At 41.4% G+C, this 72089-nt stretch overlaps 1 long non-coding RNA gene across 1 annotated transcript; it reads right to left on the reverse strand.

Annotated features, from left to right (window-relative positions):
- Positions 1–11285: 11285 nt before the first annotated feature.
- On the reverse strand, positions 11286–13270 carry LOC127558182 (uncharacterized). Its single transcript, XR_007952731.1, has 2 exons — positions 12932–13270; positions 11286–12123 (listed from the first exon to the last, which is right to left on the reverse strand). It is a non-coding gene; the product is annotated as an uncharacterized LOC127558182 (long non-coding RNA).
- Positions 13271–72089: the final 58819 nt, after the last annotated feature.

The raw sequence follows: 72089 nt of genomic DNA on the forward strand, positions 1-72089 counted from the left end.
CTCATTGTTCTCTGGTGGATAATACCCGTCCATAAGATATGTCCTGATGGACCATTTCCATGGGTCCATTCATTCACCTGTATGTGACTCTGGACAAAAGGTCTTCATCCACTTGGTTTTTTCTGTGTAGAAAGTTCAATTTTTTTTTTTTTAAGTTCTTATGGGTTTCATTGATTACTGAGTATTTAGGATTCTCCATCACCTTAAATCTCATCATCATAATAATTTAGCTTTGATCCCCAACGCCTCCCCACCACTCAATGGCCTCTCCCTTTGGAAGCATGGAGCGGTACACTCCCCAAACTTCTCTGTATTGAGAAGTCACCAGTTAACTCTTCATTTCCCATCAGCTCCTCAGCCTATCAGGCTCCCTTGCTGGGTACTCCGGTAGCCCGTCCCCCACCTTTCAGCCCACTTCTGTGGATTGCCTTCCCCCATTAGATTGTAAGCCCCCTGAAGTCAGGGACCACCTCCCCCCCCTTCCCCCACTTTGTGTCTCCGTTCCCAAGGCGCTTAGCATAGTGCCTTGTACTTAGAAGGCTGTAAATGTTTATTGACGATTTAAAAGGGATATTCAGAATTCTAAGGCTCGTTGTAATCAGCACAATGTTATCTACAAACAAATACAAACTCTTTTGTCAGATCCAGACAGCGTGGCCGCCACATCTGAATCAACATCCTCCTCTGCTACAGATTTCTCAAGGAAGCAGAAAGGACTCTGATGAAATAAAAAATGGGAAAGGCAACTAGAAGGAAGGGACAGAGAATTTCCAAGGGAGGCCCATGCTGGAAGCACCCCAGGAAGGAGGGCACTGATACCAGTCGCAGGATGCAGAGAGCGGGGAGGACGCCAGACTTTTGGGGAAAATCACAAATTTTAGGATTACAATACCACCAGCAAAAAAAAAAAAAAAAAAAAAATGAATGAGAAAAATGGTATTGACTCGCAGTCAGGTGGTTTAGTGAACAGAATTTTGGGCCTGAGTTCAGATTCAGCCTCAGATGCATCTTAATTGTTTGCCCCTGAATAAGTCATTTAACCTCAGTTTCCTCAATTTGTAAAACGGGGGCATTAAGAGTACCCATCTTCCAGAGTTGTTGTGAGGATAATATAAGATAGCACTTAACAAGCAGTTGACAAACTTCAAAGAATTTTAAAATTATATCTATTTTTCCATTTTTTATGAAATTATTATGTTATGGAAAAAGCTTTGGTGAATCTTAAACCTCTAGGCGGAAATGTGAGTTATTATTTACTCATCTAGGAGATGAAGGGAGGGGGGGAATGAATAGATGATCTTTGGAAATCCTTTTTGATTCTAAATTCAGTGATATTGTGTTATAGTTGGAGAGAAAGAGAGAGAGAGAGAGAGAGAGAGAGAGAAAGAGAGAGAGAGAGAGTCAGAGAGAGAGAGAGAGAGAGAGAGAGAGAGAGAGAGAGAGAGAGAGAGAGAGAGAGAGAGAGTCACAGAGAGAAAGAGAGAGACAGAGAAAGAGAGACAGAGAGAGACAGAGAAGTACAGAGACAGAGAGTCACAGAGAGACAGAGAGTCACAGAGAGAAAGAGAGAGAGAGAGAGACGGAGAGACAGAGAGAGACAGAGACAGAGAAAGAGAGACAGAGAGAAACAGAGAGAGACAGAGAGGAACAGAGAGAATTAAGAGACCTGGGTCCTAGACTTTCCCTTAACTTGCCGAGTGAATGACAAAGGTGAGTCACACTTTCACATCTTGGTTTGGAAGATCAGCAGAGATAAGAAATTAGAAAGTTCTTTGCAAAAGTTACTGAGGGATTTTGTTTTTGTTTTGCCTCAGGGTATTTAATTTAGAGACTTGTTCCACTGCGTCTGATTTCCTGTAGCACTCTGGTTAAATCGGAAGCCTGGTGAGGACAGGAACTGTTTTGTTTTGCTTTCTTTTATTTCTTAGTTTCCCCAACACAAAAGAAAAGTGGATTGAGTGCTGGGCCTGGAGTTAGGAAGATTCATTTTCCTAAATACAAATCAGACCTCAGATACTTACTCGCGGAAAGACCCCGGGTGAGAGTCACTTAAGTTGACCTCAGTTTGCTCATCTGTAAAATGAACTGAAGAAGGAAATGGCAAATGACTCTAGGATCTTTGCCAAGAAAACTCTAAATGGGGTCACGAAGAGTCATCACAGCTGAAACAATTGAACAAACCACAGGTACGGTGTCTGGCCAACTATTTAGGTGTTGAATAAGTGTTTATTGAATGGATGAAGTGCTCAGCATGGTCTCAAGAGCAAAAAATAAAAAATAAGTGCCTACTGTCAGTAACAATCTAGGCTACGGGCCAGGCTCGTCCCCCTTCAGTTTGCCTGGAAATTCCCTGAACTTGAGTTGTGTGAAGTTGATTCATCAGCTAAGCACCTACTACGCTCCAGGTACTGCTTTGGGCTCTGAGACTACTGAGAACTAACACAGCACAGGCCCTGCCCTCTAGAAGCTTGAAATCTAGTAGGGATGGGCAGATAAGTACAGTACAGATAAGATCCAGAAACAGTGCTCAAGGAAAATTTGAGGCAAGGATACATTGGGTGGGAGGGAGAAGGGAGAAATCAGGGAACTTTCCCTTCTTCCCTCCAAATTACTTAATTTTTTATGTGCTGTTCATGTCATTCTCCCCAGTGGACCATAAACATCTTAATTGTAGACTCCTTGAAGCAGGAACTAAATTTTGCCTTTTTTATATTTCCAGTGCTTAGTATGGTGCCTGGAATATAGTAGCAGGTGCTTAAGAAATGTTTATTAATTAATTAAAAGCACAGACTCTTTGTCCATCCTACTCAGGCCCCGGGCAGCCAGCTGGCACAGCGGGTAGTGTGCCCACTCTGGAGTCAGGAAGACCCAGCTTCTGAGCTCAGATGTTTACTAGTTGTATGACTCTGGGTGAGTCACTTAACGCTGTTCACCTCAATTTCTCATCTGTAGAAGGAAATGGCAAACCACTCTAGTATCTGCCAAGAAAACCCCAAATGGGATCATGAAGAGTTGGACAAGACCAAAAAATGACTGAACAACAAATTATTTCCGTTCTTTCCCCCTCTCTGTTCGCAGCCTGCTCACACCCACTATGTGCCTCTCGGTCGCCTTTGGGTGACTCTCCATGTCAGTTCTTCAAGAGCTGTGATGTTCTGTTTTGCTAAGTTGTGCTAAAATGATGGATCCACCATTAATTGGCAAATGGCTAAGCCAGTTGGGACACACAAAAACGATGGGAAAACAACCGATACAAAGCAGAGCAAACACAACCGGGAACAAAATACACACAAGGATTGCAATCATGGAAATAGAATGAACAAAATCAAAACAACTGAAGTCAAATACATGTCACCTGACTTTTGTTGTTGTTGTTGAGTTTGCTAGTTTTCTAGAACTTTTTTCTTCATTATTTTCAGAGATGGATCTCTGGGAAGGGGCATGGGATGATGCAATGAAAGATGTTAAATGTTTAAAAGTAAAATACATCATTAACAAATTATATTTTTAAAATGAGGAGCAGCCTGATGGTGGATAGAGAAGACTGTCCTCGAAACTAGGAAGATTTGGATCCTAATTCCATCTCTTCCACAAACTTACTCTGTGACCCTGGGTACATCACCTAATCTCCAAGTTCTCTTGGTAACTCTAAGATTTTAAGTTGCAGAAAAAGATCCCAACATGCATTGACAACGAGAGTTTCTTCATCTAGAATTGATATTTATATTTATCTTATATATTAGACACATTATACTTTATATTTGTTTTTACTTAGACCAATGAAATCACTTCACTCTCAATCACTATTTTTTTAATGAGTCTTCATTAGCAACCCTGAGTTTCAATGTCATGCTCTTCGGATTAATAAATGAACCAAAAAAGAAAAATGACAAAACGACTGTGGGACAACAGGCACATTAAAACACTATTGGTATATGTAACATATATTGGATTACCTGCCATGTAGGGGAGGGTATGGGGGAAGGATAGGACAATTTGGAACACAAAGTTTTGCAAAGATCAGTGCTGAAAAATTATCCATGAATATGTTTTGAAAATAAAAAGCTTAAAAAAAAAACTATTGGTAGACTTGTGAATTAATCTAACCAATCTGGAAGGTAATTTGCAATTATGCCCCCAACGTTACTAATTTTTAGATATGATTTAATATACCACAAATAGGCCTATTCCAAAAGAGATGAAAGGAAGAGGGAAAAGACCAGTGTGCACAAAATATCTGTACCAACTTATTTTGTATTGGCAAAGAACTGGAAACTAAGGGATTGACTATCTATTGGGGAACAGGGAAACAAGTATATAAATGTAATGGAATACTATTTTGATATAAGAAATAATGAAAAGGAGGATTTCAGAAAAACCTGAGAAGACTTGTAAATGAACTGATGCAGAGTGAAATGAATAGAATTAGGAGAATAAATTATACAGTAACAACAACATCGTAAAGACAATATTGTTATTTATTTATTTTATTATTGATTATTATTTTTTTTTGCTGAAGCAATTGGGAATAAGTGATTTGCCCAGGCTCACACAGCTAGGAAGTGTTAAGTGTCTGAGGGCAGATTTGAACTCGGGTCCTCCTGCCTTCAGGGCTGGTGCTTTGTTCACTGCGCCACCTAGCTGCCCCTAAGACAAACAATTTTGTAAGATTTAAGAACTCTAATCCCCACAAGTGACCCACCAAGATTCATGAGAAGGATCAGGAAGGAAATATCCTACCCACCTTGTGACAAACAGATGCCAAACTCAGGCTGCAGACTGAAACTTTCTTCTTGTTCTAGGCCAATATGGACTTTTGTTTTGCTGCATTTGTTACAAAAGTTTTGTTTTTCCTTTTGTTTCCCCATTGAGAGGGAAGGAGTAAAAAGAGATTTTTATTCATTGAAAAAAAAATGAATTTGAGAAGTGGATCTTTGTTTTAGTTTGCAAATTTTTGTGGTATATGAATGTTATGGAATATTATTGTTCTGTAAGAAATGACCAGCAGAATGAATACAGAGAGGACTGGCGAGACTTACATGAACTGATGCTAAGTGAAATGAGCAGAACCAGGAGATCATTATATACCTCAACAACGATACTGTTTGAGGATGTATTCTGATGGAAGTGGATTTCTTTGACAAAGAGACCTGAGTTTCAATTGATAAATGACGGACAGAAGCAGCTACACCCAAAGAAAGAACACTGGGAAACGGATGCGAACTATTTGCATTTTTGTTTTTCTTCCCGGGTTATTTTTACCTTCTGAATCCAATTCTCCCTATGCAACAAGAGAACTGTTCGGTTCTGCAAACATATATTGTATCTAGGATATACTGCAACATATCCAACATATATAGGACTGCTTGCCATCTAGGGGAGAAGGTGGAGGGAGGGAGGGGAAAAATCGGAACAGAAATGAGTGCAAGGGATAATGTTGTAAAAAAAAATTACCCTGACATGGATTCTGTCAATATAAAGTAATTATTAAATAAAAATTTAAAAAAATAAAAAAAAATAAGTTTGCAAATTTTGCAGTTTCTCAAAGGCAATCTGGCCTGTTCTCCTGTTCAAATCTGGGTCCTGATCACTGTCTCAGCCCAAAATAGAGGAGTCAATAGGCATTCTTCATCACTTGGTTTTTCCTGGTATATGCATTATCATGGATCTCATTCCAGAGGCCTCGTGCAGTTCAAGGAAACCTAATGTCATCTCCCAGTGCAGTAGGTCCCGTTTTAATGATATAGGCAGGGGTAGGGCACATTAATTCGTCCTTCTAGTATGTTATGGTCAGGAAAAGCTTCCATACCTGCTTATTTATGAACTGGCTAACTAGGGATGGGCGCATTTAAGCACCAAGAAGACCAGATCCCTTAAAAAATATATTTTCAGGGACCTGCACGTGCACGAATGTTTGTGGCAGCCCTGTTTGTAGTGGCCAGAAACTGGAAACTGAGTGGATGCCCATCAGTTGGAGAATGGCTGAATAAATTGTGGTGTATGAATATCATGGAATATTATTGTTTGGTAAGAAATGACCAGCAGAAGAAATAGATTAGTGGATCAGTGGAAAAGGCTAGGTTCACAAGACAGAATAGTCAATTATAGCAATCTAGTGTTTGACAAACCCAAAGCCCCTAACTTCTGGGAAAAGAATTCATGATTTAATATACCACAAATAGGCCTATTCCAAAAGAGATGAAAGGAAGAGGGAAAAGACCAGTGTGCACAAAATATCTGTACCAACTTATTTTGTATTGGCAAAGAACTGGAAACTAAGGGATTGACTATCTATTGGGGAACAGGGAAACAAGTATATAAATGTAATGGAATACTATTTTGATATAAGAAATAATGAAAAGGAGGATTTCAGAAAAACCTGAGAAGACTTGTAAATGAACTGATGCAGAGTGAAGTGAATAGAATTAGGAGAATAAATTATACAGTAACAACAACATCGTAAAGACAATATTGTTATTTATTTATTTTATTATTGATTATTATTTTTTTTTTGCTGAAGCAATTGGGAATAAGTGATTTGGCCAGGTTCACACAGCTAGGAAGTGTTAAGTGTCTGAGGGCAGATTTGAACTCGGGTCCTCCTGCCTTCAAGGCTGGTGCTTTGTTCACTGCGCCACCTAGCTGCCCCTAAGACAAACAATTTTGTAAGATTTAAGAACTCTAATCCCCACAAGTGACCCACCAAGATTCATGAGAAGGATCAGGAAAGAAATATCCTACCCACCTTGTGACAAACAGATGCAGACTGAAACTTTCTTCTTGTTCTAGGCCAATATGGACTTTTGTTTTGCTGCATTTGTTAACAAAAGTTTTGTTTTTCCTTTTGTTTCCCCATTGGGAGGGAAGGAGTAAAAAGAGATTTTTATTCCTTGAAAAAAAAAATGAATTTGAGAAGTGGATCTTTGTTTAAGTTTGCAAATTTTGCAGTTTCTCAAAAGCAATCTGGCCTGTTCTCCTGTTCAAATCCGGGTCCTGATCACTGTCTCAGCCCAAGATAGAGGAGTCAATAGGCATTCTTCATCACTTGGTTTTTCCTGGTACATGCATTATCATGGATCTCATTCCAGAGGCCTCGTGCAGTTCAAGGAAACCTAATGTCATCTCCCAGTGCAGTAGGTCCCGTTTTAATGATATAGGCAGGGGTAGGGCACATTAATTCGTCCTTCTAGTATGTTATGGTCAGGAAGAGCTTCCATACCTGCTTATTTATGAACTGGCTAACTAGGGATGGGCGCATTTAAGCACAAAGAAGACCAGATCCCTTAAAAAATATATTTTCAGGGACCTGCATGTGCATGAATGTTTGTGGTAGCCCTGTTTGTAGTGGCCAGAAACTGGACATTGAGTGGATGCCCATCAGTTGGAGAATGGCTGAATAAACTGTGGTGTATGAATATCATGGAATATTATTGTTTGATAAGAAATGACCAGCAGAAGAAATAGATTAGTGGATCAGTGGAAAAGGCTAGGTTCACAAGACAGAATAGTCAATTATAGCAATCTAGTGTTTGACAAACCCAAAGCCCCTAACTTCTGGAAAAGAATTCATTATTTGATAAAAACTGCTGGGATAATTGGAAATTAGTATGGCAGAAATTAGGCATGGACCCACACTTAACACCATATACCAAGATAAGATCAAAATGGGTCTATGACCTAGGCATAAAGAACGAGATTATAAATAAATTAGAGGAACATAGAATAGTTTATCTCTCAGACTTGTGGAGGAGAAAGAAATTTGTGACCAAAGATGAACTAGAGACCATTACTGATCACAAAATAGAAAATTTCGATTACATCAAATTAAAAAAGCCTTTGTACAAATAAAACTAATGCAAACAAGATTAGAAGGGAAGCAACAAACTGGGAAAACATTTTCACAGTTAAAGGTCCTGATAAAGGCCTCATTTCCAAAATATATAGAGAACTGACTCAAATTTATAAGAAATCAAGCCATTCTCCAATTGATAAATGGTCAAAGGATATGAATAGACAATTTTCAGAGGATGAAATTGAAACTATTACCACTCATATGAAAGAGTGTTCCAAATCATTATTGAGCAGAGAAATGCAAATTAAGACAACTCTGAGATACCACTACACACCTGTCAGATTGGCTAAGATGACAGGAAAAAATAATGATGAATGTTGGAGGGGATGCGGGAAAACTGGGACACTATTGCATTGTTGGTGGAGTTGTGAACGAATCCAACCATTCTGGAGAGCAATCTGGAATTATGCCCAAAAAATTATCAAATTGTGCATACCCTTTGATCCATCAGTGTTTCTATTGAGCTTATATCCCAAAGAAATACTAAAGAAGGGAAAGGGACCTGTATGTGCCAAAATGTTTGTAGCAGCCCTGTTTGTAGTGGCTAGAAACTGGAAAATGAATGGATGCCCATCAATTGGAGAATGGCTGGGTAAATTATGGTATATGAATGTTATGGAATATTATTGTTCTGCAAGAAATGACCAGAACGAACACTGGGAAACGAATGTAAACTATCTGCATTTTTGTTTTTCTTCCCGGGTTATTTCTACCTTCTGAATCCAATTCTCCCTATGCAACAAGAGAACTGTTCGGTTCTGCAAACATATATTGTATCTAGGATATACTGCAACATATCCAACATATAAAGGACTGCTTGCCATCTAGGGGAGGGGGTGGAGGGAGGGAGGGAAAAAAAATTGGAACAGAAACGAGTGTCAATATAAAGTAATTATTAAATAAAAATTAAAAAAAAATAAAAAAATAAAAAAAAAAGAAATGACCAGCAGGATGATTTCAGAAAGGCCTGGAGAGACTGACAGGAACTGATGCTGAGTGAAATGAGCAGGACCAAGAGATCATCATGTACTTCAACAACAATACTATATGATGATCAATTCTGATGGACGGGGCCCTCTTCAACAATGAGATGAACCAAATTAGTTCCAATAGAGCAGTAATGAACTGAACCAGCTACAACCAGTGAAAGAACTCTGGGAGATGATTATGAACCATTACATAGAATTCCCAATCCCTCTATTTTTGTCCACCTGCATTTTTGATTTCCTTCACAGACTAATTGTACACAGTTTCAGAGTCTGATTCTTCTTGTGCAGCAAAATAAGTGTATGGACATGTGTACATATATTGTATTTAACTTATACTTTAACATTTAACGTGTATTGGTCAACCTGCCATCTGGGGGAGGGGATGGGGGAAGAAGGGGAAAAGTTGGAACAAAAGGTTTGGCAAGTGTCAATACTATAAAATTACCCATGCATATAACTTGTAAATAAAAAAGATAATAAAAATATTTAAAAATATATATGTATATATATTTTTTCAATGTAACAACCATCAGTCAAGTTAAAGTCTTTCATAATGTGATAGGTTCTGATGCACCTTTTCAAATTTATGTCACGTTCTTCTCTTCCATGCTCCAGAGAAACTGCTCTGTTTGTTCTTCTCCTTGCAGAATATTCCATTCCTATTTGGATACCTTTGTGTAGACTGTTCTCCTGTTCCTGGATTACATTCCCTCCTCCTCTCAGAACATCTAACTTCCCTCAAAGCTCAGATCAAGTGTCATCTTCTGCAGGGAGTTTTTCCTAATCCCTCAGTTGCCAGTGCCTTGCCCAGCCTCAGAAATCACTGGGTATCTACGGGTATGTGATTCTTATTTAATTTTCTAGGTACCCATTGTCCCCTTCTCCCAACAGAATTCAGGGGCTTTTTCCTTTTTTGTTTTACATCCGAAGCACCTATTGACTACCAAATGCTCATTAAGAGACTAAATGTGTATGTATATATACATATACATATATATACACATGTATGCATATATACACGCATGTATGTATATATGCATATGTGTACATCGTATATATGTAGATTTACATACAAAGAAGGTGTGAGGGAGATACTGGGTGCTTTTAGAGACTTGCCCCCCAAAGAGTGTGAGATTAGACACCACCAAGTGATGAGGTAAATAAATCTGTGTACAATAAGTGGGCATCAGGGAGGGATGGGCCACTGGGACCCCGATTCTCTGTAGAGAAGATCTTAAGTGGGACATGACTAAATCTCTCTGTCATTCAATCTCAGGAGGCTTCTCTGGGGCAGAGGCTAAAATGGGATTGGTTTTACTTGGATCCAGGATAACTGATGTTTTAAAGTTTGCAGCTACTTCAAATACTTTATTTCCTATAAGATTCACAAGGTCCTGAGCGGTTGGGTGGCGTAGTGGATAGAGCACTGGTCCTGAAGTCAGGAGGACCTGAGTTCAAATTTGGTCTCAGACACTTAACACTTGCTGGCTGTGTGACCCTGGGCAAGTCACTTAACCCCAATTGCCAAAAGAGGAAAAAAAGATTCACGAGGGCCCCAAGAAGAAGATATTACTGAGACTCTCTCCCAACCCTATTTCATTCATGAGGAAAAATGAGACTGATCCCATGATCTCCCAGTTGGTAGGGATAAGGGGCAGAATTAGAACCCATGGTTTACTCCTGCCTCCCTGCAGGCTGTTTGTCTCTGGAGAGAGGGGTTCTGTAGGGCCCTCTCAGCTGGGTCGAGGGAAGGACTGCCCTTCTGCATTTGTCCTCTTAGGAAAGTCCAACCTTACATGACTCCAAGGGTGAGAGCCTTCCCTCCTCCTCTCTCCCTGTCAGAGGTTTGGAGCCCAGCCCAAAGCAAACCAGAAATGGGAAAAGGATTGAGAGTGGAAAGGTCCGTGTGCATGGGGAAATGGGGACTCTCAGGGGTCTCAGAAGGAATATAGCCGGGATTTAGAGGAACCAGTTCCAAGCAGAAATGCCTGTCGGGAAAATACATCTGAAGAAATCGAGTCAGTCGCCAAAGTTGCGTCCCTCATCCGCACAGCTGGAAGCAAAGGCAGATGCTGGAACGGATCACTGGAAAGATGAAGAGCAAAAACCTGACAGTTTTCCCGTTGTGAAAACATGGAATATCTCTCTCCCACACTCTAGTGCTCTTTTGCAGCGCTGCGGTAATGGGCCTCATTATTTAAATGCTATTACAGCTGGTTTTCACTTGCCTCTTGTTCCCTTCCCGGAGAAAAATTCAGTTTTCTTCCAAATCTCAGCTGTCCTCCTCCCCATCCTCTTCCTCTTCCTCCTCCTCTTCTCTTTCTCCCTCCTCCATGTCTCCCCCCTTTTCCTCCCTCTTTTTTTTCCCTCCTTCTCCTCCCCTACTGGCTCTTGAAATTCCTTTGGTTGTTCTTTGCTTTTAACAAAGTAAAGACAAGAAAACACAAGTTTTAAAAGTTTATTTTCTTGGAAGAAAAAATTAGAAAAACTAACGCAATCCTTCCTCTTTCTCTTTTATTTTTTCCTGGAGATTTTCTTGCTAGCCTGCGTTCTTGAGGAGGAGTCGGGAGTCTTTTAAATGTTCTCTTGGAATTGTCTATGCCGATTTTTTTTTAAATGGCTGATATATTTACAGTGATTTCTATATGTAATTGCATTTGATCCCACTCAAGGTCACACAGCTGGTAATTGCGGGATCCGACGAGTCCAGCCCTCTATAACTCTGCCATTTTTGTTTTTCTCACAGTCATTCTGGCAGGGTGAAAACATGTACTCTGGAAAAAAAAGGGGGGGGGGGATTGTGAACCAGCAGGTAGGTCAAGGGGAAGCTCGACACCAATTAGAGTTGACAGAGGTGAAGAGGACCTCAGGGGTCATCCGATCCACCCCCTTTGGTGTCGACAAGAGCGAAATGAGGTCCAGAGGGATGGAGGGTTACTCATAGAACCGGGGTAGAAATTCACAAAACTGGGATGTAAACTCAGCCCTGGTGACTTCAAATCCAGTCCGCTTACCACGGGACCACAAGCCTTAAAGCAAAATGTATTCTCTCTCCTTGATCCACAGACGCTTGGGCCCCGGCTCTTCAAGGCCAGATGGATTTCACAGGACTTCTCATGGACCAGCTTCCCAAGGAGGGAGGGATGGGGAGGAGGCAGCTCGCAAAATGACAGAGAGATGACATCACCGACTCAGGTCCCCCGATGACCGAGAAGGCGGTGTTCCCGGCCTAGCCCCTCACTCCTAGAGGAAGGAGCCTTTAGCACGCTCACTGGGTCTTTTCTGTTAAAAAAAAAAAGTTACTGGGGTGTGTGTGAGAGTGTGTGTGAGAGTGTGTGTGTGTGTGTGTGTGTGTGTTTAACAAGTCTAGGAAAGGAAGAATAAAGTAGAGGCTGCATCCACTCAGAGACACAACAACGCTGTTTTTCATGAACTAGAAACACATTTATAAAAACCATCCGCTCACGGCAGACACATTTTGGCTCGAGCAATGAAAACCACACAGAATTCTGAAGACAGACAGAGTCAATCACCAGCCCTCCGCCCTCGCTGGGGGTGGGAGCGGGACAAAGGCTCTTCTCTGGGCTGTCCCGAATCCGTGCCGACAAAAATAGAAAACAGGCGTTCCAGGCCCGTGTATGCAGGCACATGTGTGTGCGAGCAAACACACACTCACACACATTCACACACACTCACACACACACTCAAACACACTCTCACACACTCTCTCACATACACTCACACTCACTCACTCGCACACACTCACACTCATACTCACACTCACTCACACACACACTCACACACTCCACTTTGCACTTCTCCACAAGGGCTATGGCAGGGCAAAGGCTTTAATAAGCACCATTCATTGTGCCTGGAGCTGGGAAGCCAAAGGTGGGAAAATGAAATCTCTAAGGAAGGACTCGAGCCCCAGAGTATTATTTTCCTTTCTGAGTCTGTCCCCCCCTGGCTTCAAGGCCGCCAGCTCCAAGAACACAAACAGTCCTGTAAACTTCTGAACCGCACAGCCCTGCCCAGGCCCAGCAGCGAGCCGGCCGGCCAGGGAGCAGGGCGGGGGTTCGCTCTTGCCTACCCGCTCGGGTCCACCCACAGATTCCAAAGGCCAGGCAGGGGAAGCCGACTCCATGCTGGTTTGGGTTTTAAAAAACCAGTTCCTTTGTCCCTCGATGAGGTTCCAGCAAAGTTTGCAGGCCCGAGCAGCTCTGCTCATTTTCTCTGTCCTGTTCTCCCTGTGGCCCAGCCTGTTGTCCCTGATCCCTTGAGAGAAGGGCAGAGCAGGAGGCTCTCACCCAGACCAGATTTCCTTTCCTTCTCCCATCCCCCGCCATTGGGGATGGAGAGATCAGTTGTGATTTGCAGCCATCTCACATGGATGCAACTTTATCAAAAAGGCATTTTCGAGCAGAAGAGAGGAGGGAAAGAAAAGAAAAAAGAGAGGAGAGGAGAGGAGAGGAGAGAAAGAGAAAGAGAAAAGAGAAGAGGAGAGAAGGGGAAAGGAGAAGAGAGGAGAGGAAAAAAGAAAGATCGTGAAGGATTTCATGTAAGAAGTGACATTAGAGCTGGGTTTTGAAGGACACAAGATATTCTAAGAAACAGATGAGGAGGAAATACATTCCATGAATGATAACTTTTGCAAAGACAGAGATGGGAGAGCAAACAGGAGGGATTATATATATTAGATTATAAAGATCTTTAAATGTCAAACAGAAGTTTGTAGTTTATTCAGAAGGTGATAGCAAGGCTCTGAAGTTTATTGGGGAGAGGGGGAGAAAGAGGAAATCAATTATTTTTGTATTTGCGTAGAAGATGGAGGAAGGAGGGGAATTTGCATGGAGGAAGGGAGACCAATTTGGAGACGAATGAAATAGTACAAATGAGAGATGATGGGGAGTGAACCCCATGATGACCACTAAGGGGAGAGAACAACTTCCAGAAGACTTGATCTCATTGACTCACAACCTATGGGGGAGGGGGGGAGGAAGTGGAGAGATAATAAAGAACTGAGAATGCTCTCTGAAGCTATAAACCTGGGTGACTGAAATAAAGATGATGGTACCTTGAAAATAAAAAGAGACTTTGGAAGAAGGCAGGATTTTGGGGAACGATTAAACAAGTTATTGTATGGAATGGAATGGAATAGTATTTTTTAATTTTTTATTATAGCTTTTTTATTTATAAGATATATGCATGGGTAATTTTATAGTATTGATAATTGCAAGACCTTTTGTTCCAACTTTTTCCCTCCTTCCCCCCTCCCCACCCCTTCTCCCACAGGTTGACCGATACATGTTAAATATATTAAAGTATAAATTAAATACAATGTAAGTATACATGTCCAAACAGTTATTTTGCTTATAAAAAAAATCAGACTCTGAAATGTTGTACAATTAGCCTGTGAAGGAAATCAAAAATGCAGGTGGACAAAAATAGAGGGATTGGAAATTCTATGTAGTGGTTCATAGTCTTCTCCCAGAGTTCTTTCATTGGGTGTAGCTGGTTCAGTTCATTACTGCTCTATTGGAACTGATTTGGTTCATCTCATTGCTGGAGAGGGCCACGTCCATCAGAATTAATCATCATATAGTATTTTTGTTGAGGTATATAATGATCTCCTGGTTCTTCTCATTTCACTCAGCATCAGTTCCTGTGAGTCTCTCCAGATCTCTCTGAAATCATCCTGCTGGTCATTTCTTACAGAACAATAATATATGGAATATTATTGTGTCATAAGAGATAACAAAATAGTTTGAGAAAATTAGGAAGATCTCTCTGAACTGATACAGAAGTGAGTAGACCCAGGATAACCATTTGTGCAATGAATCTATGTTATTAAGAAAAACAACTTTGTAGAATGTTAGAACTCTGATAAGTGCAATGAGAAAGTATGAGTCCAGAAGACTGAAAGCGAAAAATGTTATTTACTTCTCGCCAGACGGAAAAGGACTTAAAATAAAGAATGAAAAAGTCATTTTTGACCAAGGTCAATGTGGGAAATTTGGTTTGTTGCATATTTGTTTGAGGATTTTCTTCTTCAGTTGGGAAGGTCAAAAGAGACAAATTGAGACTCCATCTCAAAAGAAAACTTCCTAACAATCAAAGTGTGGATGTCCACTTATTGGAAATGTGCTGAGCATTCTTGGCCATGGGTCAGACTCAGGGACCTTCTGTCATTATCTCTGGAGATTGAGCATGGTCTTAGCAGCACAAAGGAGGGTGGTCCCCTGAGTGTCACAGGTCAATTTCTGTCTTTTGATGGTGTCCACCGCCTTGCACCAGAGTCCCCGTGACTCACTCTCAGCTAGAGATCAGGGACAAGGGCTTATCCTCCTTTTTATCCCTAGAGCCTTAAGCACAGTGCTAGGCACATGGGGGAGGGGAAAACTCAATGAATTTTTAATGAATGAATGAGTGCAACATATAAACCTGCCTTCAAGCCTTGCAATTGGTTTTCTTCTCCCACTTTTGGCTGAAACTTTTTCTCCTTTTCCCTTCTTTCTTAACAAGATTATAGGACTTTGAACTGGAGGAAGCCATGCAGTCCAACCTTTTAATTTTAAATACTGAGAAACTGAGAAGATGGGACTAGAGAACTTGATCCTATGGACACTAAGGTACTTTTTCTGCTTGTAGCCCAGTGTTCACTCTATTTTTCACAACTTTATCTTGGAAGTTATCTGTCCTCCCTTCTCTATCCCCATCACTAGGATCCCAGGACAAGCTCTCATTACCACCTGCCTGGACTGTTGAATAGCTCCCTCATTGATCTTCTCATCTCTTATTTTCTCCTTTGCCCCACTCCTTCATTACCCTCCGAGAACAAACTTCCCCAAGCATAGTTCTGATAGAAAGTGACTGCTTGATCCTAGGATCATTTACTCAGATCAGGAAGGTTCCTTCCTATCATCTCACCCACATCAGGAAGAGTCTCACAGCTAAAGTTGAACCCAAGGTCATTCTTTGCATTGCACCTTTCAATACACTTATTATGTAAGAATTGTGTATTACAATTGTCTCTGCTTGACTCACATCTTCCTGCTAGACTATATAATCTCTCTGAGGACTGGGGTAAGATCTTATCAAAACTCCCCCAGGACCTGACCTTTGTATATCTTTCCAGACTCAGGCCAGCCTCCAATATGCTTAAGTTTTCACTTCACAGCCTGGAAGGGAGGCTGAGATCTAACTACAGGGGTCCAAACTCATCAGCCTCCCCTAGGGAAAGGTCCTGAGAAACTGATGTGGGACTGTCCCCCTTATCTGTGTAACCATGGTTACCCCCCCTCCAACTGGGTCTTCTGAAGCTAGGAAACCGAATTCCAGTGGAGACATGGTGATATGTCAGGGAGGGGCCTTGGATAGGCACTTGGATAGAGCATGTGTAGACAAGCATGTGTAGACATTCTGTAACTGGCTCAATCTGTTAACTATATGATAGGGAAGAGCCCTTAGAGATAACTACAGAGCTGGAACTGGGGACATCTTTATAAAGACCTGAGTAAAGTCATTATCGCCACCTTTCATTCTATAGTGTCTTCTTCACTCACAATGTCCAGTGAGAGATCATGTGGTCAAGTGACTTGTATTCAAATGAATAATTGTTCATTACTTTCACAACATGACTTTTATGGAAGTGTTTTACGTGGCTTCAGATGTGATTTCTTAATGGGGGCTGAGGTAAGATTAAGGGAGAGAATCTAGAACTCAAAAGATTTTTTAAAATGTAAAAATTGTTTTAAATATAATGGGGGAAATGTTAAATAATATAAAATTATATAATATATAAAAATATAAAAAATTAAGTAAAGAAGAACATTAAATAAGAAAAATAATTAGTGTCAATACAGTGTTATCCATATATATTTATTTATACCTGTTGGTTAAATGACTGAATGAAAGCTCGAGGGCCTGGGGCGGGTAGCCCAGAGACTAGTAGAGGAAATGTAGTCCCTGGAGATGGGATGTGTCCACAGTCAGTTACTTTCCTAGCTGGGGCTATGGAAGAGAGGTCAAGGAAACCCTAAAGCCATGACTTCCAAAGAGGCTGCTAACTCAGGCCAGGAATTAGTGCTTAGAGTCAGATTTTTGGAGAGCTAAAGAGTGGGCGTCCCCCTCTCCACTGTTGTTTTCCAGTTGCTAAGATGCTATTGCCCTGCTTGGCTCTAGCCAGTGGAGTCAAAAACACAGGAAGGGAGCCTGATTCTGAGTCAGAGATGGTTAGCCTTGAGGATTCTTTTAATGCTTTTTTGCCCACGTAAGGACGAGTACTATTGATTCACAGAATCATGGAATCTCAGAGGTGGAAGCAGGGATGTGCTGGCAAAGCTTTCACAACTGACTCTCCCTTTGAAAAAAAAAAAGTGTGGATTTTTTCTTTAAAATTTTTAAATGTTAAAGTTTAATCTGTTACAAATATTTCCCTCATCACTGTCTTAAGTTTAGACGATAAACCAGTAAAATCAAACCTAACTTGAAACATCAGGGGATTTCTGAGGTCTAAAGGCTCCCACTGAAGATTTAACAATTGGCTCTCTGGCTTGAGCATGCTCCAGCACATCCCGGGTTGGAAGTAATTTCAAAGACTATCTAATTTAACTTGGACCTAATTAGAAGAGGCAGAGGGATCAGAATGCTGAATTGGGAGTCGGTAAGACGAGTTCAAATCTCAGAAACTTACTATCTATGTGACATGGGGCAAGTCTTTATTTTCTCATCTATAAAATGGGAATAAGAACATCTGTCTCAGAGGGCTGTTAAGAGCAAGTGAAATAAGAAACAAACAGTTCTTCACAAATCTTAAAGTGGATAGATACATAGATAGATACAGACAGACAGATATGAATAGAGATAGACAGGTATGACTGGAGATAGGAAGGACAGACAGACAGAAAGAAAGAAATGATGATGGATAGATAGCTAGGAAGAGAGACAGAGAGGAAAAAAAGAAAGATGATGAATAGATAACTACATAGATACATAGATGGATGGATGAGTGTGTGTGTCTTATAGCTATTCTTATAATAACCCTTTCTGGTCATTACTTCCCAATTGGGTGGTCTCTTTATAGAATATAATATCCCTGAGAGCAGGGATTGTTTTTACTTCGTATTTTGTTTTCCTAGTTTGGGGTATACCATAAGTGCTTAATCAATGCCATTTCCTTCATTCATTTGTTCATTTCAACCAAGTGACTACTCTGACTTTCTTTGTGAAACTCATTAACTCCCTGAGGTATCTCTTATCTCTTGGGAAGAGCTCCTTTTTTTGCCTTTTGGGAGCTACCTAATTGATATTTTCTTCTCTATGGATATACCCTTTACATCTTTGCATAATAATTGTAATAGTGAATACTTATATGGAAGGTTTGCAACATACATTATTTTATTTTGTCTTCACAAAAGCCCTGGGAGATAGATGCATTATTATCCCTATTTTACAGATGAAGAAACTGAAGCAGGGAAAAATGAAGTGACGAGTCCAGCTCCTGAAACTAGTCACTCTATTTTAACTTGTCTATTTAAGAACATGAGGTCTCTCAGCGCTATTATGTTTCTCCCTGAGTCTTCTCCACAGTAAACAGTTCTTTCAACTGCTCTTCACAGACCATGATTCTGATGCCTTTCACCATATTCATTGTTGGTTGTTGTGGTTCTAAGTGGGTCCTTCATTCTCAAAGATTAATGTCACCGCAAGGTTGATCTCCTGCCACCTCTGAATCTCACCTTTGAATCTTCATTTATTCAACACACATGAACCCCCTACTTAAGTGCAAAGCACTATCCTAGGTGTTGAAGTTCAAGGACAAAACCAAACCAAAGAGTGATCCCTGCCCTCGAGGAGCTTGTAGTCTACTGGGGGAAACATGTTCTCTGTTCAGCAAACACAAAACTTCAAGGAGGCAGTGTAGATTAGTGGGGAAAGGGGTGGGGTTTGGAGCCAGAGGAAGTGATCTTGACTCCCAGGATCTCTTGCTTATTATTACCAAGGGGACCAGTCAACTTTTCTAAGTCTCAGTTTCCTGCCCTTCTTTTTTGAAAAAAATGTAAATAATATATATTTTTTAAAAATAATATGTATAGATTTGAAAATAATGTTATTTAGAAAACTATAATTTTCAACATTCATTTTGGTACGATTTTGGGTTCCAAACTTTTCTCCCTCTCTCTCTCCCCAATACAAATATATATATATATATATATGTGTGTGTGTGTGTGTGTGTGTGTGTGTGTATTATATAAATTACATATGTGCAATCATGTTACCAGTTTCCTCTTCTTTAAAATAAAGGGAGATCCTATCTAGTCCTAGATCTTTGATGCTATGATCTCATGAAGGAGCATGGTTTGCTGAAAAGCATCCTAAGTTCTGTGTCAAATAACCTGGCTTCAAATTCAAACTCTAGCAACATACTATTTACTATATGTGATCTTGGGCAAGTACTCTTATTCTCTTCTGATTCCGGATCCATCCCTTAGTCATACACGCACGTATACAGCACGTGTGGATTGTGTGTGCAAGCATGTACATGTATGTTTGTGGATATATATGTATGTATGTGTGTTTATGTATACATGACAAACTCTGACCCTTTTTGAGCCTTCAACTCCTGTTCTAAGCTACTGAAGATTTTCTCTTCTAGAAAGTTCTAGCCACTGAAGTCCTGTCAGCAGCGGTAGGATTTTATCAGGGGAAAGGACATGAATGAAGAAGGAAGCATCATTCTCTGCTTTGTGGTTGCACCCTAAGGACAATGGCGCCTTTCCCTGCTACTTGCTGTAGAAATTTTCCCTGGTGTGGTCTCCTATGTTTGAATGTAAGTGTCTTGAGGCTAGGAGCTGATTTAGCAAATCAAAAAAGCTTTTTATTTGATCCCCGTCATTTAGCACAGTGTTTTGTAGTTAATAAAACGCTTAAGGAACGCTTTAATCACTCATTTATTCACGCAAAAGCATATTTATCTTCAAACAAATTAATTTAACTAAATTCATCTCAAGAGTTTTCCAGGAATGGTAAGCTTTGGATCTGAAGGCAAGATTTAACTTTTTTCTCCCTGTTTTTTCCCTCTACTCCCAAAAGTAAAAGTTTGCTGAGGAAAAAAAGAAAGCAGAGGGGAGGGAAGGGAAGAGAAATTCTCATCTTGGAGTCTGTGATCTTGTTTTTATTTTGTTTGTTTGTTTGTTTTTAATATTTTAGTAACTATTTCAATATAATTGGTTTCCTTTTTAATTCTCTGTGTTTTATATTTTGCATTTAAATTTTTAAATAAGATTTTATTTCTCCCTAATTACATATAAAGACAGTTTTTACATTCATATAATCTTCATTTAAGAATCACATTCTGAGAAGGGCTCCAGAGGTTTCATCATACTGCCCAAGGGTTCCAAAGACACAAAACAGGTGAAGAACCTTTGGGCGGGTGGACCACTGAATAGAACACGGAGCCTGCGGTCAGGAAGCTGAATTCAAAACCAACCTCAGACACTCACTGGCTGTGTGATCCTGGGCAAGTCACTTCACCAAGTTTGCCTCAGTTGTGAATTGAGGGAGTTAGAGCATAGGACCCCTGGATCTGTGAGCTTTTAATTGATGCAGTGAGACTGCAGCAAAGCCAGAGTTGGGTCAAGGGCAGCCCTGTTTCCCACAGTAAAAACCCCACCATGAGAGAGTTCCCAGGGAGGTGAAGAAGTCATTCAGGAGGAATCCTTTCAAGGATTTCCCTTTCTTTTCTTCCCTCTGTCCCTCCTCCTCCTTTTCTTCTCCTTCTCCTTCTTCTCCTTCTTCTTCTCCTTCTCCTTCTCCTTCTCCTTCTCCTTCTTCTTCTCCTTCTCCTTCTTCTCCTTCTCCTTTCCTTCTCCTTCTCCTTCTTCTTCTCCTTCTCCTTCTCCTTCTCCTTCTCCTTCTTCTCCTTCTTCCTTCTCCTTCTCCTTCTCCTTCTCCTTCTTCTCCTTCTTCTTCTTCTTCTTCTTCTCTTCTTCTTCTTCTCTTCTTCTTCTTCTTCTTCTTCTTCTCCTTCTCCTTCTCTTCTCCTTCTCCTTCTCTTCTCCTTCTCCTTCTCCTTTCCTTCTCCTTCTCCTTCTCCTTTCCTTCTCCTTCTCTTCTTCTTCTTCTTCCTTCCTTCCTCCCTCCCTCCCTCCCTCCTCTTTCTTTCTTTCTTTCTTTCTTTCTTTCTTTCTTTCTTTCTTTCTTTCTTTCTTTCTTTCTTTCTTTCTTTCTTTCTTTTTCATCCCACTTGCTTGGCTTTGCAGGAGGCCTGGAATTTTCCAGCATTCATTTTGCAAGTGCAGAGGTGAAGCTGAGAGCTTTCCTCAGGCCGCATGTGACTGGGAACGTGTGAAAAGACTGTTAATAAACAAAAATCACAACAAATATGTTCTTACTTCTTTCCTGGGCTTTGGATGCCAGGCAGGCCTTTCTGCTGCTCCTTACCACACAGGGCCATTCTCCCAGGTGGCCCCTTGGGCCTGGGACTGGACAGCCTTGTGCTCAGGACACACAGGGTCCTTCAGGGAGTTGTTCTGGAGCTGAGAAAGCCTGGAGGCTTGTTAAATCCATAACTCATACACACACATATATTAATTAAATTAATTAATATATTTCAATTAAAAATGTCTGAGTACATGATAATTGTGGAAATATTTATAGAAGAATTGCACATGTTTAACATATATTGGATTCCTTGCCGTCTAGGGGAGGGGGAGGAGGGAGGGAGAAAACAAGGTTTTGCAAGAGTGAATGCTGAAAATGATCTCTGCATATATTTTGAAAATAAAAAGCTAAAAAAATTTTAAAAGTTAAAGAGTTTCTGGGTAGAGTGAATGACTTCTGAGAGTCTTTTCCAACTGTGAGATACTATGATTTTGGTGACCCTTCTATCCTCACTCTGGAAAGTGAACCCCAGTATTGATTAAATGATTGGACAAAATGGGGACTTTGCATATTGTAAGAGCTAAACTCAGGGACCAAGATTTAACTCGTGGAAGGCTGCCAAACAGCCTCTCCCAGGAGGTTCTTGGTGACTGAGGAGCCCTCCTTGTCTGCTCTGTGCCCGAGCCTTGCGGGTCTAATCTATGATCAGATACGAGGAGGGATTGGATAAATCAATCAACCACGTCACCCCTCCCCTATTAAGTAAGGGACTACATTTTAAGAAGAAGCGAACAAGTCACCATCCAGCAAGTACTCTGAATTAAGAAATCCAAGAAATGATCTTGGATGAATCTGAGTAACTCTGATGGGAAGTGTTCTGATTGGCTGAGGAAAATCTAATACTTACCTATAGATTAAAGATTAGTTCAGAACAAGGTATTGGAGCATTCTCCTGGGGCACAAGAAGGCCTGAGGATGTGAATCTGTCCTCATCTTGCTCACTCTACCTGGGCCTTTTGATGTATCCCTCATGGTATAGGAAATAAGCCCAGGAAGGGGGTCAATGGAGAGGGAAGCAGTAGGCAAAGGGCATAGAAATGGAGGGAAGCAGGCCCTGGAGAGGACCACGACCCTAATGGGAAGCCTGGAAGGGTCAGCCTTCAAGGGAATCACATCTTGTGACTAAATTGCTTAGAGAGGAACTGCCCTCTGCCATGTCGACATCCCTGGTAGCCCAGTCTTGTTAGATCTCTGAGCAGGGGCCTGGATGGGATGGACACGAGAAGGGAAGGGACTGGGGTCATGGTGTTTCTTAGGTTGGAGGGGTCAGCAAGACTGTAAAATGGAATGGCAGAAGACCTTGGGAGAGGGAACAGCTGTATAAAGCATGTCAGATTTGGGGTGAGTGATCTTCTCCCCTACAGATCTCAATTTCTTCTTCTGACTTCTAAGGCTCAGTCTAGCTCCAAACCTAATTCTGTAACCCCCGGTTTACAGGACAGAACTTTGAGGAGGAAGAGGAGGGAGGCTGTGAGCAGAAATTTACCAATTATTTGGTGAAGACGATGGGCCATTGCAGGCCCACTTGCGTATGTGAAGGCGTTTCCCCACTGGGAAATCCTCCACCGGCCAGCTACTGCCTCTCAAGCTAGCTGGCTCTGGGTGGATACCTCAGGGGCAGAGAACAGGTTTTCCCTGTGACTTGAAGTCAATCACCCTCTGCGCCTCGGGCCCAGCGGTGCCATTGGTTGGAGAGGGTGGCAGGCTGCTCTGTGGAGGGGAGCCGGTGCCAGGAGCAGCCCTCGATCCCGGCCCTAGATCTTGCTCTCTGAAGCGTTCCGTGCTGCCGTGGTATGTGCTAATATGCAGCTCCTTGGTCCTCTCTGGCTCCAGACACAGTCCACCGATCACAGCTCTGGGGACATGGTCTGGCCAGCAGAGAAGGAAGTCCCCTCCCGCCACCAGCCTGGAGTTCTCGGCCTTCCCTGGCCCTCTTCTGCCCTCAAAAAGCCAAGCCCATTTCTCTGCATTAAACAGCCTTACATAGGGAACTGTCTACACAATCTGAGTGGATTTTGAGCTAAGACACCAACGTTTATGGAGGGACGGAGTCCCTTGGGTTGATAGAGCTGCCTTTAGGTAACATGCAGGTGACATTTCCTTGAAACAGTCAGCTAGGCAGGTGGCCCACTCCCTTCTGAACTCAATACAGAGATCCCCTCAGTCAGTCAATCAACTAGCACTTATTAAACACCTACTCTGTGCTGCCTCCATGCTAAGTGATAGGGCTACCAGGAAAGGCAATGGACAAACTACCTCTGCCCTCTAGAAACTCACAGTCTAATAAGAGTTTTCCTTCTCAGATTCTCTAGTTGTCTTGTTCCTTCTCTTCTCCTCTTCCCCCAGTGGGATGTTATCTTCTTTTTTTTTCCCATTTTTCTTTTTTTTTTTTCCTTTATTAAAGCTTTTTATTTTTCAAAACAAATGCATGGACAATTCTTCAACATTAGCCCTTGTAAAATCTTCCAGTTTTTGCTCCCCTTCTCCCATCTCCCTCCCCCAGATGGCAATGTATGTTAAACATGATAGAAATGTATATTAAATCTAATATATGCATTTATATTTATACAATTATTTTACCACAAAAGACAAATCAAATCAAACCAGAAAAAATAAGATGCAAGCAAACAACAATAGAGAGAGTAAAAATGCTATGCTGTGAACCAAACTCAGTTCCCATAATCCTCTCTGGTGCAGATGGCTCTCTCCATCACCAGATCATTGGAACTGGTCTGAATCATCTCATTGTTGGAAAAAGTCACATCAGTCAGAATTGATCAGGATGTAATCTTCTTGAGGGACAGGGGAAGGGGCTGCCCCAGGCACTAGATCACACAAATACGTTGAATAGATGTACCTTGACACATTCAAAGGGGAAAAAATGAATTTGGCTCCACTTTGAATTCTGGCTCTATCACTTTCTATCACTGTAAATGGGGGAGGTCATTCCCCCAATGACCTCAGTTCCTCATCTGTAAAATGGGAACGTTGGACAATGTGACATTTGGGTTCTTTTTGGATCTAAATCTTCCTGCATGGGCCTAGGCTGTTCCCAGGCACCGGAGATCAAACAGGCTGCCCAGAGACTCAGGTCTCTGCCACATCCTCTTGCTTTGGGAAAACCAACAGCCTGGGTTCCTCATGCACACAGGCAGGAGGTACGGAACTAGGGAGGGATTCGTGGGGCTTGAAGGCCCTGGTGCATCCCGCACTTGGAGTACTGATTATAGAAACAACTGAGTTTAGCATCTAGTTTGTGATTTCATGGGTGTAGGGAACTGCCTGAAGGCAACTTCCAAAGTTATAGATCCTATCTGCCCAGCAACTTAATGTCCTAGAGAGGTGCTCGGAGGCCCTGGAAGGTTACTGTCTTTAGACCACAGGTTTAGAAACAAAAGAGACTCCTCAGATCTAATCACCTGCCCTCCTCTTATAGCTGAAGCTCTTACCATGAGCACAATGAAGGCTTATTTATTGTGAGCCAGGACTAAGTGATGGGGCCGAAGAAATAGTCCCTGCCTTTAAGGAGATCCCATTCAAATGGGGGAAATGACATATCACTAAGTGGGGACTACAAGAGAAGAAGGCGTTGACAACTTGGGGGGTCTGGGAAACCCCCTTGAAGAATGTGAGTCTTGGAGAAAGCCAAGGACACCGAGGGGCACGAAGGATGGGACAGAGCATAAGGCAAGAGACGCAGGGACTCGGCAAGCTCTGATCTGAAGCTAGAGCTTCTTCACCAGGAGGCAGGATCTCTGGCCACCACATCAGGGCTGCTCCTCTTGTTAGTAAAAAGTTACAACAGAAGGCTTCTGGGCAGCTTTCCTCCCCTCCCCCCGTCCCATTCTGCATGCATTTCCTGTGCTTCCAACCATGTTCCTGAGAATGTACCTCTAGATCCTTGCCCCAGGCTCCCAAACTCCTGGTTACATCGTTGGTAAGCTTCTCTGAGAGGTGGAACTGAGATTCCTGCCCCATTTTTATGGTTCTAGAAAACCTACTGAGGGCCCAGCCGGGGAGAAAACACTAGAGATCATAAAACCACAGAATATGAGAGCTGGAGGCCACCTAGAAAGAGTCCTTGCTCCAACAGACCCGACCAGAGGCTGACTAGCCTCTTCTTGAAGACTTCCAAGGAAGGGGGGTCTGCCGCTTCTAGAGGCAGCCATTCCATCTGGGAACAGCTCTCCTTGTTAGCAAGGTTTCTTGTTTTGTTTTTCCCTGCTATCAGTCCTCTCTCCTGAGCCCATAGTCTTTAAGGCTAGTGGGAGGGAAAGGCTCTGGCCAGAGCTGCCAGAAGCTGACATCCCTCCCCGGGTCGTGGAGCTGAGGATGCTGGGAGCCCGTCTGGGAAGACCCTGCCAATCAGTCAGATCTCAGAAGAATGTCCCAAAGAAAGGGTGTGGTGAGGGACAATTGGGACCCTGGGCTCCCTCGGGCAGGAAGGAATTTTCACCTAGAGAGAGTAACCCTCCCAGTGTAGACCAGAGGGAAGATAATGTCTCCAGACTGACAGCCAATATTCCAGAATATTGGAGACTTCCGGGCAAATGTAAGCTCCTCCACAGCGGTTTGTCTTCCTGTTGGGGAGGGGGTGTTGTTTTCTGGTCTTTGTGAACTCAGCATCCGGTCTGGGAGATAGAAGGTGCTTAATACCTGCTGGTTGAGTTGGATTGTGGAGGGCAAACGGGAGGAGGAGAGAAGCTGAGAGAAAGGGGGGAAGGAGAAGAGAAGAGGAAGAGAAGGGAAGAAAGAAGAAGGGAGGAGAAAGGAGGGAGAAGGAGAAGAGGGAAGAGGAGAGGAAAGGAAAAGAGGAGAGGGGAGGAGAAAGGAAGAGAGAAAGGGAAGAAAAAAGGGCAGGAGAGGGGAGGAGAGGAGAGGAAATGGAGGGAGAAGAGAGGAAGAAAGGAGAGGAGAAAAGAAGGGACTGAAGGAGAGGAGAGAGAAGAAGAGAAGAAAGGAGGGGAAAAGAAGGGAAGGAGAAAAAGGGAAGAAGGAGAGAAGAGGGGAGGAGAAAGGAGTAAGAAAAGGAGACGAGAGGAGGGGAAAAGACAGGAAGAAGGAAGGAGGAGAACTGAGAGGAAAGGGGAAGAGAAAGAAGGAGTGAGAAAGGGAGAGGAGAGGAGGGGAAGGAAGGCCATCCTCCTCCCTCCCAGACATTTTGCAGAATGGACCCATTTAGCCCTGGAGAGTTAGGAAAGTGCCCCTCCTCTCGCCCTCCCCCCGCTGCCCAGAGTTCCTGACTGGCAAAGGCAGCACGGTGGGCTGAAGTCAGGCCAGGGCTGGCGTCTGTCCCTCTGGTTCCTGAAGCCTCCTCTTCAGGCAGGCCCGGCGTCACCTCGGAGCTTTGTCAGCGTTTTCTCCCTGGTGTCGAGGAGATTAAATTTTCATAGCCCAAGTCTCGCCACACTGGGGCTGGAGAAGCCTTCTCGGGAGGCGGGTGCCCGAGGCTGGGCAGGGAGGGAGGGAACCTGATCCCAGGCAGGGAGGAGAGGCTGAGAGGGGGGGGGGGGAGAGAAGGAGGGGAAGCAGGGCATTCCATTAGGAAAAACCTTAAGGAAGCCGCTGCTTCCCTTCCCTCCAGATCTCCCCTCCAGGTCTCCCCTTCTCTCCAGATCTCCCCTCCAAGTCTTCCCTTCTCCCCAGATCTCCCTTTCCCTCCAGATCTCCCCTTCTCTCCAGATCTCCCCTCCAGATCTCCCCTTTCTTTCAGATCTCTCCTTCCCTCCAGATCTCCCTTCCAGATCTCTCCTCCAGATCTCCCCTTTCTCCAGAACTCCCCTTCCCTCCAGATCTCCCCTTCCCTCCAGATCTCCCTTCCAGATCTCCCTTTCCCCCAGATCTCCCCTTTCCTCCAGATCTCCCTTCCAGATCTCCCCTCTAGAGCTCTCCTCCAGATCTCCCCTTCCCTCCAGATCTCCCTTTCAGATCTCCCCTTCCCTCCAGATCTCCCCTTCCCCCCCAGATCTTCCCTTCCCCCCCAGATCTCCCCTTCCCTCCAGATAATCAAGACCTCGCTCAGAGTCCCCCTGAGCCTCCCTTGGGGGTGGGCCTGGCCCTAGATTGCCCAGGTTTGTAGGAAAGCTGATGGAAGCTGGGCTGGACCCGGCCGGGAATTATGGAGCCTGAGCCTGAGAGCAGTCTGGCCACAGAGAGCAGATAAAACCCTCTGAAAAGCTCCGGAAAAGGCGGCAGCCTGAACCAGGTGCTCCCTGCAGTGCCCGCCTGAGGATCGATCTTCACTCATTCTGGGAACCGGACCATGTCTTACTGTCCGAGTAATGGGACTACGGGGCCCCTGGCAGACTTGTGCTCTTTCTCTTCTGCTTTGCCATCCTCCTTTCCTCTTTTTAAAAGACAGTTAAGTGGTTCAATGGATCTAGCATTTGGCATAGACTCAGGAAGACCTAAGTTTGAATTCCCTTTTTAATTTTTTTTTATTTTTTTCCTGAGGCCATTGGGCTTAAGTGACTTGCCCAGGATCCCAAAGCTAAACTGTGTCTGAGGCCAGATTTGACCTCAGGTTCTCCTATCCATCGTGCCATCTTCCTGCCTCTCCTAACTTTGAATTCCTCCTCAGATATTTACTGGCTGTGTGACTTTGGGCAAATCACTTAATGTCTCTGTGCTTCAGTTTTCTCATCTGTAAAATGGGAATAAGAGTATACCTAACTTCCAGGGTTATTGTGGGAGTCAGATGAGATGGTGCTTGTAAAGTGTTATTATTATTATTGTTCTTTTCCTTGTTGTTCTCTCTCATTCTCTTCCTCCTTCCTCCACTTTCTTCTCTTATTTTTCTCATTTCTTTCTTTTCTTTTTTCTTTTCCTCTTTCTCTTTCCCCACTCTGCTTTTTCTCTATCTCCCTCTCATTCTCATCCTTTTTTCTAATTCTCTCTCTACTCTCTCTTCCTTTTATCCATTTTTCTTATTCTCTCTCATTTTCTTCCTTCCTCTTCTTTTTTTCTAATTCTCTCTACTCTCTCTTCCTTCCAGCCATTTCTCTTATTCTCTCTCTCATTTTCTTCCTTCCTCTTCTTTTTTTAAAATTCTCTCTCTACTCTCTCTTCCTCTCATCTTTTTCTCTCTTTTTCCATCTCCCTCTCTCATTCTCTCTCCCTCCTTTCTCTCTATCTCTCTCTCTCATTCTCATCCTTCCTCTTTTCTAATTCTCTCTCTACCCTCTCTTCCTCTCCTCCATTTCTCTCTGTGTGTCTCTCTGTCTCTCTCCTCCTCTCCCTCCCCTCTTTTTCCTGCCTTCCTCTCTGCTCTCTATCTCCCTCCCTTCCTTCACACCTTCCCTCCCAACACAAACCATTCATTTCTTTGCGTGGCCATCCACTGTTCCCTGGAATGAATATAGTGTGTTTTCCCAAGGAGCCGCAGGGAAGAACGGGGGCCGGGGCCAGCCACGGTAGAGTTTGACCAACTCCATTTCTCACTGTAAATCTGGGCAGGCCTTTATTGGAATTGATCGTTTCTGGCAGGGCCGCAGAATGAGCTCATTCATTATATAAGTTATGAGAACGATTTCTTTGGGGGTGGGGGAAATGGAAATTGGGCTCCTGTGAAACGCCTGTCCTGCAGGAAGGGTTCCAGGCTGAGATCTGGCATGGTGTGGGGAGGGGAATTATGGAGCTTCTGGAAGAGCATTCCAAGGCTACCCAGTGACTGACCTCATTCTGTTCCCCCCACACACTTTGGCACCTGGAGAAGGTTCTCACTGAAAGCTAAGAACCTACTCCGAGCTCAGCCAGCCTATTCCATGCAAGTCTATCTTTACCAAAGAGATCTTGGGTTGTATTAAGGGAGAAAGAGTTACAAGGAAGAATTAAGGGATCACGGCACTGTACTGTGCCCTGGACGGGCCCCATTTGAAGTTCTGTGTTCGAGTTTTGAGAATTGCTGCTTAGGAAGGAGACTGAGAAGAGCTGGAAGCAATCGGTGGAAGGAAAGTTGTAGAAAAAAATCAATTTGAGATCGGTGCCAGGAAGAAACTTCCTAATATTGAGAGCTATCCAAAAGTGGGAATGGGAATTAGCATTTATTAAGCACCTACTGTGTACCAGGCACTGTGCTAAAAACTTCATAATTATAATATTCTTTGATCCCTTTTAACAAGCCTGGGAGATAGGTGTTATTATTATCATTTCCATTTTACAGATGAGGAAACTGAGGCAAAATAGGTTAAGTGGCTTGCCCAAGGTCAAACAATTAGTAGATGTTTGTGGTTAGATTTGAACTCAGGCCTGACTCCAGGCCTAGAACCCTATCCACTGTGCCACCTAACTGCCTCAAGAGGCAGTGCTGGATTCTACCCTCACTCCAGGTTCAAGTGAAAACCGGGAGGGTCACTTATCAATATTTTGTAATAGGGATTCTATTCTGGGTGTGGATTGTTCTAGTTGGCTTTCAGCTACAAAAGTGTGAAATAAGGATTTAATTAGAAACTCAGTATTGGTGAAGTTGGGAGAAACAGGTGACCTCATTCATTGCTAATAGAACTTCAAATTAGAAGAATTTTTTTTTCAAAACAATCAAGCAAACGATAAAAAATAATCCTATTCCTTGACTCAGTAAATTAATTGTTGGGAATATTTCCTAAGAATATCATTAGAAATAAACAAAAAATGATCTATTTTTTAAAAATTGGATGGAATCATTTGCTTGTGTTTTAAACAAAAATCTTATTGATCAGAAGTGGGACAATGTGGATAGAAAACTGGCCTCAGAGTCAATGACCTTGGTTCAAACCCTACTTTTGACACCTCCTGACTATGTGACCAGAACTGTCTTAATTCTCTTGGTGCCCCAGGCAGCTCGCTGAGATTATAAATTACAGGACCATTTCCCAATCTGCATTGATATAGGGAGTTTCTTCTTTGGGATTTCCCTACATCAGTTAAATCATAGGACAGGTCTAGACCAAAAGATATTACTAATATGTTTTATTTTGACATCACGCTCATTTCAGAAAATGTCTCTATCTCCTTTCTTATGCATTATTGGCAGTTAAAAGAAAAAAAAAGAAAAGGAAAAAGAGACTAGCTGAGCAAACTAGCACTGTATCAACTGTGTCTGAATTTATGCCCCCCACACCTCCTCACTGCTACCACATGCCCTGTGATCCAATGACACTGGCCTCCTGGCTGTTCCTCAAACTAGATACTTCACCTTCAACCTGGAGGCATTTTCTCTGGCAATTTTCCAGTTCCTGGAATACACTTCCTCCTCATTTCTACCAATCAGCTTCCTTTAGATCCCATTTTAAATCCAACCTTCTACAAGAAACTTTTCCCAATCGCTTGTCCTTCTAGTGCCTTCTAGCTCCCTTGTTTCCTATTTTATTCTGTGTATGGTTTGTACTTTGTTTTCCCCATTAGACTGTGAGATCCTCCTGCAGATTGTCTTTTGCCTTTTTTTTTGTATTACCAGTTTTTTACACAGTACCTGGCATACAGTAGGTGATTAATGGTTGTTGTTCTATAAGAGGACCAAAATGACATCACTGTGTTGAAGTTAAGTTACAGTGTGTCTGACTGTGATGGATCAGGGCAATATGAGTTCCAAATGCTCTGCTACAGGTTGGACACAGATAGTCTCTATGAACATTTGGAGCAGCTTCTTTAACTCTGCACATCTCCGATTTCTTCCGAGTTCATTCAATTCTGCTATGCTCAAGAAGCACAGCACTTTCTCTAAGGGCATTAAATACAGTAGGTGCTTAATAAATGTTTATTAATTGATTGACAATGTATGCAAAACTCATAGGCTTACACCTCTATAAAGAGGGGAAGGAGGTACATTTTCTTAACTTTTATTTTTTATGTGTTTAAAACTGTTTTTTGATAATTTTTTTTATTTTCAAAACATGCAAAGATAGTTTTCAGCATTCATCCTTGCAAAACCTTTTGTTCCCAATTTTTCCCTCCCTACTTCTCTCTCCCCTCTCCAAGACAGCAAGTAATCTAATATAAGTTAAATATGTGCAATTCTTCTAAACATATTTCCACATATTTCATACTGTATAAGAAAAATCAGATCAAAAGAGGGAAAAATGAGAGAGACAAAAACAAGCAAGCAAACCACAACAAAAAAGGTGAAAATACTATGTTGTGATCCACATTCAGTCCCTGTTGGAATACACGGGAGTCACCTGACAGTGGCTGCTGGAGATCCAACCCAGGCCGTTGCTGTTCTCTGACCTCTCTGACTGAGAGGCCGTTGCCTTGTCGGACCTCTCTCCTCTTCCCTCTGCCTCCAACTTATCTCATTCCCAGTCCGCAACACCTGTGTCAGCACAGGCTACCCTACAACTCCTTCAGATGTTATGATCCACAGCTGTGGAGGCTCTCAGAGAATTGACCTGCCCCTTAATAAGTCCCCATAATCCTCTTTCTGGATGCAGATGGTTCTCCATCACAAGTATATTGAAAAACAAAAACAAAAATAACCCAAATCTATTGGAATTGTCCTGAATCATTTCATTGCTGAATAGAGCCTAGTCTATCAGTTTATCATCACATAATCTTGCTGCTGTCATGTACAATGTTCTCTTGGTTCTACTTACTTCACTCAGCATCAGTTCATGTAAATCTCTCCAGGTTTCTCTGAAACCATTCTGTCAATCATTTCTTATAGAACAATAATATTCCATAACATTTATGTACCATAATTTTTTTAACCATTCCCTAAATAATGGACATCCACTCAGGTTCCAGTTCCTTGCCTTTAAAAAAAAAAAATGCAAACATTTTTGCACATGTGGGTCCTTTTCCCTTTTTTTTTTTTTTTTTTTTTTTTGATCTCTTTGGGATACAGACCTAGTAGAGGATCAAAGAGAATGCCCAGTTTGATAGCTTTTTGGGTATATTTTAACTTGTTTCTAAAGCATTATATTCATACCATATCCATTTCCCTTTTTTTCCCCTTTTCTGATTACATTGTCCTGGTCATTTCCTTAAGTTGTATTCTTAGTTCTTCTTGCTTAACTCTTTATTCGTTTGTTTATGTCTTTTCATGGTTCTCTGAATTTTTCATATCTATCATTCTCTATAGTGATCTAATATCTCATTACCTCAACAATACCTTCATTGACGGATACTGTCTCTGTGTTCGCTTCTTTGCTATCATAAAAATGTTATTATAAATGTCTTGATGAACAGGGGACTGTTGTGTATACCTTTGACCTCCTTGAAGGTAAGTGCTTCAAAGCATGGAATCTATGTCAAAAAGTCTGGTCATTTTACATACTTTTAAATAACAATTCCAAATTGCTTTCTAAAATAGATGGACTAATTCATCATTTTACCAACAATAATTTGCATTCTGATCTTTTTTTAGTCCCTCCAGTGTCAACTTTTTTCTTATTTGTTTTTATTGTTGTCCATTTTGCTGGATGTAAGGAAAAACTTTAGAATTGTTTCAGTTTTATCATTCTTATTGTTAGTTATGAAAATTCATCTTTCATAGAATTGTTAAATGTTTGTAATTGTTCTCTGTTCTTATCCTTTGACCACTAATACTTTGGGGAATGGCTCTTATTCTAAAATATTTATATCAATTTCCTCTATATTTTAGATCAGCTGAGAAAATGGAAACTACTGCTCATTTCTTCAGAATGGGGCTCACCAATGTCTAAGAAGACAGATCCATATTCCACTGCTCTTCATGCAGATCCCCTTTTATTTCAGCCTTCAGAATCATTAGTGAAATAAAACTATTCTATCTCATGATGACCTAGGGCAGATTCTTGTACTATAGAGAGATATAATAACTAGAGGGTGGGCATTAGAACCCAAAAAGATCTGGATTAACACCTGCCTTTGACACCTACTGACTATGTTACCCTATCTAGTTTACTTAATCTATGAATGGTCTAAACATTTCTCTGAGATTATAAATTGTGGTAAAAGCATAAATCTACATTAGATGAGAGAATTTCCTTATTTAAGGGTTTCCTTTATCATTGAAATCACAAGTCAAGTCTATATCCATTATAACTTGAATCTCAGATCTTTATTAGGAATATTTGATATACCCTGGCATGCGTTCTATCAATAAAAAGCTATTTAATAAAAAAAAGGAATATTTGATGGATTTTTAAACAATTGGTAATATTATATGTGATTGCAAAATACTGCAATCAAATCAAATGTCCAATAGGGGAATGGGGTGGAAATGACTTGCATTTATAATAATGGAATGGAATGAATAGCAAAAACCCAATGAAAATCGAGAATTTCTGTCAAGATTTGGAAATTTTGTTGTCCATCAATGATAACGGAACCATTATATTTAGTCTCTAATGAGGAAATGGATTGGCAGTAAAGAAAAAAAAATGGGAAAATCAGCTAGGTCAGACCAAGCATATAATAATAATAATAACTAGTATTTACATGAAGGAAGCTAAATGATATAATAGATAGAGTGCAGGGTCTGGACTCAGGAGATTCGTCTTCCTGAGTTCAAATTTGGCCTCAGACACTTATTATCTATGTGATCCTGGGCAAGTCATTTAATCTTTTTTTTGCCTCAGTTTACTCATCTGTAAAATGAGCTAGAGAAAGAAATAGCAAACCATTCTAATATCTCCACCAAGAAAAATTCAAACTGGTTTCCAGAGAGTTGAACACAATTGAAAAATGACTCAACAACAAAATATTAACACAATGTGTTAAGGTTTGCAAAGCACTTGAGAAATAATATTTTATCCTCACAATAATCCTGGGAAGTAGGTGCTATTATTAACTCCATTTTATAAATGAGGAAAGTAAAACAGACTAAGAGGTTAAGTGATATCCCTCAGGATCATACAGTTAATAAGTACCTGACATGGGATTTGAACTCAATTTTTACTTTCTAGTGTTCAATCAGTTGTAGCTGTAACCTTTACACAGAACTATAGAGTAGCTCTGTAATAGAGGGGAAAGAATTTTTAGGGCTAATTTCCAATTCTAATTCTAAAGAACTCTAAAAAAGGGGAAGATAACAAAGCATGGGGGGGGGCAGTACAGACGTTATTTGATTTTAACCTGACTAATTACTTCATTGGGGTGGTGAACTTCTAGTGAGAAAAATCCCTCTACCAATGCAGATTTACACCTAATCTATAATTTGTTGCTTAAGCGTGTTGCCTGGGGAACAAGGAGATTAAATGATTTGTCCATGGTCACAACCGGTAGGTGTCAAATCTTCCTGAATTTATCCATTAAAGCAGAGGCTTTATTATTATTTTTAAGCTATTCAGAAAAGCTTAGTTGTTGTAAAACTAAGACTGAAAAATAACCGATCTTTCAGAAGATTTTAGTTAACATAAAATTATAGTCTATTTTTCCATGTCAACAAAATCTTTTAAAAATACTAATAAATAGCTTTTACTTTTCAAAACACATGCAAAGATAGTTTTCAGCATTCATCCTTGCAAAATTTTGTGTTCTAATTTTTTTTGCTCTCCTCCCTTCCCTCCCTAAACAGTAAATAATCCAATATAGATTAAACATGTGCAATTTTTCTATACATATTTCTATATTTATCATGCTGCACAAGAAAAATCAGATCAAAAAAGGAAAAAATGAGAAAAAAAATAAGCAAATAAAAAACAGCAACAATAACAAAAGGTGAAAATACTATGTTGTGATCCACACTCAGTCCCCACACTCCTCTCTCTGGATGCAGATGGCTCTCTCCATAACAAGTCTACTAGAACTGGCCCAGATCACCTCATTGTTGAAAAGAACCACGTCCATCAAAGTTGATTATCATATAATCTTCTTGTTACTGTGTACAATATTCCCTTAATTCTACTCATTTCATTTAACATCAGTTCATGTAAGTCTCTCTAGGCCTTTCTGAAGTCAGCCTGCTGCTCGTTTCTCACAGAATAATAATATTTCATTTCATTCATATGCCATAACTCATTCAGCCATTCCTCAATTGATGAGTATTCACTCATTGACAAAATCTCTGTGATAATCTATATGTGCATTGAGGATGAAACTCAATAAAATTGAAAGAAAAGAACTTTATTTTCAAGAGCATACTGTGTCTTTTCGATCATATAATTGACTTAAAGACAAAGGGGATTAAAAAAAAAATCCCGCTGTGGTCAAAAGATATGGACTGACCATAACCAGATGAAAAGATGTTCCAAATCACTAATAAGAAAAATTCAAATCAAACAATCCTGATGGCTCACCTCACGCCCTACACATTGGTAATGATTACAAAAATTAGGCATGGTCAGTGTTGGAGAAGCTGTAGAATGACTGCTGCACTAAACATTGTTGGTAAAGCTGTGAATTGGTACAGTCCTAGAAAACCATTTTGAATGATGCAAATAAGGTAATTAAAATGCCTTTTGAGGATACGAATAGGCTACTTTTCAGATGAAGAAATTAAAACTATTTCTAGTCATATGAAAAGGTGCTCCAAATGACTATTGATCAGAGAAATGCAAATCAAGACAACTCTGAGATACCACTACACACCTGTCAAACGGGCTAGGATGACAGGAAAAGATAACGACAAATGTTGGAGGGGATGTGGGAAAACTGGGATGCTGATACATTGTTGGTGGAATTGTGAATAGATCCACCCATTCTGGAGAGCAATTTGGAACTATGCTCAAAAATTTATCAAACTGTGCACACCCTTTGACCCAGCAGTGTTTCTACTGGGTTTATATCCCAAAGAGATCTTAAAGGAGAGAAAGAAATCCACATGTGCAAAAATGTTTGTGGCAGCCCTTTTTGTAGTAGCAAGAAACTGGAAACTGAGTGGATGTCTATTAGTTGGAAAATGGCTGAATAAGTTATGGTCTATGAATGTTATGGAATATTATTGTTCTGTAAGAAATGACCAACAGGATGATTTCAGAGAGGCCTGGAGAGACTTATATGAACTGAGGCTGAGTGAAATGAGCTGAGCCAGGAGATCATTGTACATGGCAACAACAAAATTATAGGATGATCAATTCTAATGGACGTGGCTCTCTTCAACAATGAGATGATTCAAACCAGTTCCAATTCTTCAGCAATGAATAGAGCCATCTACCCCCCAAAAAAGGCCTGTGGGAACTGAATGTGGAGCACAACATAGCATCTTCACTTTTTCTGTTGATGTTTGCTTGCATTTTGTTTTCTTTCTCAGGTTTTTTCTTCCTTCTTTACCCGATTTTTCTTCTGCAGCAAGATAAATATGTATATATAGATATTGGATTTAACATATTTAACATGTATTAGACTACTTGCCTTTGGGGAGAGGGTGGAGGGAAGGAGGAAAGAATTTGGAAGAGAAAGTTTTGTAAGAAATGTTTGTGGCAGCCCTGTTTGTAGTGGCTAGAAGCTGGAAAATGAAAGGATGCCCATCAATTGGAGAATGGTTGAGTAAATTGCGGTATATGAATGTTATGGAATATTATTGTTCTGTAAGGAATGACCAGCAGGATGAATACAGAGAAGACTGGCGAGACTTACATGAACTGATGCTGAGTGAAATGAGCAGAACCAGGAGATCATTATATACCTCAATAACGATACTGTTTGAGGATGTATTCTGATGGAAGTGGATCTCTTCGATAAAGAGAGCTTTAATTGATCAAAGATGGACAGAAGCAGCTACGCCCAGAGAAAGAACACTGGGAAATGAATATAAACTGCTTGCATTTTTGTTTTTCTTCCCGGGTTATTTATACCGTCTGAATTCAATTCTCCCTGTGCAACAAGAAAACTGTTCAGTTCTGCAAAGATATATTGTATCTAGGATATACTGTAACCTATTCAACATGTAAAGGACTGCTTGCCATCTGGGGGAAGGGGTGGAAGGAGGGAGGGGAAAAATCGGAACATAAGTGAATGCAAGGGATAATGTTGTAAAAAATTACCCTGGCATGCGTTCTATCAATAAAAAGTTATTTTTTAAAAAAAGGAAGTTTTGCAAGGATCAATGCTGAAAATTTTCTTATGCATATGTTTTGTAAATAAACAACTTTAATAAAAATTTAAAAATAAATAAATAAAATGCCTTTGACTCTAAGATTTAATGTTAATCATACACACCAAGAAGGCAAATGATTTTTTTAAAACCTCTATCCCAAAATATTTGTAGTAGTACTTTTTGTGTTGAGAGAACGGGAAACAAACGAGGTGGTCACCAACAAGTGGCACAGGATATTACTATGGATAATTACAAATGGCATATTACTATGCTGCCAAAAAGTGAGTATGATGAATACAAAGAAACATAAAAGATCAAGAAGTGATGTGAAGCAAAATAAACAGAGCCAGGAAAATAATTTACATAATGACGATGACAAAATAAATGGAAAGAACAATCATCAAACAATTGAAACAAATGCTGTAAAGTACAAGCATGTCCAAAGAAGAACTATAAAGAGATGTTTTCCCAATACTCCTTTGCAAAGGTCCTTTGTAGGATCCACCAGTATGGAATATTGTACATAATTTCACAATTTAAGGGTATAATGATTGATTTTTTGCTGACTTTTCTTCTTTTTATTTTGTTAAAAAATTATTCCTTGCAGGGGATAACTCACAAGCCAGGGAAAGATAAGGAATGCATGGAAAAAATCTAGGAGATGTAAAACAAAAGAGACCAATAAAAATCCATTTTAAACTTGCTTATCCTTTGTGGACTATTTTTAATAAGCATCTGCTTTGGTGGAGGAAAACACTGCCTTAAAGGATCTTTTCTAACACACCGTCTCCCATGCATTTGCCAAAATATTCTAAGATTGTTGCAAGATACAGTAGTAGAGATTACAGTATCCAACAACTCTTTGATTCTTAATATCAAGTGAAGTATAAAACAGAGATGTACACTCTCCAAATGAGTGTTGCTACTTACAAAGAAGAGATCCATCCCCGAATCCAAATAGAAGAGAGATTGCCTATAGGTAATGATTTCCTCCACTTGTTCCTGTTTGTGCGTGGCATTGTGCTGCTTGAAGAAAATCATAAAAAACAGTAGAGCCTTCCAAATGAGATGCTTGATCACTTAAAGTCAACTAAACTATGCACACAGGAAAAACCAAAAGCTTGAGGAATGCTGATTGTCCAAACTCTGATAAGAAATTCAATAGACAGTCCATACAGACTAGGAGGATGGAGCGTGAGTTGGACTTGGAATGGAAAAGGAGGAAGAAAGTGTCTTTCCGCCACTACAATGTGTTGTTGTTGAGTTGTTTTTCAGTCATGTCCCTCTCTTTGTGATCCCCCTTGCCAGGCAAAGATGCTGGAGTGATTTCCCATTTCCTTCTTCAGTTCATCTTAAGGATGAGGAACTGAGGCAAACATGAAGTGTCTTGCCCAGGGTCACACAGCTAGTGTCTTAGGCCAGATTTGAACTCAAGGTAAGTCTTCCTGACTCCATGGTCCATGTTCTATTACCTAGCTGCCTAGAGTGTAAGCTCTTTGAAAGGAGGAATTGTTCCATTCTTTTTATGTATTTGTATTCCCAGGACCCACCCTAGAGTTTGTCTCATAGTAGTCACTTAATGAATGTTTATTAATTGATTGAGTGGATTGTTTTTAGGAAATAGCTTGGTGTTTTTAAGGACTCCAAGCTGTTTCCTGAAGCAACAATTTTCTGATCATATCAATGATATCCTCAGAAAGTGATGTGCCCTAAAAGAGAGGTTGGTCAGTCTTGTATTATAGGGAAGGGCAACAAACAATGGAAAATCTGCATGCTCCATTGGTATCCATGAAATATCATGAGAAGTCCCAAAGACTTAAAGAAGGAAAGGAACCTGTATGCGCAAAAATGTTTGTGGCAGCCCTATTCATAGTGGCTAGAAACTGGAAATTGAATGGACACCCATCAATTGAAGAATGGCTGAGTAAGTTGTGGTATACGAATGTTATGGAATATTATTGTTCTATAAGAAATGACCAGTAGGATGACTACAGAGAGACTTGGAGAGACTTACAGGAACTGATGCTGAGGGAAATGAGCAGAACCAGGAGATCATTATACACTCCAACAACAATATTATATGATGATCAGTTCTGATGGACGTGGCTCTCTTCAACAATGAGGGGATCTAAATCAGTTCCAATTGATCAGTAATGAACAGAATCAGCTACACCCAGAGAAAGAACACTGGGAAATGAGTATGGATCACAACATAGCATTTATACTCTTTCTGTTATTGTTTGCTTGCATTTTTGTTTTTCTTTCCAGGTTATTTTTACCTTCTTTCTAAATCCAATTTCCAAGATAACTGTATAAATATGTATACATATATTGTATTTAACATATACTTTAACATGTTTAACATGTGTGGGACTGCCTGCCATCTAGGGGAGGGAGTAGAGAGAAGGAGGGGAAAAGTTGGAACAGAAGTGTTTACAAGAGTCTGTTATCATATGTTTTGTCAATAAAAAGCTATAATAATAATAATAAAAGAAATATCATGAGAAGTAAAGGACATTCCCCAGCATATTAAATGGATCCTCAGTGAAGAATTTATGGAAGGGCACGCATAAGAATCTCAAAGGATAAGGAGGTGTGGAGAGGAACTGGAACTACATCTCTGATGTGTGTGTGTGTGTGTGTGTGTGTGTGTGTGTGTGTGTGTGTATCAATCCTAGATCCATTGAAATGTTAAGATCCACAGCCACTTGAACTTCAGCAAAAGGTGGTCAACATTGGGAAGGATCTCAAGTTTATGGTATGTGAGAGTTAATCAGAACTAAGGACATTCAGTCAGCTGAAGAGAAGACTTTAGAGTGACATGGAAGCTGCCTTTTCATAAAATGTTTAAAAAATTATTGCGTAGAAAAGTGGATTTGATTTGTTCTGCTTGGTCCCAGCAGGCAGAATTAGGAATTATACGTGGAACTTTCTCCCTAGATTCCCCAGTCCCCTAATTGGTGATGACCTTTCCAGGAATCCTATTTATGGAAAGCATTTCAAAGCTTCTCTGCTCCCTCTCCAATAGCCTTCTTAACCATTTGCTTGACTTCTGCCCTCTTGCCAAATACCCTTTATTTCCTCCTCTCCCAACCTTTCCCAATTCTGGGAGAAGGAGCCATGATCAAATGAACTCTGCCATTGTTCCTGGATGGAGTGTGTCAATATATTCTGTCATTCACTATCCCTGTAACTTTCTGAACCAAAGTGCCCCTCTCTGGTCAATACTCTCCTCTGAATTTATTTCTCACATTAGAATGGAGAGTAATAGATGGCAGGGATTGTCTTTATTTTTGTTTTTGCACTCCCAGACTTTAACCTTAGTCCACTTAGTACACTTTTTCATTCATTCATTCTTTAGTTCTCTATCTATAAGTGGAGAGTATCATTTGGCCATGTCGTTGGACCCCAGGTCTTTGTCTTTTGGACTTCTACTCTCTGTGTAGATCTTAAAAATAATAATAAGAGTAACAGAATAATTTCAATTTCAAAGATTACAGGACTTCAGAATAGGAGGGGATCTTCCATATTCAAGTTCAGTAAATATTATTTTAACTCTGGCCTCTTCAAACCCCAAGGATTCTGTGAAGGTTTAATATCTTTTTTTTTTAAACAATGAAATTAAGAGATAAGAGAGGAACATACTGGGGGGAAGGGAAAGGGAGAAGTAGAATGATGCAAATTATCTGCCATAAAAAAGAGACAAGAAAAAAATTTTACAGTGGAGAAAAAGAGGGGGAGCAAGGGTAAGTGAGCGAATCTTATTCTCACCAAAAATAGCTTAAATAGGAAATAACATACATACTCAATAGAGGTATAGAAATCTATCTTACCCTGCAGGAAAGTAAGAGGGGAATGAGATTTGGGAAGGAAGTAGGGAGTGTGATAAAAGAGAGAGCATATTGGGAGAGGGACCTATCAATGGAAAAACACTTTTGAAGGGGACAGGATGAAAGGAGGAAAATACAATTAGCAATAACAAGTGTAAAAAAATTTTTTTTTGAAGCAAGTTTCTCTGGAGAAATATTGTTCTCTGGGAAATGATGAGCAGGATGTTGTCAGGAAAAAAAAACCTTGAAAGTCCTCCAGGAAGAAAGTGAAATATACTGTATAAGAAGTAATAGCAATGTTCTGAGATGTCTAGTTATAAATGACTTTGTTATTCTCAGTAGTACAATTATCCGCAATTTCTCTGAAGGATTTATGATGAAAAATCCTATCCATACCCAGAGAAGGAACTGATCAAGTCTGACTATAGATTGAAGCATTCTCTGTTTCTCTTTCTACCTCTCCCTTTATTTTTAATTTAATTTTTTTGAGGGTTTTTATTTTCATTAGAGTGGGAAATCTTTGTTTTATTTCACAATTTGACTTTTATGGAAATGTTTTGCCTAACTTCACATGTGGTTTCTTAATTGCAGGCGGAGAGAAACTAGAACTAAAACATCTTAAAAACAAATGTAAAAAAAAGTTTTTGAATGTAAATGGGGAAAAATATTAAATAACTAAAAAAAAACTCCAAGGATTCTGGGATCATACAGACCCATGTCTGATCCTGAAGATTGATGCCCCCCTCCCAAAGGGGCAGTATCTCTCTTTGGCTTATTGCCTCCATCTTAAAGCAAAGTTAGGGAAATCTGAATCAAGATTAGGTACAACTGGTGTCCAGGGTTTCCCCAAATATAGATATACCCATTCCTGAATCAGGGAAAGTGGGAAGAGAATAAGCATTTTTAAAGTACTTACTTTATAAGAATACATATATATATGAATATAACTCACTTTAGAAATAGTATCTTATTTGATCCTCATAACAACCTTGTGAGGTAAATGCTGTTTTTATTGCCATTTTACAGTTAAGGAAACTGAGGCAGACAGAGGTTAAATGACTAATTTAAGACCACATAGCTAGTAAGTATCTGAGGTTGGGTTTCAACTCAGGTCCTTCTGACTCCTGGCCTAGTGCTTTACCCACTTCACCACCTGGATATTTGTACTAAAATGGGACAGTCTTTTACTTTACTGCTATAAAATATTGCATTACACAAAGGACTCATGGAAGTTCATTAACAAATACAAAAACATGAAGTACTTTAATTGCCCATTAGACTTTCTCCTGGAAGATGGATACTTTGTAGGACTCCTGAATAAATATTTCACATTGGATCTGAACAGCTCATTGTATTATCATAGAGATTTGGGAGATACAAATAAGATAAACAAAAATAATCCTTATTTACAAGCAGCTTACAGTCAAGAGCAGTAGAGAACAAGTTTCTATGCATGGGCATGTACAGAATAAGTAGTAAGAGAATAAATAAAAATAAACAAGTACTAGGCCACGTAGGAAGGAAACTAGCAGCCCTTGGAAGGGACATCAGAGAGGCTTTTTGTAGATGGTGGTTCCTGGGCTCCATTTCAAAGGATAAGAACTATTCTAGATGGCAGAGGTGAGGAGGGACTGTGTCCTAGGCATGAGGGATGACCAGTGCAAAGGCTTGGAGATGGGAGATGAATGTCCTATGTGAAGAAGAGACAAAGGGCAGTTTGGCTGGATAACAGAATGGAAAAAAAAATTAATGATCAATGGGTGTTTGGATAGGATTGTATAAGGTTTTAATAGCTAAACACAAGAGTTTTTTTTTTTTTTTATGCTAAAGGCAACAGGCCAAATGGAAATTAATTGAATAAGGGAATGACACGGTCACATGGGGGTTTAAGGAACATGGCTTTTGGCAGCTGTGGGAAGGATGGACTAGAGTGAGGAGAGACTTGAGGTGGGGAGATCAATGAGAAGACAGGCAGATTAATTTAGGCAAGAAGGGGTGAGGTCATGAACTAAGATGTGGGCTATGTGAGTGGGGAGAAAACATCAGAATTCATCGATGTGAAGATAAAAATGACAAAATTTGGCAATTGAGATGAGGGAGAGTGTGTGGGGACTGGGTTACTGCCGAGTCACAAACTGGAAGCACGGGGTGCTTTGGATAAGAATAGTTAAGTTTATTTATTTATTTACTTCTTTAAAAAAAATTGGCACACGCACATGTGTGCATGTGTATGTTTTGTTTTGTTTTGTTTTTGAGGAAATGGGTTAAATGACTTGCACAGGGTCACACACCTAGTAAGTGGCTAAGACTGGATTTGAACTCAGGTCTTCCTGACTCCAAAGCCTATTGCTCTATAGCCATCCACTACAGTGCCACCTAGCTGCCAAAAAATTGCCAAGTTTAGAAAAATAGGCAAATAATGATGGCCAACATTTAGATGGTAATTTAAGGTTGGCAAAGAGTAGGTGCTATAGTTACCCTCATTTTATGGATAAGGAAACTGATATCTGTCCCAGCTCTAGAGTTATGAATCTATGATCCTATGACTTCCTCAGGCCTCAGTTTCCTCATCCATAAAGTGAAAGGGTTAGAGTGTCTTGGACACATTTTCCACTATTCAATCTATTATCATAGGCTCTAACTTCCTTACCCCACTCACATCCATTTCTTTTTGAGGGGAAAGAAATGCAGTTGGGGTTAAGTGATTTGCCCAGGATCATCCAGCTAGTTAAGTGTCTGAGGTTGGATTTGAACTCAGGTCTTCCTGACTCGGGGGTTCCTGCTCTATCCCCTGCAGTGCCACCTAGCTGCCTTTCCACATGCATTTCTTTGATACTACCCTTTGCTCCTCTTTCTCCTGCAAGATCCCTCATCCATGAAACATGGCGACCATGGCTCTCTCCTTTGCCCTTTGGGTGATCCTTAACTTTAATCCTTCAGGGACCACTTTCCAGGATTTGAAGTCATCCATTGCCGGAAGAATATTGGCGCTAAAAAAAAAATAGGTCTTTGTTTCAGGCCGAAGCTTTGGGGTTATTAAAAGAACTTTGCAATTCCCCAAAGGCCTTCCAGCCTCTTCTGCTCCTCCCACTCAATTCTGGGCCCAGATTATTGTCTACATACTGGGTCTGCCTGCTTTAAAAGTTAAAAAGATGAAGATGAATGCGCATCCTCCCTGGAGAGAGCCCATTGATACCATTTTAAAAATCAAAAACAAATCCCAAATTGGAAAAAATATATTTTTGACTTTGCTTTTTGTCTTTCCTACTGTGTGAAGGAGGCATCATGGGGCAGTGGAATGTTTGAAGGCAGGGCATCTTGGTTCAAGTGATACCACTGCTACTTGTTTCCTCGGTGATCAGGGGAAAACTCAAATCTCTCTCTACCCTCCCTCATCTCTGTCCCTGTCTCTCTGTCTCTATCTCTGTCTCTCTCTGTGTCTTTCTTCTCATCTATGTCTCTGTTTCTATTTCTCTCTGCCTCTGTCTCTGTGTGTGTCTCTCTTGTCTTTTTCTGTCTCTATTTCTCTTTTTCTGTGTATTTCTATCTCCTTCTGTGTTTCTATTTTTGTCTCTCTGTCTCTCATCTCATCTCTGTTTCTATGTCTCTGCCTCTATCTCTGTCTCTTTTTCTGTCTGTTTCTTTCTGTCTCTCTCTCTCTATCTCTGTCTCTCTGTCTCTGACTCTCTCTTCTCATCTCTCCATCTCTCTGTCTCACTCTGTCTCTGTTCTCTGTGTCTGTCTCTCTGTGTTTCTCTCTTCTCTTTCTCTTTCTGTTTCTATTTCTCTCTCTGTCCCTGTCTAGCTCCTGTATGTCTCTCTGTTTCTTTCTCTCTGTCTCTCCTCTCTTTCTCTCTCTGGGTCTCACTATTCACTTCTGTAGAATGAAGGAGATTGAACTTAGAGGACCTGTAAGATTCCTCCCAGCTCCAAACCTGAGTCTACACTTAGAAGAGTTCTCTGGCACACAGATATCAATATATATAATTGACTTCCAGGGCTCCCAAATGTCACTTCAAAGAAAGAAAAACCATTAGCTCCGGCCCTTCTAGTGGAGTCTGCCTATGGAAAAAGCACTGAATATCCTCCAGGTCCCCAGGGGAAAAAAACAAAAATAAAAAAACCCAAAAAAACAATGTTGGAACAGCCTGATGGTACTCAGCCCTGAGGTATCTCAAATCTGCTCACCAGGTTTTTTTTTTCCTTTTTGTTGTCTTCTGTTTTAAAAAAAATCATTCCCTTGAGCAACTTCTCAAAATCTCCTGATGGAAACATGTCACCAAGGACCTATGTTTCCTTTGGGAACCAAGCCACTGGGCAGGCAACTAGATAAGACACATTTGAGATGCCTATTTTCATGTTTGAATTGGATACAGCCAGAAATCACATTGAGCAGTATCCTTCCTCCCCACCCCCCACCTTTCTAATATGGACACTCAAGCACTCAGAACTTTGCCCTCCTGGTTTTAAATAATAATCTCTTGTCTTCTTTCTTTCTTTCTTTTTTCTTTCTTTTTTTTTTCTTTCTTTCTTTATTTTTTCTCTCCCTTTCTCCCTTTCTTTCTTTCTCTCTCCCTTTCTTTCTTTCTCTCTCCCTTTCTCCCTTTCTTTCTTTCTCCCTTTCTCCCTTTCAGACTCAGATTCTTGGAACGCATCCTTTTTGGCTATTTTTACTCACTCAGATCCTTCCGGTAACCATGGCAATTCATCCAAACATTGGATTCCAGCCTCTAATGACATAACCTCTCCCTTTCCTGCTTTCTCTTCCCTCACCTCTGGCTCTACTCTCTCTCCTCTTGGGGGAAATAGGAGAAAGACTTGGGATTCCTTCCTCTCCCTCCCCTCTCCCCCCTGCCCTCCCCCCAAGATACTAGTTTTTTCTTCCTTTGTGGTTCTCACTAGATGCAATCATGGCCTTTTTCTCTTGGGATCCTGCCTGGGTCAAAAAGGCCAAGCTCTTTTGAGAAGCTCTAAGCCACCCCCCAAACTCTCCCTCCTCCCTTCCCCTCCACCCCCACTCTACAAATTCCAATTTCCACTACAAAGCAAGGATGGTATTTCTTCTGGAAAGCTGGGCATCTTCCCGCTTCCCCCCGTGCCAGACTTCCTCGGAGGCCAGAGGTGAATGGGTAAAGAGAAGAAGGGAAAAAAAAGGAGGGGAAGCAGGGGCCATCCTTTGGGCATTTCGGTCTGCCTGACCGCCTCCCCTGCAGGCTCCAGAATGGGCAGCAGAGTTGTGGGGCAGGGAGGTCAGGGGGGACCCCTCAGGCAGAGTGCTGAACCAGAGCTGGCAAACCACTGGACCAGAGCCTGAGTGCCAAGTGAGTGATGCTCGATGGGGAGGAGGGGGACAGGTCTGCCCTGAGAAGCACACGTGGCACCCCCACGTGCAAGGCTGTTCTGCAAATGAGTCAGACCCCACAGCTCCCAGGCATATATCACGGGAAGGGAAGGGAAGGGAAAGGAAGGGAAGAGAAGGAGGGGTAACTTCCCTAAATGATTCTTCATCCAGAGATGGCCCAAACAGAAATCCAGGGGCACCTCAACTACCCCTCCTCAGCTAAGCTCTTTTGGGGGCTCCTTGTGCCATATGTGAGACCACCAAGTGATCTTTCGGAAGCCCAGCTCTGACTCGGACACCTCCCCACTCAGCCAACTCGAGTGACTTCCTGTCGCCTCCAAGATCAAATATCAAATCCCCGATTTGACATTTATTACCCCTCATATCCTCAATCTTTCCAGTCTTGAACTTTACTCATCCTTTACTAGAACTCGAACACTCTGCCCCATGTGTTGGAGGCCCCAAAGACTCAAGTGCGAATTTTGGCCCAGACACTTACTAGCATGGGTAAGTGGGACCCTTAACCTCAGGCTTCAGATCTTAAAAATGAGAGGGTAGAACAGCTGGCTCTGATTTTTTAAAATTCTTTTTAATTCTTTAATTTTTAAAAAACTCTTTTTAATTTTAATTCTTAATCGATGATCCTGTGACCTGTAAAAGGAGAGAGGTATACCTACCGCACAGGGCAACTGTGAGGTTCAAATGAGAAAACAAATATAAAGGACTCCAGAAATGTCAGCTGTTATTATGCAGTTATTACATATTTCTTTTATAGATAATTTATTATATATTTATATATAATTGTATAGCAATGCTTGAAGCATTGCTGGGAGGGAAACTCATTAGTACTATAGAAAATAAAATCATCAATTCTATCCCTTCAGCAAAGAAGTGGGGGACTATGGATCAGAATACAGCATACATTGTCAGACAGAGTGGATGTGTTGGCTACTTTTACTGAAATTTTTTCCTAAGAAAAGACTCACTGGATCAGAAAAGGGGAAGAAACTCACAAAGGGAAATAAAAGATATCTTTCTTGCCTTTTAAAAAAGTTCTAGGAGGGCAGTTAGATGGCAAGTAGATAGGGCAATGAAGCAGGACCTGAGTTCAAATCTAGCCTCAGATACTTAACAAATTACTAGCTGTGTAAATCAGCCAAGTCACTTAACCCCAACTGTCTTGTTTGTATACACATACACATACAATGTATATATATACATGTACACACACATATATACATACACATATGTATACATACATATACTATGTGTATATATACTATGTATATACATATACACACAAGATACACGTATATTTATATATAAACACACACATAAACAAAAACATGTATCTGTATGTATGTAGAAATGCATACATGCAGAATAATATACACACACACAAATGTGTATTTGTAGATATATATGCACACACATACATACATGTAAATATGTATTGTGTAATTGTTATATGTATGTGTATGTATACATAAATATACACACACATATAGATACGAATATATATCTATGTATCAAATTTAAATAAATAAAAAGAGGACTAGGAACTGGAATTATTCTTTTCCAATCTTCAAGTAACTTGAGACATTTCATCCTGCTCCCCACCTCTGACCAAATTAGCAGGTGGGGGCCAGAAATCAAGTAGTCCCGAGTTCAAATTTGGCTTAAGACACTAAATAGTTACTCTAGTCATGTAACCTTGTGCAAGTCATTTAATCTGTTTGTCTTAATTCACTGCAGAAGGAAATGGAAAACCATTGTGGTATCTTTGCCAAGAAAACCTCATACAGAGTCACAAAAAATCAACTGCTACTTCCTAAGCTTATCCCAACGAGTCCTTATCCCTCTTTGGGCCTGAGTTTCCTCATCTCTAAAATGAGGAAGGTTGGAAAAGTGATTTCTTACTCTATGTAGGATCCTGTTAGTTTGTGAGGCTGACTTCCCTACCCCGCCCTCCCTTACTCTGCCCGTCCATTCTAACTTCACTAGTCTGGGCTGCACCTTGGTGAAGTCAGGGGAGAATTTACCAAAGCCCTGTCCATTGCCTTGCAATCAAGTCACCATTCACTGGGTTTGGTCTCCTAATCTCTGTAGTCACTTGAAGGCAAGAGTCACAGTGACCTGGCAGTATCACAGTTTGTCCAGCTGAATACATTGGCAGCTCTACCAAGAGGGCACCTGATTTCCAAAGTCCATTCTTCCTCTGGCCCCTTTTAAATCTCAAGGAGAGGTGTGTGTGTATGTGGGGGGGGGTCCAGCTAATAAGGTAATTCACCTTATTACTACTGGCTACAGGAGAAGACCTGTCTGAAACAAGGATGATCTGATGAACTGGAGCTGGATGGGATCTCAGAGACCATTTCCCAAGTAATGCCTTCAGTGTCAATTCTAGCAAGAATATTGACTTTTGAAAAATTGATTGGATCCATAGACAAAATGGAAAATCTAGGTCCAAGCCTCTGACACATTTAGGTAACAAGAGCTGGATAAGTCACAACCTCTAAGTGCTCCTCTCTAAGACTATAAACTTCATGGTGATGGAGCACAACTGAATTCTCCCAACAGTCTCCTCCAAACAATTTTCAAATATTGCCTCAAATAAAAATATTTGAAGTAATAGAGTCAACAAAAGACTGGAGAAAGACATTTTTCCAATCTAAGACAACACAGAAGGAAAGGTTTGTAATACTGAGGTAGGCACAGTCCTAGAGCATGGGTAAAGACTAGATCTCTCTTCCTGGATCACATCATCTTGGAAACAAAAACTTGCAGATGCCTTGAACTTGCTCTCAAAACAGAACCACATAAAAGCCTGATGTTTGGGACAGTGTCTCCCTATTCTCAGGTGAGCAGAGTTCAACTTTAAGATCAAGTTCAAAGTAAAGAAATGGGATGAAGGGAAGTTAACAAGCAAGTAAAAATAATTTGGCCATAAAAACTTATTGTAGTGGCAGAGGAGACCAAGACAAAACTCAGAAGAATGTAAGGTAAAAACAGCTACAACCAAAAATTCAAAAGAAAATGATAATTGGATCCAAGATCAGCAAGAATTCCTGGGAGAAAAGAAATCATAAAAGAGAGGAAAGAACCTACGTGTGCAAAAATGTTAGTAGCAACTCTTTGTAGTACTGGAAATTGAGTAGCTAGAGAATGGCTGAATAAGCTATGGTATATGAATGTAATGGTATATTATTGTGCTATAAGAAATGATCAGCAGGCTGATTTCAGAAAAGCCTGGGAAAACTTGTATGAACCAATGCTGAGTGAAGTAAACACAACTAGGAGAATATTATACTAGTATCAGCAAAATTATATGGGGATCAATTGTGCTCTTCTCAGCAATATGGTGATTCAAGACAATTCTAATAGACTTGAATAGAAAATGCCAACCACATCCAGAGAAATATCTGTGGAGACTGAATATGAATTGAATGTGATTTTCTCTCTTTTGGTCTGATTTTTCTTGTACAACATTACAAATATGGAAATATCTTTAAAAGAATCATACATATTTAGCCTATATCAGATTGCAAGCTGTCTTGGGAAAGAAGCAAATAAGGGAGGGAGGGAGAAAAATTTGGAACACAAAGCTTACAAAAATGAATGTTGAAAACTATCTTTACATGTATATGGAAAAATAAAATACTACTGAGAGAAAAAAAGAATTCCTGGTAGAGAAAGAAAGAGATAAAAGTAGTAAAGGAAAAATTGGGAGAAAAATAATGAGAGTAGTGCAAGAAAGTTATGAAAAGAGGTTAACAGTTTGATAAAAGAGGTACAGAAAATACTGAAGAAAAAAATCACCTTAAAACAGCTGTACTAAAACTCTCTGAAGAAAATAATCCTTAAAAAATCAGAATTGGGTAAGTGGATGCTAATGACTCCATGAGTCTTCAAGAAACAATAAAACAAAATCAAAAGAATGAAAAATAGAAAATGTGAAATACTTCATCAGAAAACAAAAAACTGACCTGAAAAAATAGATTAAGGAGAGATAATTTAAGAATTATTGGACTATATGAAAGCCATAATTTAAAAAAAAAACCTTGACATCATATTTCAAGAAATTATTAACGAAAACTGCCCTGATATCTGATATTCAGAGGGAAAAATAAAAATTGAAAGGATACACTGATCACCTCCTGTGAAAGATCCCAAAATGAAAACTTCCAGCAATATTACAGCCAAATGTCAGAGCTTCAAGGTCAGGGAGAAATTATTGTAAGTAACCAGAAAGAAACAATTCAATTGTCATGGAGCCACAGTCAAGATCACACAAGATTTAGCAGAAGTAGAGGACTTGGAATAAGATATTCCAGAAGGCAAAGGAGTTAGGATTATGACCAATAAAAACCTACCCAACAAAACTGAGAATACTCTTTCAGGAAGAGAGATATTTAATGAAATAGAGAATTTCCAAGCATTCCTGATGAAAAGATCAGAACTGAATAGAAAATGTGACATTCAAACCCAAGACTCAAGAGAGGCATAAAAAAGCAAATATAAAAGCAATCATAAGGGATTATGGAGTTAAGCTGTTTGCCTTCCTATATGGGAAGATGATATATGTAACCCCTATGAACTTTGTCATTGTAAGGGCAGTCAGAAGGAGTCTACATATAGGGCACAAGTGTACATTGATTATATTGGGATGATTACCAAAAAATGAAAAAAAAAAAAGAATGTAGGGTTAAGAAATAGGGCTTTACTGGGAGAGGGGCAAGAGAGAAAGGTAAAATGTGATGAATTTTCTCATATAAAGGGGAAGAGCTTTTTTAATTGAGTTGAAAATGGAGGTGGCAGGCAACACTTGGGCACCACTCATCAAAATTGATTCAAAAAAACACTCAGTTGGACAAAGAAATTTATCTTACCAAATAGAAAGACAGGAGGGAAACAAGATAAGAGATATGGGAATGTGGGTGGTGGGGAAGGCTGATAATAAAGCAGAGGGAAGACTGAGTGAGGCAGTAATTGGAAGTAAGACAGACTTTTGAGGATGGAAAGGATAAAAATAGAGAAGGATAAACAGAGGAAAATGGGATGGAGTGAAAGGCACAATTAATAATTGTTACTATGAATGTGATCGGGATGAGCTAACCCAGAGAACAGAAGCAGATAGATGAATGTATAGAAACCAGAATCCAATAATAGGTTATATACAAGGGATACACTTGGGGAAAAGACACATATAGAGTTGAAATAAAAAGCTAGAGCAGAGTCTATTATGCTTCAGCGAAAGTAAAGAGGGCAGAGGTAGCAATCAAGATCTCAGACAAATCAAAAGCAAAAATAGATCTAATGAAAAACAGGAAAACTAGATTTTGCTACAAGGTACCAAAGAAAATGAAGTAATATTAAAAAAAAACATTTACAGCAAGTTTCTCTGATAATAGCCTTATTTCTCAACTATTTAGGGAACTGAATCAAATTTATGAAAATAAAAGCCATTCCCCAACTGATAAATGGTCAAAGGTTATGAACAGTTTTCAGAAGAAGAAATCAAAACTATTATATGAAAAAATGCTCTATATCACTACCAATTAGAGAAAGACCAATTAAAACAACTCCTCAAACTTATGAGGAATAACAAACCCTGGAAGGAATGAGGGAAAATAGGTACTGTGTTGTTGGTGAAGTCATGAACTGATTCTACCATTTAGAAGAACAGTTTGGAACTGTGTCCAAAGGAACATAAATCTGCTCATACCCTTTGACTCTGCATAGCAGAATACCACTACTAGGTCTGTACCCCAAAGAAATAAAAAAAAAAAAAAAGGAAAAGGATCCATATGTATAAAATATTTATAGTAGCTTTTTTTTTTGTAATGTCAAAGAATTGAAAATTGAAGAAATCACTTGAGGCATGACAACGAATTACATATGATTGCGATGGAATACTATCATGCTACAAGAAATGATGAGGGGCGGTTTCATGACAAAATAAAACAAAACATAGCAAGATCTATATGAGCTGATAGAAAGTTTGGATTTAGAAGAACTAGATCATTGTGCACAGTAACAACAATGTCAAAATGATGATCAACTGTGAAAGACTTGGCTACTTTGATCAATACCCATTCCAAAGGATTCATAATGAAAAAATGCTCTCCACTGCCAGACAGAAAACTGATGAACTCTAAGTGCAAATTGAAGTATCATTTTCTTGCTTTTTTTTTAAAGATATGGCTAATATAGAAATATATTTTGCATGATTTCACATGTATAATTGATATCATATTGCTTGCCTTCTCAGTGGGTGGGAGAGAGATGGGAGGGAGGGACAGAATCTGGAATTCGATATTTAAAAAGAAAAGAATGTTAAAAAGAAATAATAAAAAAAAAGAGAAAAGGCAATAAATTGAAAGGCAGGTGCTGATTTGAATGGGTGAAGGGGTTTTCCATAGAGAGAGTTCCTTAAACCAATAAAATCATAGGTGGGCTGAAAAAAAAATATATATATATATGTATGTATATATATAATAATAGATATATAAAACACCAAATTTCCCTGAGTGGGAGCCAAAAATTTTGCTTCTCTGCTGGGGATCAGGGCTCAACATCTCATGCTGAGACCTGCCATCCCCACATCAAACAGAAGAATGGGTGTGGGCTCTTCCCCAGCCCCCACTCCCTCGGGGATTATGGGGGTCAGAGTGTGGGAATTCGTATGGGTGTGGCCACCCATTCTCTGCCTGGCCCAGTTGCCTCCCCTCCCAGATTCTGGTTCTTTTTTTTCCTCATTTCTCAGTCATCACTCAGTGATTAAACAACAGATGGCCATCCATGGTCAAGCCCGGCACACAGTAGGTGCTTAGCCCCTTTGGTGCAGAAAAAGATGAAGAAAGGAAGAGTGGGCAGTTGGAATATAGGGGAAGTATTGGAAGAGTTTGCTGCGAATGGGGAGTGGAAGGGAAATGAATAAGTCCTCTGGGGAGCTATGTATGAAGGGCAGAGCTAAGAAAGGAGACTGGAGACTTTCACACAGTAGGTGACAAAGTTTGAAGGCTTCCAGGAGAGAGCACCGGCCACTTTTTGTCCTTTGTACTCTTTGCACACAAGAGTGTGTCTGGGGAACACATAGGTGATTAATCATGCCAGCAGAAAATATGGGGAAAGTGTGGGGGGTACTTAGTCTACTTAATCTCATCTCCTTTAACCCCTCCTCTCTTCTCCTTTTCTCCCATCCCCTCTTCCCTTTTTCCCTCCCTTCTCTTCTTCCCCTTTTGTGTCTCCTTCCTTTCTTCTCTTCTCCCTTTCATATTCTCCTCCTTCCCTTTATCCCTCCTCCTTTCCCCTCCCTCCTTCTCCATCCCCCACCCCCTCCCCTTCCCTTCTCACTCTGTTGTTTGATTTTAGTTAAGAAGCCCCAGCTCGCCTGTCTGGCAGCCCTGCTGTGTGCACATGAAAGCAGGCGCAAGCACACGTCTGGGCAGGAAGGACAAAAACCTTGCTGGTCCAGCAGCCCGCCATCCCCAGAAGTCTGCTCCTGTTTTGGGTGCACCCCCCTCATAAGAATAATGGAGCTCCAGAGGCACAAGGTACCTCCTGGGGCACTCTTTATGAATCAGCTCTGGCTCCCAGATGCCTCCTTGTTGTTGGGGCTATGGAAGGAGGAGGAGGCAGGGAGGAAGTGAGGGAGAAAAAAAAGTTGGCGCCCCTTTGGAAGTCCTGGGCAGGCCTGAGCTTGGGCACTGCGGGGGTCTTCTGGCGCCTGAACACAAAGGCACCTTCAGCCCAGGTGAGCAGCCCCACCTCCATCTCTCCAGACCTAGTGGCCAGCTTTGGGAGGGCCATGTTCCACAATAGCTGAGGGAGGGGAGGGGAGGAGTGGGCCAGAGGTAAAATCAAGGCCATCAGAGAAACCAGAGCCCCAAAGTCTTTGCCTAGACAGGGTGGAAAGTTGGGGGATTCCTGGGGTGAGATTCACCGACTCCACAAAGTGGCCACATGGAGTGTTTTTCAGGGCCTGTTGATTGGGCCAACCCAAAGCCTGTTTTCATAGTCTAGTTTCAATTCAACCATAAATAATTCTTTTCAAGACCTTTGTCTTCTGGGTCTTTCCCCTCCCCTCCCCTTTTCTCCTCTTCTGTCCTTTCTCATCATCTCCTCTCCTTTCTTCCCTCTCCACCTCTCCCCTTGTCCTCTCTCCTCCTTCCCTCTTCCCTTTTCTCTTGTTCTCTCCTTTCCCATAGTCTCCTCTCCCTTCTTCCTTCCCCTCCCTCCTTCTTCTCTCCTCTCCTCTCTTCCACTTCTCTCTTCTCCTCTCCCTTTTCCTTCTTCCTTCCCTTCCTTTCTCTATTTTCCTCCTCCTTCCTTCCCCATTTCCTCTAAATGAAAGAGAACCTACTACCTCTTGGCAGCCCGTGACAATTAAGAACACTTCCCTTCCCTAAGGCTCCACCAAACGGATTTTCTATGACTTCCCTGCATCATTCTGAGGTCTACCTTTTGGGGCCAAACAGAAGGTCTAACCCTGCTTCTAATCCTTGGGGACCACTAGCATATTGCCTCCATCCTCCCTCCCTGGCTCCTATCTCCATTTCCATCAATGGATCTTTTTGTCACGTGGGACCAAGGTCTCCCACCATCTAGCTTCCGGATCACTCCAGCCTGTCAATAATCTTCTGAAATTGGCACTCAGAACTGAACATCATATTCTAAATGGGGTTTTACCAGGGCATAAAGATATGACAGGTGCCCCTCCAGGACAATCCTTAAGGCAGGCACTCTCTGGGTATTCTCAAAACTTCAGACACAGAGGAGAAGACAAGAGGTTTAGAGTTCAAGATCTGAATTTGAGATCTGCTTCTGAAAGATATTTATTAGCTATATGCAATATACCAGCTATAAGCACTATCAACGTACTCCACTTCTGAGTGCCTCAGGGTATTTTCTAAGACCATTAGTTACTTAGTTGTTGGATAAGCCTTATTACAGGGAATTCCCATATTTGGAGTTCAACTTTACTAATTAAAGAAATCACAGATTTAGACCCCCAAAATATGGCATCACATAGAATCACAGATATAGACCTGAGAGATCATTTACTCCATCAGTATCAAAATCAAATCAAACCTGGAGTTCCTAAACTGTTCCTAGTAATCCCTTCAGTCCTATTTTGACTTAGAAAACCATACCTTAACATTATCTACATTCTATTATTTTTTTGTTACATATTTTCCAGTTATAATTTAATCTGGTTCAAGCCGCATTCTGGAGTTTTGGGGATTGAGTTCTTGATAGCTGTAGATTCTGGACCAAATCCAGATGAAACTGAGGCTAGAAAAGTTACTTAAGATAGGAAGTGATGGGGGAGATTTGAACAGAGGTCTTCCCACTCCAGAGCACCCATCTGACTCCACTGTCCCACATCTCCTACTTAACCTGTTCCAGCACCTGACACTTTATGAATTGAACTTATATTCCCCCAATTTATTTAATCATTCATTCACTTATGTATTTATAGGTATGCATTTCACATTCAGTAGTATTTTATTTTCACAAAAACATGTAAAGATAGTTTTTCATTATTATTGCTCCAAGACCCTGTGTTTCAAATCCTTTCTTCCTCCCACTCCTCCCTAAGACAGCCAGCGATCCCATATAGGTTATACAAGTACAATACCTTTAAACATATTTCCACATCTGAATGAAATTTAACAGAAGGGGTGAGAGTCCACACTCTAAATGAGCAAGAATTTTCTTCCAGACATGTGGTCCTTTGCTTATGTCTAGTTTGCCCATCTAGAAATCTAGTGGGCACCATCTTTATTCTTGAAGGATGAGTATTTGAGTAAGAGCTTCTTTAAGACCAGAGAGATTGGGCCCTAGAGGAAATGAACTTTTGGGGTCACAGCAATACATAAAAACAGGGGATAAAGATAGAGAACCCCCTTGACCTACATTGATGGAGGGGTGTCCTCCTGGATGGATATCCCATCAAAAAAGGGAGAATGCCAGTCTTCTGACGTATACAGGAAAAAAACAGTTTCCCCACATTGAAAACAAATCCCATCTTCTAAAAAATTGGCCTAGGATAGCATCTAGTCCAATCTTCTGTTTTTTACATAAGAAATCTATGCCCTGGGAAGTAAACTGACTCTATGACTAAGATGTATAAAGTTGTCTCCCCTATTAGAATGTGTGCTTCTTGAGACTTTGTTTTTGCTTCTTGTTGTGTATTCCCTGATAATTACAATCCCTAGTAGATAAGATTCTTAAATACATATTCTATTATTGAAATGATCTGCTCAAATCGCTGTGTAATTGTCGCAGATAGGAGGCATCAGAAATGAGAGCTGAACCATAATTACTACTCTGGGACCCTATCTGTTCCACTCTACTGGTCAAGCTGTAGGCATACTAGAACAGGATTATAAACTTTTTCCCCTCATAACCCCTTTCCTCCCGAGAAATTTTTTGAGTGTATAAAGTAGGTACACAAATCAAACATTTTACTGCTAATAAATCATCATTTCACAGCCCCCACAGTCAGTTCCAAGACCCCATTTGGGATCGTGTCCCACGGTTTTAAGAAGCTGAGCACCAGAGGCGTTGGGTTCAAATACTGATTTAGAGATTCATTGGCTCCCTCAGCGGCAAAATGGAGATAATAAGCACCTTTCTCCCTGGGCTGTTGTGAGACTCAGATGAGATTGTGCATGTCGGGTGCTTTAAAAACCTTCAAGCCTAAAGAAATGTCAGTTATGATTCAAAGGCATTGGAGTCTGTTTCAGCAATATAATCACCTATCCAAGGTTAGACTGACACGAAGGCAGCCCTGCCAGTTGCTTCGGATCCAAATCCCAGGAGCCGTGTGCACGTCTGTGGGCAAACTCTAAGCTCTCCAAACAGGGGCTGAACCTGCATTTGGGAACCTATTTGGTAAGCGGGAAGGACTTGGCCCTTCTGAAGTGGAGGCACTTAAACAGTTATTCGAAAGCCAGACTATTGATTATCTCTGCCTAGTGGACTCCCTCCCCTCCACCACCCAGTATGGTCCTGGGACTAATAAGGACTAATTTTGTTTGCATCTCTGTTTGGGGGAGGGACCGGGATGAAGGGAGACAAGAGAAGGGTGAACATGACTTTACTCCACAGTGATGGTTTAAGACTCATTCTGACTTGCAAGTGGAAGTCCTCTATGGGTTATCTCTCCCATCTGAATCTTGAGAGAAGGGACTCTCCTCGGCACTCTATTTTATTTTTTTGGAGATATTCAGGCTGGCCTTTGTTCCCCTCCTGGCCTGTTCCTGATTTCTGGACTTTCTCCACTCTCATGCAGAGAATCTTCCTTCCTGTTGGTGTATTGTCTTCCTCCATTAAAATGTAAGCTCCATAATGATGACATCTCCTGAGCTCTGTCTTGCCCCTAGAATCAAATGACCCTAGAAGAGAGAGAGCAAGGCCGATGACTTTGCACAACCCTGCTTCAATTCCATCCAATTCACTTGCAAGTCAAGATGTCCCCCTCCTGAGGTCATCAGTCTTCCAGTGTGAAGGCTGAGCAACAACAAGCAGCTTCATGAGGGCAGGGAATGTCTTATTTGTTTGGATTTGTATTCCTAAAAATATCTAAAACGTAGTAAGTGCTTCCTTCCTGTCTCTTCTATTTATGTATCCAGCTCTTAAGGTATATAGTAAATACTTAGTAAATAAATGCTCTTTCATTCAAAGTTTGGGATGATAGGGAGACAACCTGATATAGTTTTAAAAAAAAAATATTGGATTGGAGTTAGCAAACCTGAGTGTAAATGCCATATTTCTGCTTAATAACTGGACAGGCTCTTAAGTGGACGTCATGTCATTTTTTTCATCTAATAAAACAGGGGTTCAACTTGATGAACTCCGATATTTAAGCTCTAAGATACTATAAATGAGATCCTCTGCATCTCTGTTTTCCTCTAGGGATAGACCATTGAAAACTAATGACACTGGATCAATTTGTCCAATGAGGAGGAGTTAATTTTGCTCTGAAAAGCTCAATGCCATCTCTCAAGTATTTGAATTTCAGCTGTGATCTGCCTGATATATTCAACTCAACATGGCGCTCATTACCTTCTCCCTCTAAATCTGGGGGTCTAAGTGGCACAATGGATATTATAATTCAGATATAGTTAACCTGTTTGCCTCAGTTTCTTATGTAAAATGTTCTAGAAAAGGAAATGGCAAACTGATATCCCAGAATTGCTATAAGGATCAAAGGAGATTATAATTGTAAAGTATTTAACACAGCACCTGGTGTATAATAAGCACTATTTAAACCTTAACTATTATTACGTTATTATATCTGATTTCCCCCTACTCTTTTGCTTATTGACTATGAAGTCATCAATTCAATCCCTAAAAATACACAAGATTATTCTTCATTTAGCCCTTTTCCTTATTCCACACATCCGTCCAGTTGTTAAATCCCATTATTTTGACTTCCACCAGGATAATCTTAATCTAGACTCATGAATGACTCATAATGCCTCTTCCTGACTCAGGTCCTTCTCCAGCCCAATGTCCATTCTATCACTCAAGGGATTTTCCTTAGATCATTTTGATTATATTACTCCTCTGCTCCAAAAATCTCAGTGGTTTCCCATTGCCTAGAGAATAAAATATAAGCCGATAAGTTTGACATTCAAGACCCCTTACATTTTTTGGGAAACTGAGTCTCCCTATCTTCCCCAAGCTGAGAGTATATTGGCCATTCAGGGGTCTGCTCCTGCTGCTGTTTGAAATGAAAGCCTTCACTTGCTACGTTTTCGAGCTGGGCTGGTTATCCCTCTTTGGACAACTTGGTGCCCCCCCCCCAATTTCGCAGGCTTATCCTACTGGCGCCAGACTTGGTGGTCTTTAGCCTTTCTGTAACACAGAGCTCTTGAACTCAAGTAATGCACCATTATTCCATCATTAGCAGGAATTACATTGCTGCAACCATCAGCTCTCTACAATCTGACTAAAGCCTTACACATTCATACACCTTAATTTTTTTGGGGGGGGGGGAGGTAGGGTTCAGTGACTTGCTCAGGGTCACACAGCCAGGAAGTGTTAAGTGTCTGAGGCCAGATTTGAACTCAGGTCCTTCTGACTTCAGGGCCGGTGTCCTATCCACTATACCAATGAGCTATCCCTACAACTTAATTCTTACTACTCCCCTGAATTGTCTACTTTTTGCCCTTGTATCTCCAATAGTTGCCCCACAGGAGGGATCTGTGCTTTTGGAATTGAGTTGCTTTGAATGAAATCCCAATAATCCATATTCCGGCCCAATTAGATTTCAAGGTTTTTACAGTAGGAAGAGCTCTGGGTTTGGAGTCTGTGAGTCCAAATTCTTTGTCATTCAGTCGTTTCAGTTCCGTCCAACTCTTGGTGACCCCACACAGGGCCAACGCTCACACGGAGGTCAGAAGAAGCGATCCAATGATACTCTCAAGATCTTTCTGAAGAACTCTGGAATGATTTCACGATATGGGAGACACCGGCCCAGAAACTTGCCAGCCTGCCTCAGAGAAGGTACTGTACCCTATGAGGAAAGCAGAATTACAGTAGCTCCAAAGAAAGATGAGCTGGCCAAATTTAGGGCCATCTCCATTCCAAATGTTCACATGGACTACTTGTGCCCAACCTGTGGTTGAACTTTCCGAGCTCGTGTCGGTCTGATTAGCCACAGTTGGACACACTGTACCTTGATCCCCAACATAATGATGTCATTTTGGTCCTCTTGGGGCATGAAGGACAATAACAACCAAACAAACGTATGCAGAGGTCTTCGTCAGGCCCTGCAAAGCCAGACTCCCTCCATCAAGAAGTCCGCAGTCTGATGGGGGAACCCAAAAAGGGATTGATGGCTAGCAAGGATCAGGAGGTAGCCTATCACTCCAAATTGCAGGCCATAGGGCAGTAACTAGTAAGACAGAAGCAATTGTAATGTTGGCTTGATTTTCAATCCCAGAGTAAGGGGGTGGTTCGGGGCACAAACAGAGGAAGGTAGATAGAATCCCTGATCATGAAAAACAAAAGAAAAGAAAGTATTCAATCAACCAATCAATAAACATTCAGTATTGCCTTTTTTTGTGCCAGATGCTGTGTTAAGATTTGGGGATATTCAGACAGAGAGGGACGTTGCTCAATGGTCAAGACCTGCAGGAGCCAATGAAATCTCGGGGCCTAGTTGGTTATAAGGGAGTCAGCTCTATCTGAGGTGTCCCCCTCCCCCAGCCAACCCCTCGGCCAGGGCGTATTTGATTTTGGAATCTGAACTGCCAAGATGTCCCACAGAAAACTGAATTTAAAAGACTGAAGCTCCGGAGAAAGATTAGCACTGGAGATAGAAATCTGGGAGTCATCATCACAGAGATGATAATTAAGCTCACAGAAGCAGATGAGGTCATCTAGAGAGACAATGTGGAGAGAGAAGCGGGGAGGGCAGAGTCTTGTCACCCACACATGAATGGAGAATGGGGCAGGAATGATAATCCTGCAAGGGAGGCTGGGAGAATCTGGAAAGAAGTGTCATCTTTTTTGAAAAAATGACAATTAGGGATAAAGAAGAGGATTTCTGTCATCCACGCTTTCTGAAAGGCTTGTTTAACTGGATCTTCCCGAAACATGCTCCACGGATGGCCTTGTACAGGCTAGACTAGATAGCCCTGGTTCCAACTCTGAGATCCTTGGACTGGGTGGGGGTATTCGTTATCAGCCGACACCAATGACTAAAGTCTCAAGTGTGACTTCCTTCCTAAGTTGAACGTGAACCCGGGTTAACCTCATTACTTCCCAACTGCCCCTTGTTATCACCTAGCCTACATCTAGAGCTGAAACTGGGGCAGGGCAACTGGGATGTTGCTCCCAGGTTCTGAAATTTACAGGCCTCTGATAGCACTTTTACTCCAGATAGAAAAATAAACAATGACTGAGCTTTGGACTTAGTTAGCAAAAATAATTGTGAGAGGTAGCTACCTAGTAGTGGTTTCTCTCTCCCCCCCTCCCCCTCCATACCTGTTCTGCTCCTGCCCCACCCTGTTGGGTTCCTTTGCTTAGAAGTGGTTTCCCCGGAGCATCCCAGCAGAGTAAGAGTGGTGCTCCCCAGAACATAAGGGTCCCCTCCCTCCCCCCAAAACAAGCAAATCCGTCTTAAAACTGGAGGGGGTGCCCGCTCCCGAGACATTTCAGAGCACCCATCCCCGGGGTCAAACGGTTAGGGAGATTCTGCCGTAGTCTTGGCAGGGAGCGGCTGATCTGGGGGCTGGCCGTGGCCAGGCTCGTGTCCTTCCGCTAGGCCCGAGAGGGCTTTGAGTGGCTGCTCTGAAATGGCCTGAAAATGTGGATAAACTGGCCCCCGCTCATTTTGTTTTTCTCCTAGGAAAATTGAACAGCAGATAAGATAAATTGATTCTAAATGCCCCGGCTATTTTTCTGAACACTTTGTTCCCAGCTACGCCCACTGCCTGGCGTCCTCCCCGAGTGACCAAGGGGCCCTCGCTGCCTTTCCAAAGCCCCCGGGTGGGGGGAGGAGGAGGCCGGCCCCGCCACCTCCCGTCACCTGGTCTGGCCCAGAGAATCGGCCCCCCACTTTCCCCGTTCGGAAAACAGGGCTTTTGGCCGGGGCGGCCAGTTAAATAAATAGAGATGTCAACAAGTTGTGTAAGGTCCAAGTGTTCTGGGCAAGGCCTTAATATGCATCGGGAGCCCCGCCTGAGCCCCGCGCCCCGAGCGCGCTCCCCCGGCCCGCCTCGGGCTGTTTGCTTTCCCCGAGCATTTTCAATACACATGAATCGGGCTAAACAAACACCCGTGGAAAGCGCGCATCCCCATCTGCCGGCCCTCCCCGCCCCGCAGGGGCTCTCGCCGTCACCTTCCCGGCGCAGATTTCACCTTCACCCAAAGGTACTGCCAAGCATGTGCTAATTTCCATGTGTAATATTTAACTTGGAAAGGAGCGCTGACGACTGCAGGGGAGAAGTTAACAACCGTCTGAATTGCTATGGGGACGCCAGGAACAGGGAGGGGGGGGGAAAGTGGGGGTGGTGATGTGGAGGAGAGAGGGGGAGGGGAGAGAGAGCGAGGAGGCGGGGGAGGGGAAGGGAGGGGAGAGAGGAGAGGAAGGGGGAGAGGAGGGAGAGACAGGCAGGGAGAAGGAGAAGTGGGAAAGGGAGGAGAGGGAGAAGGAGAAAGAGAGGGAGAAGGAGAAAGGAGGGAGAAGGAGAAAGAGAGGGAGAAGGAGAAAGAGAGGGAGAGATGGTGTGAGGAGGAGGGAGGGAAATCTAAGGACAGAAGGGAGAGGAGAAAGGAGGGAAGGAATAAAAGAGAGAGAGAGAGAGAGAGAGAGAGAGAGAGAGAGAGAGAGAGAGAGAGAGAGAGAGAGAGAGAAAAGGCAAAGACAGAGACAGAGACACAGGCAGAGACAGAGACAGAGACAAAAAGAGGGAGAGAGAAACAGAGAGATAGAGAGAGAGAGAAAGGAGAGGAGGGAAGGAGGAGACAGAGAAGGAAAGCTAGGGACAAAAGAGAGACATACACAGAGAGAGGGACAATAGAGGGGGAAAGGGGCACAAAAAGGGGGGAGATGAGGGAAAAGAGGGAAGAGAAAAGGAAAGTGAAAGACGAGAAGGGGAGGAAAGAAAGGAGGGAAGGGAGAGACAGGGAAGGGAAACAGAGGGAAGAAAGCATGGGGGAAGAGAACACGGGGAGTTAGCCCCAAGCAGCAGGGAAGGGAGACTGAGAGACCCAGAGAGACAAAAAGCTCCTGAGCCCATCTTGAATGAACCACATGACTCCACACCAAACGAGCTGTGGTTCATAGAACAGAAGTCAACCCTGAAAAGGGCCACCCCCGTGCCCCAGAACAACTGGGACTGTGTGCAACCTGAAGGACCGAAGTCCATTGACTTTGGAGCCCTCCCTCTCACAAGGTGTGTGGGCTGGTTCTAAGGGGAGCAGGGGGAATGAGGAACAAAGAGTTCTGAGACAGGAGGCTGTGTGACATTGGGCCCGGAACGGGGGATCACGACTCCCATGACCAGAGGAACTCCAGAGATGATCTAGGCCAGTCTCATTTTACAGCTGAGGAAACTGAGACCCAGGGAGCCCAAGGGACTTGGCCATCAGATGATCGGATTTTGAAGCTGAGAGACAGCTCAGAAGTTATCTGGGCTAACTTCATTTTATTTCTTCGTCCTTAAGAAATCATTTTCCTTTATCTCTCATAGGGAAATATTTTATTGATATTTAGAGGTGTTTTAAACACCATTTTCACTTTCCAATGAGGAGAACCCTTCCCAACAACCATGGCCGACAGCAGAGTGAGCCCACGTTCTTCACCCACCCACCCCCAGTCCCAGTGATCGGTTTCTGGGCGCTCTCTGGAATGAAAATCAGAATTTTTGTGTGAATTCTGAAGCCTTTTCATTCAACTCATTGCACAGAGGGAGAAACTGCTACCAGGAACGGACTTGTCCAAGATCACTTGGCTGAGTCAGGATGGAACCTATATACCCCAGTCATTGACTTTATAGTCAGAAGATGTGAGTTCAAATCCTGCTTCTGATACTAGTCACCTGTGTGATCTTGAGCAAGTCACTTGCCTCCCTAAGTCTATTTTTCCATCTCCAAAATGGGGGGAATTTGGTTTATAAAGTTTCCTGCTCCAGATCCATGAGATCCTAATTCAAGTTAACAAGCATGTATTAAGCACCTACTATATGCCAGATATATAGAAATTGTTAAGGTATTTAAAATATATTACATATACATTATTAAATATTAATATTAATATTAAAATTTAAGCATAGAGATATACATAAGTATATTTAATATATAATTATGAATACAAAAATAAAATGAAATATGAATTCCATATTCAATATAAAATTATAAGCATATAAATATAGATTTGTATATTCATATATAAAAAGGAAATTGTTCCTGCACTCAAGGAGCTTACATTTTGGGGAAGGGGAAAGGAATGGTGGATGTAACATCCAGGGAAGTACAAAGTACAAAACAAGACCAGATAATTTCGGAATGGAGAGAATACTAGAAACCAAGGCAACTGGGAAAAGCTTCACGTGGGAGGCGGCCCCTGAGATGGGCTTTGAAGAAAGCCAAGGATTCCACCAGGTTGCAACAGAACCTCTCTGCACCTGTTTTCCTATCTGTAAAATGGGAATGATTATTCGTCAAGTGCCTCGGGGCCCAAAACAGCAACGTTCCAAGAATATGATTATTGTTGACAAAATTAGGAGGGATGCTGCCAACCCTAAGTGGAGGAATTAAGTTTGCAAAGAGTTTTACAATTATTTTCTCATTTGATCCTCACCACAAACCTGGGAGGTAGGTGCTATGATTTTACAGATGAGTAAACTGAGGCAGGCGGTCACAAGACAGGTTTGGAATTCAGGCCTTCCCGACTCCTTGCTGGCTCCTCTGCCTTCGCGGAGAGGACATTGTAAATCTAGTGGCTAGAGTATAGAGACACACAAAGAGATCTCATTTTCTTGTATCACCCAGGGCAGCAGGTTAGGGCGCAGAGTCTCCAGCAGCGGGTTCACAATAGGAGCTGAGGAGGTCACTGAGTTCTCATCAGCACTGGCCCAGAACAGTCCCAGGCTCTCCTGATAACAGCAGCAGGCCACCCGGAAGACCCAGGATGGAGGCCCGAGAAAGCCCCAAAGGACCAGGGGGAAACTTGTGTCTCTTCCACCTCCGGGGATGCTCCCGAATCCGCCCCATCCCGCTGGAGGAACAATTCCAGGCTTGCTGCCTGCAAAGGAATGAATCAAGACTTGAGCTGGACCAGGCAGGGCCTTAGTAACTAGGAATATTTTCTCCTGGGGCAAAACCAGCAGGCTGCCAGGCAGGAGGGTGGCTGAGGTGAAGGCATGGCTGCTCCCGGGGAGCCGGCGCGTTTCCTCTGCTCCGAAATGTTGGCATTCTGGGACAGAGCCCTGCCAGCCTCATGCCAGTTAGGCATTGCTTTCCAGCCACAAGGTTATTTCAGGAAGGGCAGGATTTTGCCTCTTCCCTCTCCTGAGCTCCATTTCCCTTCCTTTATAATTACCTTGGATTTACTTTGTATTTATTCTGCTTATGTCTCCTCCACCAGGGTATAATCTCTTCTGAGTAGAGATGACTTCATTCTTTATATGTGTATCGCCAGCACATAATCATTCAATAAGCACTGATTAAGTGCCTAAGATGTGGCAGGCACTGGGCTAATATTAAGGATAAAAAGAAAGGTAAAAATCAGTCCCCATCCTGGAGGGGCTTACAATGTAATGGTGACAAATCGAATGTTCCACACCCAAAAGGGAGGGCAGCTCCTTCAGCAAAGAGTGCCGAGTCCTAACTGTCAGATTATCTTGGGGACAACCTGAAATATATCCTCTAGGAAGATGTCTGGTACACTAGACACTGTATTTCTGAGTTCTCAGTTGTGTGAGTTTGAACCTCTGTTTACTCATCTGTAAAATGAACAAGACTCTGAGGTCCCTTTCAGTTCTAAATCTAAGAGCTAATGAATGAATAAAGCATTTATTAAGTGTTCACTGTATACAAAACAAGGGGAATATGAAAGAAATTTAAAAAAAGTAAGACTGCCTCTTATCTACACTCAGGTAGCTCTCATTCTATCAGGGTAAAATAATATATATGGGGCAATAAGGGGTCCGTAGTGGGGAGAGTGCCAGTGTAGAGTCAGGAAGACCTGAGTTCAGCCCCAGCCCCAGACACCTTTTAGCTGTGGATTAACCTATGTTTTCCTCAGTTTCCTCAATTGTAAAATGAAGAAAATAAGAGTAGCTCTCTCAAAGGATTGTTGTATGGGTCAAATGAAATAATGTATACAGAGTACTCTGCAAACTTTATAGAGTTATATTCATGCTGTTGTTATTATTATTATTATTATATTATAGTGCTATATATAATATAATATTATGTTGCAATATTATAATATTACAATAACAACAATAATATATTGTTATATATAATGTAACATGTTGTAATATTATATTACAATTGATAACCATAATATTACATTGTTATCAATAATTATAATATTACAATAACCATAGTATTATTTTGTTACATATAATATAATATCATGTTGTTATTATATTATTTAAGCTGCAAATCAGATAGAAATATCCTGTAGTCCTTAGAGTGCTAGGGCAAAGCAGAAAGCCATGTTCCTCTTTAATGTCAGATAAAAACCCTCTCAGTTCCTGAGTTCTTTCCGTTCCGGGTCTTCAGTAGCTGTGAGTGGGACAGCCACCAGCCAGGGAGGAGCTGTCTCCCGGGATAATGGCGGTGGGCACGAAGGTGGAAGCATTGCCATTCCCAAGGCTTCTGGGCTATTTCCATCAGCTTCTGAAGGGAGGAAGTAGTCAGAGTGTTGGTAATGGTGGGCTGACTTGCCTGTGCTTCCTCCCATCCCTCCTTCAGGATACTTGCCTCGACAGGCTTGTGAGTGGCAGTGGGGGGAGGCAGGCTGGTTTTCCCCAAGGGGCCGGACCAGATGCAGACCCGAGTTGCCATGGGATGGCTCCAAGCTAGTTTATTTCTCTCGAGACAGATCCTAACGGGAGGTCACTTTTATTTTCTGGACAACACGCCAATGGGGTCTTCCCGTATTCCGTGGGGGATGGGGGGAGAGAGGTTCACTCACCAAGCTGATCAGGGAACAACACCTCGATCAACTCCTCCTCCACCCCCACCCTCACATATCTTGGCTAGAGATCTAAGAGATCCAACAAACAGTAATTAATCAAGTACCTACTTGTATGTTCCAGGATTCTGTGCTCAGTCTTCGGAGCACAAAGACAAAAAAGAGATGCTTCCATTCTCTCGGAGGGAGACGGCACGAATCCAGAGTCTGACATTGTGGGTTCAAATCCTGCCGGAGACATTTACCCACTCTGTGATTCCTGGCAACTGTCACCTTTCTCTGGGCCTCTCTTGGATTCATTGGTCTTTAAGGTCTCATCCCATTCGAATTTTATGATCCCTTAGTTAAGCAGATTCTGGAGTCAGGAAGACTCATTTGACTGACTTCAAATCTGACCTCAGACAGTTGAATGGCCCTGAACAAACCATTTAACCCTGTTCTTCTTCCGTAAAAATGATCTGGAGAAGGAAATGATGAACTACTAGCTTTGTGATCTTGGACAAATCATTTAACCCTGTTTCCCTCAGTTTCCTCTTCTGTAAAATGAACTATAGAAGGAAAACTACTAATTGAGTGATCCTAGGCAAGTTACTTTACTCTATTTCATCATCTTTGAGCTGGAAAAAGAAACAGCAAATCACTAGCTATGTGATTCTGGATAAATCATTTAATCCTATTTTCCTCAGTTTCTTTATAAATGAGCTCAAGAAGGAAATGGCTGATTCCTCCAGTAGCTTCACCAAAAAAAAAAAAAAAAAAAACAACCCAAATGGGGTCACAAAGAGTCAATCATGACCGAAAAATGACGGAACACTACATTAATGGTAACTTGGTCCCCTCCTACCTTCCCAGTCTTTCTACACCTTACTCATAAAACATACTCTTCAATTCAGTGATACTGGTCTCTAGGCTGTTCCATTTTTTTTTTTTAAAATAGTATTTTACTTTTAAAAAAACATGCAAAAATAGTTTTCAACATTCGTCTTTTTATATAAAGCTTTTTATTTTCAAAACATATGCATATTTTCAACGTTCACACTTGCAAAACCTTGTGTTCCAAATTTTTTCTCCCTCCCTTTCCCGACCCCCTCCCCTAGACAGCAAATAATCCAATATATGTTAAACACGTGCAGTTCTTCTATACATATTTCCACAAATATCACGCTGCCCAAGAAAAATCAGATTAAAAAAGAAAAAAGTGAGAAAGAAAACAAAATGCAAGCAAACGACAACAAAAAAAGGTAAAAATACTATGTTGTGATCCACACTCGGTCCCCATCTCTCTGGGTTCAGATGGCTCTCTATCACAAGATCATCAGAATTGACCTGAATCACCTCATTGTTGAAAAGAGCCCCGTCCATCAGAATCGATCATCGTATAATCCTGTTGTTGCCAACGTTCATATTTGCAAAACCTCAGGTTCCAAATTTTTTTCCCTCTCTCTCCCCGTCCCAAGACAGCAAGCGAAGCTATATGGGTTAAACAGCTCCATTCTCTCTGGCTGTCTCCCAGTTCCCTCTTCATCTCCATCTACTGACCTCCTACTGTAAGCCTTCAATCCAAGACCCTCTTCAATCCAGGGCCTTCCCAAAGGTCACTTTTTCCTACTTATCCTGCACACAGCTTGTTTTGTACATGTGGATTTGCATGTCGTCTTCCCCATTAACCTGGAAGTTCATAGGGCAGGGACCGTCTTTTGCGACTTTTCGTATCCTCAGAGCTTAGCACGGTGCCCTGGCGCATAGTAGGTGCTTAATAAATGTTTATTGAATGAGTGAATGAATCGTAAAACTCCCTGTGCCTGCCCATCTCCAAACTTTTTAACAAGATTTTCAGATTGAAAACTTTGCCTGCCACTGAAGGCCCTTAATGTTCATTCTCTAAAGAGCTGTTTCATTTTGAAGGCTCATAGTTAGAGACTTTACGATCTCAGACTGTGGCTCTGGGGCCTCTCACCCGATTTTCCAGCTCCCACTCCTGGCCCCACAGAGGTCAGGTTTGCCCAGTTGGCAAAGCCCTGGCTGAGGTGTGGGATATTCTTTCTCCACAGTGAATTTGACTCAGGCACCTTGAAGCTGCAATCAATTCAAGGGCCATGAGATCATGTTCTGAAAACTCTCCCCCCCCTTTTCACTTCCACACACCCTACACCCCCATTCCCAGGCAAGCCAGAGAGGCCGAGCTTTTACAGTCTCCGAGACACCAGTTTCTTCCATATTCCATGTGGAAAAATCTTCATCTGTATAAATAACTGGGAGGATACAGCTCTCAATTTCCTGATCCCATCTTAACGCCACCTCTGATACTTCCCAGCTGTGTGACCCTGGCAAATCCCTTACCCCTTCTCATGCAATTCCCTCAGATTTGTCTGCTAAGTCATAGAAGTTTGAAACCTGCTTTCGTGAAGGAAGACCCTCATTAGGAGCCCCTCCATTAACGAATGATTGTTCTTTCTTATACAAAAACCACTAAGTAGGGCCCTGCTTTTAAGAAACTTATATTCTGAGACGATTCAGGCCGGTCCCAATGCTCTTGTGATGGAGAGAGCCAGCCACCCCCAGAGAGAGGATTGTGGGAACTGAGTGGGGATCACAACATAACATCCTCACAAGTTTTTGTGGTTGTTCAATTGCATTTTGTTTTCTTACTCATTTTTCTTTTTTTCCTGATTTTTCTTCTGCAAGAATATAATTGTATAAATATACACACATATGTTGGATTTAACATATATATTTACCATGTTTAACATGTATTGGATTACTTGCCATCTAGGGGAAGGGGTGGGGGGAAGAGAGGGAAATTAGAACACAAGATTTTGCAAGCATCAATTTAAAAAAAAATTATCCTTGCATATGTTTTGAAAATAAAAAGTTTCAATAAAGAAAAAGAAACTTATATTTTATTGACTGGAGAGGTAACATACGTAGACACCCAGTAAGTAAATACAAAATACAAATACAATTATAGATTTGTATGAAGTAATATGAGACAACATTAATAAGAAAGGAAAATTAAAGTTAAAAGTGGCACTTGAGCTATTAAACCCAAAGTTCCTGCTTAGTGAATGAAAACTAGAGAGTGAAGTGAATGGGTAACCACAGAAAACAGATCACAGATTATAGGATAATAGGGTCATGGAGATTAGAGCTGGGAGGGACTTCTTTGGAAAAGCTTGTGGATTTTGAGCTAGAGGGGGTGGGAAGCTTATGGGTCAACTAGCTTAGTCAGGATGGCATAGTAAGAGGGCTCAGTATCTGGATTCCAAGAACCTAGATTTTAATCCTAGCTTCCATTTTTGCTCCCTGTACGATCCTGGGCAGAGCTCCTCTCTAAATCCTATTTCCTCAATTATAAAACAAAGAGGTGGTCTCAGATGACCCCTACGGTTTCTTCCAACTCTAAGACTTATGATCTCTCATTTTACAAAAAAGGAAACTGAGGCCCAGATGGGTTAAGTGACTTGCTTGCCAAAGGGCACTTTTGGTCCATTATAACCTGTACTCTATCTCACTGGGTAGTAGGGCTAGTTTTGAAGACAAATCCTCTGATTCTACCCTGTTACTTTCCTATAGGTTGATTGATGATTTTCCCAGGGTCCAGCCAAGATCACATAGAAGACTCTTAATACATGCTTTTTGAATTGTATTGAACACCTGGCCTAGGGAGATAGGACAGAGCTAAGAGGAGGGACAGAATACGATTACGGAGGAAGGGCGAGTGTAACTTGGCTCACTAGAGATTGATCTGGTGAATATTTAAAGGAGAAGGACTGGATCCCATGATTTCATTCTTAGAACTCCTAGGACTTTGGATATTTTTAGAATAGAGGTAATAGGAGGGAGGGATTAGATTGTTGAAGAAGGGTGAATAGAAATCGGGGCAGGAGACTGATCTGGTGAATTCTTCAAGGAGAGGGATTGCATTTCATTCTTAGAACTTCTAGAACTTGGAAAATGTTTAGAACAGGGCTAATAGGAAAGAGGGATTAGATTGCTGAGGAAGGGTGGATGTAACTTGGATCAATAGAGCTTAATCTGGAGAATACTTAAAGGAAACAGACTGGAACTATGATATCATTTCTTTAACTTTCAGATAAGGATATTCCAGCTGTATCAAGGCAGGTCAGTATCACCTCTCCAACTTAGAGTCTTAGTAATAAAGTAGATATGAGTTGGGCTTGAAGTCATGCAGAATTGAGTTCAAATCTTATCTCAGACACTCATTGAGTCATGTGATCCTGGGCAAGTGTCTTTATCTCTTTCAGCCTCAGTTTCCTTATCTGTAAAATAGGAACAATAAAAGCAAGTTTCCCAGGGTAATTGTGAGAACCAAATAAGTTAACATTTATAAACCTTGAAGCGTTATCAAAATGCTAGAATTGCCTAGAGCATTTAACAGTTAAGTGATTTTCCCAGGAGCACAAGGGCCATGTATGAGTTGAACCCAAGTCTCCTAGCTAGGTTTAAAGGCTTCTCTCTGGTCATGAGATCATGTTCCTTCTCTGCAAACTCAGTCAAAATAAAATCTACTGAAGCCCTGATCCCATGACGCAACCATAAAATCATGGGTGCCATGGGTGGCTGAATGACTGAAGGCAATGAATGACATCCCCAGAAATACATATGATTAAAAAGGTGGACCAGAGTCAGGGACAATAGCTGGATGATCCTTGATCATTATCCAGGAAATGTTAAAAGACAAAGAACATGGCCAATAATGTGTCAGAAGGATTCCCTAAGAAAGACAGATGAGGGGCAGCTAGTTGGCGCAGTGGATAGAGCACTGTCCCTGAAGTCAGGAGGACCTGAGTTCAAATCTGATCTCAGACACTTAACACTTCCTAGCTATGGGACGGGACCCTGGGCAAGTCACTTAACCCCAATTGCCTCAGCAAATAAAAAAAAAAAAAAAGAAAGAAAGAATGATAGATTTGGACAAGAATGGCCAGGATGAAAAGATAAAAAAAGACTGCAATCTGCACCAGTGGAAGTCAAGTCTACTCTTGCCAAGGAGGAGTTTCTTGTCTTACT

This window comes from Antechinus flavipes, chromosome 3 (assembly GCF_016432865.1).
Source record: "Antechinus flavipes isolate AdamAnt ecotype Samford, QLD, Australia chromosome 3, AdamAnt_v2, whole genome shotgun sequence".
Lineage (NCBI taxonomy): Eukaryota > Metazoa > Chordata > Mammalia > Dasyuromorphia > Dasyuridae > Antechinus > Antechinus flavipes.